This window comes from Ziziphus jujuba, chromosome 1, assembly GCF_031755915.1.
Source record: "Ziziphus jujuba cultivar Dongzao chromosome 1, ASM3175591v1".
Classification (NCBI taxonomy): domain Eukaryota; kingdom Viridiplantae; phylum Streptophyta; class Magnoliopsida; order Rosales; family Rhamnaceae; genus Ziziphus; species Ziziphus jujuba.
In genome coordinates this window covers 15,087,469-15,159,557 of record NC_083379.1, presented here as the reverse complement: position 1 = coordinate 15,159,557, position 72,089 = coordinate 15,087,469, and the positions used below count along the sequence as shown (strand labels likewise).

The window sequence follows — 72,089 nt, the reverse complement described above, 5'->3', positions numbered from 1 at the left end:
GCAATAATTGGGTTCAGCGATTAAATATAATGTGCAACACGATATGACATTTGGCATATTTTCCACGACATTTTTGGTATGACGGTGATTTAGTTGGTATGGAGGAAATTTTCTTACTTATTAATGACCATGTACTTATATTTCTTAAAAAATAATAATAATAGTAATAATAATAACCACGTATATAGATATACCTTATTGCAAAATCCAGCTCAATTTTGACTAAACTCGCAGTCATTTCAATCACTTTCCCCAAAAAAAAAAAAGGAAGAAGCTAGTGAACAAACCTTTGCCTACTACCATTGACAATTTAGTGTGTCCTTTCTTTTTACCTAAATGGATGTGAATTTTTTCTACTAGTACGGAATTTCAAGTTCCTTTTTAGAATGCACCCCTGTAAAAAGAAATGTTCGTTTTTAGATACTATGTGAATTATCAATGGAATATATGTAAGGTTGGTCCACACACACACACACACACACACACACACACACACACATATATATATATATATATATTTTAAGCCAAAAAAAACACACAAACACATATATATATATATATATATATATATACATATTGGACTTTATAAAATGCGAAAAACGAGGCGTAACTATGTAAGTAGTGATTGCATCTAAGATAACTTGGCTTTGTCAAACGTAATATCAAGCTGATTGATCTGATACGATTTTATTTTTTTCTAATATTAATCATGTCCTTGTGTAAATAATATCCATGTGATTTTGAAGATCCAAAACCTTGATATATGGTACATTTTTTCTATTGTTTTTATAATCATTATTTTTCTTTGGACACTATTGCATCAGTAATTATTAAACTTACTCCATGACCCAAAACCCAAATATGTGTGCTTTCTGAATGGAATACATTTTTTTTTTTTTTTTTTTTGGGTTCTTCTTCCAAGTCTACAAATGTTCTATAAATCATGACTTGTGTCCCTTGAAAATTAAAAATAAAAACTAAAGATATTTTGAATTGTTCTCCACCGGATGATCAACACGTAAACCATGACAGGTTATGAAGATACTGTTCATGGAAAAAATACAAAATAATTATCCACAAATTATGTATGACAGTGACACAGCGAAAGGCTTATCTTCGAATTGTATCACTCAGCTAGCTAAGCTCTAGACACTTTCTTTGGTGTACAATTATAAATGTATGTATTTGATGCCCGAATCTCTTCTACTAAAAGTGGCAACTTCTCATGATCACTTGCTCATTTCCTAATATTAATTATTAAAACACATAATTCAAATAAATTATAAAAAATTACACATATTATGCAATACTCAAAAAGTTTAATTCAACTCTATAGTACTGTTGCCCATGCTTATACAAACATATATATATATATATTGGGTAATACATTTTAATCAGTAGAAAATTTGATACATTGATTAATGTATTAAAAAAAAAAAAGATGTGTTATGTATAATTAATTTAATTATGAACTTGTTGTATATATACGTTAAAGTATATATAATTTTTTTTTAAATTTAGACTTATAAAAGATGAATTTTTATTAATAATTTGATATCCTTATTATATAGGCCTTATTTTGTGGAATGTACTTTTTATATGAAGCATATTTATAATTATGATATTATGTTAAAATCACACTGTGTGTTTTTAAAACTCAAACTTATAAAAAATAGACTTTTATACACTTTAATGATATCATTTTTAAACTTCAATCAATACATGCAATGCAAATGCACTTACTCACGCAAAGATTATGTTTAGGAGGAAATAATCTGTCTAAAAACAATATATTTTAAATTAGTTCATTTATCAGTTGCAGAAAAAATAATAATATATAATATAGTTTTATTTTATGAAGTTGATATTATGTAATGATCATACATAAAGTCTTTGTTTTCAATAGATTAAAAAAAAACAAAAAGTCGTTTTTTTTTTTTTTTTTTTTCCGTGAAAGATTAAAATGTCTTTTGTCTCAGCTGGACTAGATTGATATCCTCAAATATAAATCCTGACAAGCAATCTTCAATATGTGGGTAGTTCATGTGCACATTAATTATCATTTTTTCTCCAAAGGATTGTGCTATAAAATAAAATAGACAGTCCAATAAATTTAAAATTATCACAGTTAGGTGCCCAGTCAAAGAGAAAATTGAAATACTAATTAATTAGGTGGCTGAGACATAATCGCAGCCAAAAATCCTTCCTTATAAAATGTCAAGACAAATGAAAATTAGGTAGCCGAAATTAACACGAGACACATAAAAAGAGTGACAAAAAATCCCTAAACACAACTAACAATTCCCTTTTCTCATTGTTAACAACTATTTTTGTTCAATCTTTGCTTTAAATGTCAAAGATCAGTTTCTTAATTTCCTACCAAATACAAGAAAATTAAAATTAAACATGTCAGTCAAAGTTTGGAAAAAAACAAAAATATATAGCACTAGACTCCCAAAACACATATATATAATTGGCATATAAAAAAGCCAAAAAATTACAAGATGTGGACACAAGATGAAGAAATGGTGCATTGGGCATGTGCATGTTGCAGAGAAGATCAAAATTGTTTATGTCCCACATAATTAAACACAGCCTTTATTTGCCAAAGTACCTCACCCCCTGCCCTTTTTTTATTTTTTTCATTGAATTTTTTGGGATCTGTCAACGTTTTGGACAACTAGATGATTCCAAAAGCGAGGTGCATATATTTTGTCCCCTTGATATTATATGCATTTAGACCTCTGACTTTGTTAAAAAGTTAAATTGAAATGTCATTTTTTTCAGATCCCAGCTAACTCAACTTTTTTCTATTGGTTTTCATTCATTTTTCAAATCCAATTAGAAGTTTAAACAGTAGAGGAATCACCTGATACACATAAGTACATAGATTTATTTTCTCACCAACTGGATGACATAGCAATTGCTAAGTAATATAACAGAATTTTCATTTTTAATTCATTAATTGATGCATTATCCATATGGTTTGCCTTACAGTTTCTATGATAACAAAATGGAAAATAGACTTTAGTAGAGCAATTCTACATTTGTGCCTATATACAGAAATTCTCTTTTTCAGAAAAATAACTTTCATGATTATTTAGAAACACATTCCATCAACATAATATTGGTGTGATGTATTTTTGAACGATTCCAGATAAAAATATCCTGGTATATAATATATAATATATGCTAAATAGCTCCAACCATTAGAACGCTAAAAAATAACGGAAAAAAAATAAAAAATGAAATTGAAGTAGAACGAGAAAATACGAAGCAAATTCAACGTGATGCGTAGGCAATTTGAGAATGGGTTTGAGCTTCTATTAGACTTGGATAGTCCAAGTTTGCAACTATATGATGATGGCCCGGTATACACCCGTAATATCTTGTCTTAAGGCCCAATAAAATTTTCAGGAACTGGGAAGCATGTATTGGACCAAGTACATTGTGGACATTCTTGGTTAAAGCTCTCACTTCGAACCCCTGCGTCCAAACTCCAAATATATATATATATATATAAATTTAATTTTCTTTAATGTTTGGATAGTTTTTAAATCTAAAATAGCTATTCATTCTACAAAAATAGATACACTTCTATGCAATTTTTTTTTTAAATTTCAAAATTTTTATTCCTATATCTAATATGGATCAACTTTAAAATATTATTTTCATATTTTAATAGGTTTAAATTTAGATTGATTATCAAATAGTTAAAATATATAAATAAATATAAAATTTAACTTTTACTTAATTTTTTTTTTCAAATTTGAACATTTTTGGAAAAAAAGAATATTTATAAGTAAACAAAACCTTGATTTTAATTCAAATAGTTTTACCAAACATATAAGTAGGAATTATTATTCTTTTTCCATTATCTATTTCCATGAATAACCATTCCTACTTATTTAGCAATAATAATTTTGTATACTAAAGGTGTCCAAAGTTTTGTCTTAATGAAATTTTAAAACATCAATATGATACAAAATGTATATATATATATATATATATATATATAATATTGTGATCTATAGATTTTATAAAATAAAAAAAAATAAAAAAGGAAAAGTTTGCTTCCTTTATCATGTTTCTATGGATTTTTTTTGGCAATATAATTTCTTAAATTTTTTTTTAAAAAAAATTTAGATGGAAAGGTTTAAACTTTGATCATTGTCCAGTAAAACATTGGCTTTTATTTACTCCTTAAGGTCTAATAATTTAATCGGCTGGTTTATCTCTCAAGCTTAGTGTAAGAGTCACTCACACCTCCGCATTTTGATTGTAATTACCAAGCCAAGATCATGCAAGATCATTAGTCAAGTCCATGATCACTTGCTTGGATTTCTAGTTTCTATTATAAGAAATAGTGTTATTGTGATTCCTCATATATTTTGATATAAATTCCTGTCAGGATAAAAATAGCTAAATAATCTTTTTAAAGGAGATAGCTAGTCGGCGAGTTACTGGACTAGACCACTAGTATAGGCGAGAACTTTTAATAGCGTACTTGTAGACCTCTCTGCTGTTCTCTTCATCGAGACCGAATAAAATGAACGCATTTCCTTCAATTATGTTGTTGCCTTGTTTGCTTATCTCTTTTTCTAACGATTGTTGTTATATGTTTTATTGCTTGCTTTGTGCTTGCATAATACCAACATAATGTGGGTTATTTGCTTGCGATGAATACTAACGGTTGGCTTACTACCCGCGAGGGGGTAGGAAGCATTGCATGGCCCACATTGTACCCTCGAAAGAGTGGGACTATGACAGTTAGTATCACAGCGCGGTTACGAGCTGATTCACAAAGATGTCAAAATTAACGAATGCAATTAGGTTCAATACCATTGACTAGTAGCTCAGGGAGCTCACTGGGGTCGTGGATGCCCATATTAAAGGCCACAATTGGTGCGAGGTCTTTAAAAAGATGGAGGTGATTGATGATATAGCAAGTCGAGTGAGCGCACTCGAAAAAAGGCAGACCCCATGTAGGGGTGTCAGCCTGTCAAGCTCAACTGTGGGTGAGTGAGACGGAGTTGTGGAAGAGGCAATATCTAGCCTAGCAGCTGCTGTGAATGACTTGGCAAATGACTTCCAAGCCACTGTGGAAGCACTAAAAATCGAGATGCGGCAAATAAACACCAAGCTCGCCCTCACCATGCAGGCAGTGGAAAACCAACTGACTGCCCCAGTGGGAATGGAATATGGGCGGATCAAAGTGCCCGAGCCTTGAACCTATGGAAGGGTGCAAGATGTGAAAGAGCTCGAAAACTTTTTATTTGACATAGAACAATATTTTCAAACGGTGAGGCCAACCTCAGACGAAATGAAGGTGACAATGGCCACAATGTACCTAACCAATGATGCAAAACTATGGTGATAGTCCAAATATAACGATATTAAGAACAACAGATGTGTTATTGACACATGGGACCAACTACAGAAAGAACTCAAGAACCAATTCCACCTTGAGAATGTGGATTACATCACCCATCGACACCTAAGAGAGCTAAAACAAACAGGCAATATGAGGGATTATATGAAGGCATTTTCGGTACTCATGCTAGATATCTGCGATATGTCATAAAAGGACAAGCTCTTTTACTTCCTGAAAGGATTGAAAACCTGGGCCAGGATAGAGCTCCAACAACAAAGGGTGCAAGATCTAGCTTCAGGGCTAGGGTCAATAGAGCGCCAAATGGATTATTCAATAGAAATCCCCAGCAACAGAAGACCCTAACCGCTTCCTTCGAATGCCAGCAGTGGTAGGTTCTTTAGGCCTACCAATCTCATAAGACCTGGTGAAGGCGACAACAATAAACCTTCAAGCATAAAAGACCTTCCATCGCGGACTCCTAATGTATTCGAGTTCAAACTCCGACCTATAACATATTTCTTAAGTAATGGTCCCCACAAAGTTGCCAAATGCCCTCAACGTACTACAAGTTTCCATTCGCTCCCAAGAGCATGAGGGAAGGCAAGAAGAGACAATAGAAGAGGGAGAAGACTGTACCCAAGTGGAGGCGCTAAGATTCTTGAATGCCTTCAATAAACAAGTCATTCAGGTTAAGAAGATCGATGAGAAATGTCTTATGTTCATGGATGCGGTGATCAATGGGAAGGCCGCGAAGAGCGTGATGGTTGATACGGGCACCATCTATAAATTTTGCTCAGAGAATGAAGCCAGAAGGTTAGGCCTACACTTGCATGAGGACGCAGGGCAAATGAAGGCTGTAAATTCCAAAGCCTTGCCCACGGTGGGCTTGGCAAAACAAGTACCTTTCAAGTTGGAAACTTGGGAGAACTAGATAGATTTGATCGTGGTACCAATGGATGACTTTGATGTCATCTTGGGAATGGATTTTCTAGTGAAAAAGAAGGAGAGCCCCATTTTCATTGCTAACAGTCTATTAATAATGGGAGAACAAATAGGAGTAGTCCCAGTACAAAGGAAGCAACTAAGCGATTCCAAATTCCTATCGACTCTCCAATATAAGAAAGTGTTGAGACATAAAGAACCCTTTTACATAGCATTGGTGCTGGCAAAGGAGGGTGAAGATGATGAAACAACCCCTCCTATGGTGTTAAATGCCTTGAAATCCTTTGACAACTTGATGCCAAATAACCTACCGAGGAACCTACCTCCTCGACGAGACATTGACCACAAAATCGAACTGATACCTGGAGTAAAACCTCCAGCAAAAGCACATTATCAAATGGCCCCACCCGTGCTGGCAGAACTACCCAAGCAACTGATGGAGCTCTTGGAGGCAGGGTCCATGAAACCCTTGAAGGCACCATATGGTGCTCCAATACTATTCTAGAAGAAGAAAGATAGAAGTTTGCGTATATACGTAGACTACCTAGTACTGAATGAGTCACTGTGTGGAACAAATATCCAATCCCTTTAATAGCTGACCTATTCGACCAGCTAAGTGGAGCCAAATTGTTCACCAAATTGGATTTGAGATTAGGATACTACCAGGTGAGAATTGTCGAAGGCGATGAAGAGAAAACCACATGTGTCACACGATATGATGCCTTCGAATTCTTGGTGATGCCTTTTGTATTGACGAATGCACAGGCAACATTTTGCACTCTCATGAACTAGGTATTTCGAAACTTTCTTGACAAGTTTGTGGTGGTGTACGTGAACGATATTGTAATCTTTAGTCCTACCTTAAAAGTACATGTTAAACACATTCGAATGGTATTCCAAAGGCTCCTAGAAAATCAATTATTTGTGAAGAAGAAAAAATGTGCATTTTCCAATAGACAAATTAAGTTTCTGGGCCATGTCAATGAGGAAGGGAAGATCCATATGGACATGGAGAAAGTAAAAGTCATCCAAGAGTGGAAAACTTCCGCCAATGTGAAAGAACTTAGATCGTTTCTGGGATTGGTAAATTACTATCGTGGCTTCATTAGAGGATACTCGAAGAAAGTAACTCCCTTAACGGAATTGCTAAAGAAGGATGTGCCTTGGGAGTGGATCAAGGAATGTGAGGGTGCATTCGAGAATGTAAAGAAAGCTATGATGAGTGACTCGGTGTCGGCCCTTCCAGACATCACAAAACTCTTCGAAATCTAAATCGATGCATCTGACTTCGCTTTAGACGAAGTCTTACTTTAAGATGGTCATCTTGTTGCCTATGAATGCAGGAAGTTAATAGCGGCAGAAAGGAACTATATGGCTCAACAGAAGGAGATGCTTATCATAATTCATTGTCTAAGAACCTGGAGGCACTACTTATTGGGGTCAAGTTTTGTAGTAAAGATTAATAACTCAGTTGTTAGTCACTTCCTCACACACCAAAACTAACCCTAAAGCAAGCTCGTTGGTATGAATTCATTGCGGAGTTTGATCTTCAATTTGAGCACAAAGCGGGGTCCAAGAACCAGGCTGCGGATGCCTTAAGTCGTAAGACAGAGCTCGCAGCGTTAAAGACACTAGCCGACGTGATTGCGAGCACTATCGCCACTTCAATGCGAGAACTGATAAAACAGCATTAAGGGGGAGGCCAGTGTGCATAGAATATCCTAAAATTGTGCAAGGAGGGAAAAACTCGCCAATTTTGGAAGGAGAATGGCCTGCTGTAGACAAAAAAAATAGGTTGTTTGTCTCAGGGGTCAGAGACTTAAGAAATATGTTAATGCGAGAGTGCCATGACACTTTGTGGGCTGGACATTCGGAATGGCAAAGGACATATGTTTTGATCAAATGGGGATACTATTGGCCACAAATGAGTGACGATATCATGGACTACATCCGAACCTATCTTGTATGCCAACAAGATATAGTGGAGAGGTAGAAACTATCGGGGTTATTGGAACCACTATTCATTTTGGCCCGCTCATGGGAGAGCGTGTTGATTAATTTCATCACCAACCTTATAAAGATCGGGGATCTCTAAAGTATTTTGGTAGTTGTGGATAGATTCTCAAAATATGTAACTTTTAGTGATAGAGATACGAAGTTCACAAGGTCTTTCTAGACATAACTATTCAAACTTCTCGGGTCCCAACTCAACATCTCCTCCAGCTATCACCCATAAACAGATGGATAGACGAAAAGATTCAACAGCATGTTAGAGGAGTATCTACGACACTTTGTTAGTGCCAACCAGAAGAATTGGGCACAACTCCTTGATGTGGCCCAATTATGCTTCAATGCACGAAAGGGATCCCCCACGAGTAAGTGTCCATTCGAAATAGTTAATAGCTAGAAGCTCTTACTTCCACATACAGTCAGCGAGTATCAAGTCAAGAACCCAAGGGCCTTTAACTTCAGTAAAGAGTGGAAGAACAACATGGAGATAGTCAAGGCTTACTTGGAGAAGGTAGCTACTCGAATGAATAAATGGGCAGACAAAGAACGAAGACCCTTGGAGTTCAACGTGGAGGATATGGTAATGGTCAAGCTAACCCAAGAGTAATTTCGCTGGGTACGAGATAAGAATCCCAGATTGATAAAAAAGTATGAGGGACCAAAACTGATCATCGCCAAAGTCGGAAGAGCCTCATATAAGGTTGAAACCTCAGAATGGATAAGAGTGCACCCGGTATTCCACGTCAACAACCTCAAGTCGTACTACCTAGACAAGGAGGATCCAGAGAGAAACAATCCAGCAAAAGCGAAAGTCAACATCAAGTTGCCAAAGACGATGAAGGAAGTGGAGGAGATCCTAGCAGAAAGAATCAGACATGTGCACCAACAGCTAGTACGAGAGTACCTCATCAAGTGGAAAGGGTTAGAAGAAGAGGAAACCAACTGGGAGAAAGAAGTCAACTTGGCACCTTACAATTAGAAGATCGAGGAGTTCAAAGCAATTGAGTCGTCGAGGACATTGACAGAATGAGTGGGGGAGGATGTAAAAGTCATACACACCTCTGCATTTTGACTGTAATTACCAAGCCAAGTTCGAGTCATTAGTCAAACCCATGGTCACTTGCTTGGATTTCTAATATCTATTGTAAGAAATAGTGCCATTATGATTCTTTGCATATTTTGATGTATATTCCTGTCATAATGAAAATGACTAAATAAACTCTTTAGAAGGAGGTGACTAGTCGGTGAGTTATTGAACTAGACCACTAGCATAGGTGAGAATTTTTAATAGCGTGCTTGTAAACTTCTCTGTTGTTCTCTCCATCGAGTTCAAATAAAACGAACACATTTCCTTCAATTGTGTTGTTGTCTTATTTGCTTGTCCTTTTTTCTAACAGTTGTTGTTAAATGTTTTATTACTTGCTTTGTGCTTATATAATACTAATATCGGATGGATTATTTACTTGCGACGAACACTAACGGTTGGCTTACTACCCATAAAGGGCTAGTAAGCACCACACGACCCACGTTGTACCCTCGAAAGAGTGGGACCGTGACACCTGGCATATCTATGATACCCTTTGATATTATGATAACAATATTAAAGAGTGAAGTTGAAGAATATGGTGGTGAAATGAAATTGCTTACTTTTGCTTTCAATCTACAATGGAGAGAAGCAGAACTCCAAGCTATCCATTGGGCTTTAGCTTATGCACAAGACAAAGGATGGAATCTCATTGAATGGTCCTTAGATGCTGCATTGGTGGTTAAAAAAATTGTCGACCAATCAACCCCTCCTCTTAGCTGGTTCACCTATTTTGAGATGATAAAGGTGCGAGCGAGGTTCCAAAAATTCATTTGGCCTTTAAAGTGGAGTGCTAGATTTGCCAATGGCTTAGCCGACTTACTAGCAAAAAGAAAGCTTTATGTAGTTCCTCTGTTTTTTATTTGAGTTATAATGGAGATATCTTGCCAATGATATTTTAAATTTGTGTACTCTTGATCATCTGGGCAAGAATGTTAGCTTGTAATCCTCCTTCTTGGGGAAGTCCAAGATGGGGTAATAACTTTGTGATAAAGATTCTTTTGGGTTAATGTAATTCGATTAAGAAACTCCTCATATATATAAATTGGCCACATTTTATTTATCATGGAAATTACTTTTAAGTAACCTTTACACTATATTCAATGTATATTTTTTTATTTTCTTAGCACATCCTACATATTAGTTGAAACATTTCAATCACAATATGCATATCCATGTGATTCATGAACATATGTATATATATGTATATAATTTTTTTTTTGGGAAAAAAAAGAGATTAGTTATTATGAAATTTATAACTTTTCCCGCATCTTTTATAAAAGGGCTAGGTTCGGTCATTTATATAAAATATTTTTGTAAATTATATGTGACTAAGTTCAAGGTGTCCAGCATCGCCTTATCGAAAGGGAATATATATGTAAGCATGCATATGAACAAAAACAAAATGTGATTTATTTTTACGCATGCTAAAAGTCTGGAGGATTGCTTTTTCCTAATATATTCTGTTTGTTTGTGTTGAAAAACAAAAATTAAAAGAAACTTAAAATACATACTATAAGATCATCAATCACCGTCTTGATGATGTATCTAGGCAAGCTGGGAAATTGTGCCTATATATTTTATAGTATCAATCACTGTCATGCTGACCGTGTGCTCAAGGTAATTTTCTTTGGAAAGTTAGTAATAAAGAGTTGGGTCTTTTTTTTTATTTTTTATTTTTTGGGTTCTTCGGAATTGTTGGATTCTAATGGATGAAAAAGCTAAGAGTTCAAATCCCCCTACTTCTAATATTAAAATAAAGAAGAAGAAGAAGAAGAAAGGGTTGGCATACTGCATACGGTTTTATTTGATTTTGTTTTTACTTTTGTTTTTAAACAATAGAAGACACAAACAAAGAAACCATATTTCCTTTTTACAAAGGAGGTTAAAAGGGTCGACATCAACAAAATAAAAATAAATAAAAAATAATAATAGGGACAAAATAGTTATCAATTTTGAACTAGAAAGTAAAATATAGAGGAATTATAAATCTTGCTTGAGAGAAACTCCAACACATACAATGTACACTTTTTCTATTACATGGATATGTGAATTCCATCAGAGAAATGGTGTACACATCTGCTGTGCTAGTGTTTTTTTGGTTTTGCTAACGCCCGAATCTCCATTATAATTCCCCCCCACCTATCTCTTATTCTAACTGATTCAAACACTTTTATAACTAATATTTTCTTATCGTCATAAAAAAAGAGAATTAAAAGACATACCAAAATTTAACTCTTTAATTAGGACATCTTTTCTCATGTGTGAGTTGGATTTCTTGCTTTCTCTTTTTTCCTTACCAAAATAATATTTTCTTTCTGGTTTCCTGAATGTGTTCAATAATGACTTCAATTAAGAAACAAAAATAAACATTAATGGTTGTTAAAATTAGCCTTTGGAATCCTTAATGCTTAGCCCCAGTTACCAAAAACGACATAAACAAACCCAAAAATTAAAAATTTAAAAAAACAATTCAACATAGAATTAATGGTTAATAAGATTCCACGTACCCCACAATAAAACCAAAGGAATGCATATTTAATCCCATCATCATACTTTAACATGTGAACCTACATGTAATGAGCCACATTTTTTTTAATGGTGGGACGGCCATTTTAATCATTAGATTAGTTTATTTCTTATATTAATTGCAGTGACAGGATTATTGGAGACATGATGATCAAGTGTTAAAAGGGATTTAATTAGATATCTTAATTGGCATCCATTAAAAAAAACACCAATTATAATTCATAAATAACTCTACCCCAATTGTTATTATGGAGAAGTAGAAGAACATACAGCTTATTGCAAATAATGAAGCAAATTCCATCCTGTAATAATTTTTATTTTCTTTTTCTCTGAAAACCACAAACTAAATGAAGAAAGAAAATCCTCACAATTTGTTTTCCTTAACACATGGTGTATGTCCCATATATGCCTGACAGAAAACAGAAACAATTAATCTTGGCTGATAAAGAATCATGGTTTATTTTATTTTATTTTATTTTTGGTATATTCTTTTTCATAAGAAACACACAGTTTTGCAATCCACGCTGTCTCTGATCAAATCTTGGGAAAAAAAAAACAGAAAAAAGAAAAATTCTGTGCTCAAGTACTGAAAAGGGGGTTGAAATAAAATGAAAAACAAAAAAGTCAATAAATCATTAAGGAGAATGTTTTGTCCCTTTTCTGGCCATCTCCGCCCATTTTCTTACTCTCTTTTATATGTATATTTTTATCAACTTTTTATTTTTAGATAGATTTTTTCACGAACCAATGGATTATAAATTCTTGTTCCTTCATATACATGTCATAAATTCTCATGGTGAAAAGGAGATGTTTTGACTTTTTTTTTTTTTTTTTCTTTTTTTTTGGCTAAAATAACCATTCTTCATTAGGCACATAAAAAAAATACAACTAAGAAAATCAATTTCCAACTTCATCCTCCCTCACAATATTGAAAGAAGTTTTTATTTTTTCTGTTCCAAAATTAATGATAAATATGTAAGAGTAAATTTAGGGCAGTTCACAGTACCAGGTAGAGCTCCAAGGGGTTATTGGTCATTTCGTCTTTTTCTTCACTGGCACAAACTTTTTACCTAACATATTTATTTATTTATTTTGTTTCTCAAAATAAATTCTTTCAATAAACTTTCTAAATATTAAGACGAAATATATGAATGTATTATATGAATTTATGATTACTCATTGACGAATGGCTGTATGCTCTATATATTTTTAATTTTTACTTTTTTAGATTTAACTATACATATATAATTTGAAAATTAATTAACTAAATTCACCCAAAAAAATTTCAAATTGACCACAAATTGTTTAATATAATAAGAAAAATGAAAATTTTCGTCTACAACTGATGCAATTAGTTGATATTTTTATTTTTCATTTTCTTTAGTTAGTTTGAAATATTAAGAAAGTGAATTTATTTTTTTTCTTTGCAATATTTGGTCTTGCTTTAGTTTTATGTCAACCATGAGTAATATTAATCCCTTAAAAGGTCTACAAGTTGATCTTTTGTCTTCCACGGTTTGTACCAGCAACTAAGAAAGTGTTTGAAGGTTGGAACCCTTTTGATACCTAGTTAATCCCCACAGAAATGTTAATTTCCCAGTTCATTAACAATACTAATATTATAAATAATGTTTAATATTTGAAAAAAAATTAAAAATAATAAAAAAATAGCTGACAATGGAATTGACCTTGAAGAGTAGGCCAAGTCAGCTGAGCCTTTTTTTCTGAGCATAGGAAGGAATGAGAGAGAGAGAGAGAGAAAGAGAGAGAGAGAGAGAAGAACAAACCAACTGCCCAGTTGACTGTTTAATGATATCCAATCGTGAAGACACGCTTTTCTTGCACTGTGTTGTTGTTGGTTGATGTTGTTGCTGTAAAAAGGTCGTTTTCTGAATTAAACTCCCATTTCTCTTCTCTTTTCCATGATCTATCCTTCTTCTTCTTCCTTCTTATTTTTGGCCATCAAAAACCCATTTTAAACTCTTGGTTTTCTCTTTCTTTTTCTTTAACTCCTCATTTTCACAGTCTTTTATTATCCAGGAAATCCCCGCTTCAAAAATTTTGTAGATTTTGATTCTTCAATGCTTATCTGCTAATGGCTATTTCAGATTCTCGCTTTTGAGGAGAAAATTTCACGTGGGTCTTGAAGATTTTTGGGATGTTTGGAAATACTAAAGGTGAGTTTTTGGAGCTGATTCGATTCCATGAATATCTTGTAGTGAGTTTTTGTGAACTCTATTGAGGGGTATAATTTTGAAGTGAGCGACTGAGAGAATTTAAGGAGATGAAGATATTGGAATTTTGTTGGGATTAAGAACTCAGAGTTCCTAGTTGTTTGTTGGGATTTTCTCGAAGTTCACGAGAACTTTAACTACATAATCCTCGGACAACGACATCGTACCTAGGACCTTGTCTGTTTATGGTGGCTCATGCTGCTTCTTTCTTCTTCTTCTTCATGTTTTGCTCGGAGGAACAAAATCTTTGGTTGCGGTTAGTGAGATTTCTGACCGTTACAACCAATCGCTCTTGAATATCTTCGAGGAAAACTTTGTTATGGTGGGAAGGTTGTTGGTTGTTTGGTACGAACCAAGAATTTCGTGCATGTAGACAAAAGGATAACTTTTTCTATATCTTTTTTTTCTCCACTAAATTTTCGGGTGGATTAAGGATTTGGGGTTCTTTGTTTTTTTGTTTTTTTTCATATGAGAGAAAAGGGGCTTTTTTTAGCAAACCAGCGATAATAATCTCTCCCAATTTTCTTTTCTTTTCTTTTCTTTTTTCCTTTTTTTATCTTTTTTATTCATTTTATCTTAATTGGGGTTTGAAAATCTTGGAGAGTCATGAAATTTCTAAGCATTGTTGGGAATTCTTTTGGTTGTTCGGCATCTGGGGAGCGTTTGGTTTCTGCTGCAAGAGATGGAGACCTTCAAGAAGCCAAGGCCTTGTTGGAGTATAATCCTCGGTTGGTCAGGTATTCAACTTTTGGTGTTCGTAATTCTCCTCTCCATTACTCCGCAGCTCAGGGCCACCATGAGGTATTTCTGGGAAAAAAAAAAAAAAAAAAAAAGCCTATTTCTTTTGCACATTTGATGAATTTGTTAATGGTGGTGATTGTATTCTTTTCAATTTTTTTTTAGATAGTCTCCCTCTTGCTTGAGTCTGGTGTTGATATTAATCTGAGGAATTATCGTGGACAGGTAATAATATTTTATCAAAATTCAATTTTTTCCAGTCATTCATATGATTGATTTTTGGCTTATCTAAAAGCTTTACTTTTTATGTATTTTTTTTTTTTTTTTTTGGGGAATATTTGTAAGAATTTGGAAATGTGTTCTGAATTTTTGGTGAATAGACCGCTTTGATGCAAGCTTGTCAACATGGTCACTGGGAGGTTGTTCAGAATCTTGTTCTTTTCGGAGCCAATGTAAGACTCTTGCTAAGTAGCAATTTTCTTCTCTGTATATATGTATATATATATATATATATATATCACTAAAAATATGTCTAGAAAAATAATTATGATGAATTCATGGGGGATGAGGTTTAGATTCACAGAGCTGATTATTTGAATGGGGGAACTGCACTCCACTTGGCTGCTTTGAATGGTCATTCCCGATGTATTCGGCTCCTCCTTGCTGATTACATTCCCAGCTTGCCTGATTTTTGGCAAATTTTGAATACATCAGATAATGATGTGTCAAGTTCCGAGTTTGATCATAGGTAGCTTCAGCTTGAACTCTGCTATTCTTTCTTTTTGTTTTCCTTTTCTTGATCTTTTTGAATATGATGTACTGATTTACTTTATTGTTCTTCTTCGTCTGAGTTAGTGCTTTGCGTCAGGTGATTAATAAGCCAGCTGATGGAGGAATTACTGCTCTGCATATGGCAGCACTGAACGGCCATGTTGAAAGTGTACAACTACTTTTGGATTTAGGGGCTTCTGTTACTGAGGTAACTGTGGAAGATGGAACTACAATTGACCTAATAGGTACTTTTGCTTACCTTCTTTATCGTTTTTTTTTCCTTTTTTTTAATTCCTTAACTGTGTAGAAATTGAACTGCAGGATTACTTGTGTTACGATTTCTCATATGCGAATGGTTATATTAGGATTTCTAGTTTTTAGGGTACTTCCTGCCCACTTACACCGCCTTCCTAGCCCCATAATAATCATTTTCTTTCTTTTTTACCTTCTTCGCAACCCTACTTGCTGTTTTACTCCCTTGAACTTGTATTTATGGCGTTCAATTAGGATCCTATCTTCGAAGACCTTTCTTCTAGTCTCTAGGTGCTTAAGAGTTATCTTTTAGTGCTACTAATATGTGATTCCCACATGATGTGTATTTAGACCTTCTACTCTTATCCTTTCTTGCACAGTATTTTTCTTCTTATCCTGTCTCTCTGATTCTAGAAGTCTATAATTTCTAAAGTTTTTTCTATTTCTTAGATCAAAAGTAACTCGTTTAGCCCTTATAAAAGGGCCAATACATGACACCATTTTATCTAAAAATGCATGGCCTTTTATGATTTCAACCCATGATGAAGTTCAGTTCACACTATACTCGTACATAAAATATTTATACTCCAGAGGTTTCAGCCTCAACCATTTTCGGCTTACACATTCATTTTGTTTACACTTTTGCTTTGAAAGACTTGCTCTCCTCTATAAAGTGGCACAAAAAGTTTCAGTAGTTCTTGGTTTTGTTTTGATGCATTTGAATTGGAATTAGATTCTAATAGAGTAAGATTTAAGGTGCTTCTTCGTTAGAATTTTATTTCATTATTGGTGTTGAACTTTCTTAAGGCTGGTTGATCTTTAGAATTTGTTGGACGTTCAAGGTTGACTTGAAGTCCTTAGATGAATGTTATGATATTCTTTTTCCTTACCCGTCCTTTTCGTTTGTTAAATTTAATTCTAAATCTTTGTTTTGTTCAAAGTCTGTAAAGAACAACTTACTGCTGTGTAATTTGTAAATCTGATGGGCCAAATTCAATATTTAATCTTTTTTCCTTTTTTCTTTCCTTTTATTATTTAAATAACATACTATGTGATGTTTCATATCTTCCATTCACAGTTCCATCTCTAGCATACTCCTACCTACTTAATGTTCAATATGCATTGCATTCTGCAGGTGCTGGAAGCACGGCCCTCCATTATGCTGCTTGTGGTGGCAATGCACAATGTTGTCAAGTATGTTTTTAACTCTAAGAAGAACTCTGCTTTTTATTTGTTACTGGCATTAATGCTGTATTTTTACTATTCTTTGGAATATATCATTGTACAGATATTGATTGCCAAGGGTACCAGTCTAACTGCTGAAAATGCAAATGGGTATGTCTTTCTTGTGTCCCATGTTTTGTCACTTTTGGCATGTGCACTTCTTTTGCAATATCCTCTGGGCCCTGGCTTGTCTGATGAAATTAGGTATCTTTCTTGGTTGTCATATGTGCCAAGTGTTGGATTAATATGTAACCTAATATTTCTGACATTTTTGAAATGTTCAATAGCCAAACCGTTGACCATTTCATGTGTTATTGACATAAAGTCTTCCAAGTGATGTGAGAGATCACTGTTTTACAGCTTCTGGCTGTTAGTTTTATTTGTCATTTTCAGTAGCTCTATGAAGACCAAATGATTTAAGAATACTTTAAATAATTGTTTTTTATTACACTTTGGGTCATTTTAGTTATCTAGAAATATGTGCGGTTGTTAAAGATAGCTTAAGCATTCATAAATTTAGGTAAACTCCTTTGGAGGAGCCAAATCACTTGCTAATTAGCTGATGAACATTATGTGGAGGATGCTTACTTCAATTACAGTAATTACTCGAACTTTTTGGCTAATATAAAAATCAAAAGTTGCTTTGACTTTAAAGGGAGTGAGAACCGTGTTTGGTTACCTAACTGATAATTATGAAAAGGCCTTTGGTTGAAAATAATCAATTGCATGCTTTCTATCAATGTCAAGGTCATAGAAGGACTGTTTTGTATTTATATTTTTAAGGCCGTTGGTAGTGTAAAAGCTCAATATTCACTTTTAGCTCTGTTTCCAGTGGTTTCAAGCTTTGAGGAAATAAGCTAGTATGATATGTTTTGGTTGTCACATGATCTTGTGCTATTAAAGCTACTTGGTCCTCATATGTGGTAATTCATTATGCATATGCATGGCCTACTGGTTCTGTTTCCTGTTGTTGGTAGCTTTACATTCTTCTACTGGTTCTGTTTCCTGTTGTTGGTAGCTTTACATTCTTAAACATGAGGGTGATAAGTAGCATCCAAAAGAATGTTTGACCTTGAAAACCTTATTGGCAGCCCAGATTTGTAGTATATTTTATTATTAATGAAATCCTGAAGACATTTTGTTTGTAAAATATTGACATATTTCTATAATGGAACAAGAATAATATGTGATAGAGATATAGAACAATATAGCTGTAGACGCTATATTGAAATTGCGTTTTTGTAGCTCTCACTCTCTCATTATATTATAATCATAGCATTACTACAATGGGACATAACGACTGGTTTTCCAACTGGCTAATTAATTAGCGTGTGATTTATTTGTATGTACATTGCAATAATCATGGTATAAATTGTAAGCAGCTTAGAAGGTTGCTTTTACAGCCATGGCTCATTGTCGATCCCACTAAAGCACTTTCTTAGGAGGGGACATGAGATGGCTTCTCGTAAGAATTAAACCTCCTCTTAACAGTTTGAAACTTTGCAACTGCAGAAAACTGTGGTCCTCTTGAAATGAACTATAGAAGTTATCCTTCTTGTTATTCAGTGAAGGGGAGTATCTAAAAGGAATCTCTCCTCTTTCCCACTTCCCTTTCTGTAACAAAAACCTATGCCATCAATCTGAAGGATCAATCTTATGATTCAAACACAAGATCATATGGATAATCACTGATAATTGGTTTTAGAAGTGTTAAGAATATATAGGCACTTCATGTGTTTGGACAGCTGTTGGAATTTAGTATTTAAAACATCATCATATGAAATTAGACTGTCTTTCTCTTTCTTTAAAATTTTGATATCTCTTATTGAATGAGTGCATGGCCCTGGTTTAATGCAGCTGTGGATGAATATTTAGCATCCTTGATTTCTGATGGTTTGCCTCATAAAATGCTTCCAAAACATTTCAGGTTACTTAATTGCAGCTCAACTCTTTTGGTGGTTATGAGCACTTTTGTAATGATAGATAAAAATGAATCAGAAGGCTAAAATCAAACAGTTAAGCAGATTTTATTGTAAAAGTATAATGGAACTTGAAATGTGGTGAGTCTAGATTGTTTCTGGTTCTGATATGGCCCAATGATATGATGGAAGATTTGATAAAGTGTGATCTAGTTCCCTGATTTTCCTCTAACTTTAAGAATACATGAGCCTTTTGCTCTAGTGTGTTCTATTATTTGTTTATTTTATTTGAAATCTGCAATTAATCCATTCTAGAAGTAGTTAGATCTATAATCCATACATGCTTATTGTTAGCTCTATTTGAGTAACCTGAGCTTTCACTTTCTGGCTTACCCTTGTTTTTCTCTTATGTTTACAAAGATGGAATGCCTTGATGGTTGCTCGTTCATGGCATAGAACTTGGCTTGAGGAAATTCTGACCACGCAGGCAGAAGGCCAGTCTCAAAGTCTTCCTTCACCCTACCTTTCTCTTCCCCTTATGAGCATTATCAAAATTGCTAGGTGAGTATTATATTGGATAGGTATTACTGATATCAGTATTGTAATAAGGTTTTGGCTCTATCAAGATGACATATAAGAGCTCATCAAGCAATATGAGAAGGGGGATAAAATCGTATAAAATATAGCATATACATATGGCATTGATAATATCTTATAGAAAGTCCAACTTAGAATTATTGAATCATGCTAGTAAAATGTAGCAGTCACAACAATAAACGAACATAACTTTTCTCTGAACACTGGAAGAGTAAACAATTTCTGTCTCCCAAAATAAAGCTCTTAAATTTAAGTTATTTCGTGTGGATTGTGAACATTCATTTTAAAACAACTTTTTGTACAATATGTGAATAATATTTCTATTTGGTCAAATGATTCTGAACAAAATGGTTCACATTTCTTTTATTCATGGAGTTTCTTAATGGAGGCTTATTTACATTCTTTCAAGATCTTTCATTTTTCCACTATTCGTTTACCATGACAGAATGGTATATTTGACATAAGGACTTTTGCAATTTCCTGTAGTTATTTGTTGCATCAATGACATTAACTAATATTTATATCGTATTTCAATCTCATGGCAAATACTTCTGGCTCCAAGTTGGTTTTAATGTGAAGAGGATTGCGTACGTTTCAAATGAGTTGAACTTTGTTCTTTCTCTTTGCATGTAATTTGCAGAGAATGTGGATGGCGAAATGATTCTTTATCCTCAAGCCAAGATCCTTGTGTTGTTTGTTTGGAAAGACAGTGCACGGTTGCTGCAGAAGGTAAAATATTTTCCACGCTATCATGTACACAATGGTTAATTTATGTCTCAGTTATACATGACGGATCCAATTGATTTAGATTTGTAAGCTAGTAGGAAATAAGTTTTATTTTATTAATGTTTGGATCATGGAAGTTAACAATGCAATTGGAGATTAACTTTCATGACCCAATGGTCCAATATCAAGCTATAAGTTCAATGTATGCATAAGTCAGTCAGTCCCCTTGTCATAACTTACACAAGTGAATTTGGGAACTGACACTTGACAGAAAATTATGTATAGAAGACTTTGGTATGTGCTTTTGGAGTCAGAGGAGCATGTGCATCTTTTGGATGCTACAGTTCTTGGGTTGGGCCTACGAGACAGGATAGATGAGTTGGAATTAAAATACAGCTCTAGACAAAGGGAATTTGTTTATGTGTGTCAAATGCGCTGTTATTATATATACTGAGAATAATCTCTAAATCCTAATTGTTAAAAACGTATGTGAATGTTTTAATGAACCATGTCTCTTTTTGTGCCGTTTCATATAACATGTTTATTATATGAATGTTTTAATGAGCCATGTCTCTTTTTTGGCCATTTCATATAACATGTTTATTGTCACAAATTGTTTAAAAAATGATAATCTTAAGCTAATTGTAAACATCAGCAAAGTATTCTCAGTTACTCCACAATGATGTGGCCGTCCTTAGAATTTGTATGTCTTGTGAAAAATTCCTCTAACATGTTTCTTCTTTTCAAATGCTTTTGCACATTATCATGGTATTATTGAACACTTTCAAAACTGCATTATTTGATGCCATAAACAAGCAATGACAATAAACTTTGAAGTTGTGGTGCTGTACTCATACAAACCGCTAGGATTATGCATGCTTCGCTACGTAATTATTGGATGCATGAATGTGATGTCTGATGCTGCAGGTTGTGACCATGAGTTCTGCACACGCTGTGCCTTGTACCTTTGTTCTACAAACTGCACTTCCACCGTGGCTCATGGTCCCCCAGGTTCAATTGCATGTCCTCTTTGTCGGAATGGCATAGTTTCATTTGCAATGCTTCCAGGAACAAAACCAGCAATCAAGGAGATTGCAAGAACAAGTTTGTCCCTGTCATTTTGTTCATGTTCCGGTGAGGGACCAGAGCCCACACCACTAACTCCATTTTGCAAGCCTGAGTTACGTTGCTCCAGAATTTCCCCTCTCGGATCTTCTTTCCGGTCCCTGAGCTGCCAACGATTCCCATCAGTGAGAATCAATTCTAGTCTTTGCATGAGAGCTCCGGAAATTAGTCCCTCGTTAATCCCATGCACCGTGGATAGAAACTTGCAGAGACACTTGGCTAGGTGTTCAAGAGCAGGCTTTAGACAGTCAGCGTCACATAGCGAGGGCAGAAGATCATGGTTCTCTGCTCTCAATCAATATGTAACAACTGGTAGTGGATGCTGAATTTAACCTTTTGGACATATTATTCTTTTGTTTTGTTAATTATGTCGCTGTTTATGTGTTTCGCCTTGTATTCATCAGAAATCAAGACTCACCAGTAATCTTAATATAAATGCTCATCATTGAGCGTGTATATATATATATATATATAGAATTTGGGAGTGATTATTGGGTTCGTAAATTCATGATTAAGATAATAATAAAAAAAAAGGGTACTATTATCTATAGAATTTTCGTTGTCATTTGAGCATTAAAAAGTTTGTATAGTCGCAAATTTATTGTCTTACTCTTGTCTCATGAAGTTGATGAGAATGTGACGTTTTCTTCTCTTGGTGAACTTTCAACCTTATATCATTCTGCATGTATCAATAGGTTTAGCTGCTTAATTGTATATTTGATGGTACTGGATTTAATATGAATGTACCAAGTTGATCATCTGAATATAAAACATGGCGGTTGGTGAAGAAAATAGCGGTTGGTCTTTTGCTTTATATTCTATCGGTGACTGTACAAAAACAAAGCTGACTTCATTTTTTTCCCTTTTTTTTTTTTTTTTAAATCTCAAATACAGGAAAATAATATACTCTAGAAATTGTAAAGTTTGGATTTAGAACAAGTCAAAAATTGAACTTATGTCGAGGCAAAAGATTATCAATTTCACACATCTTTTTTCATCTTCATTTACTCAAACATGACACTAAATATGTTTGTGCTTTTTTACCTTAGTTGTTAATAATAAAACAGATTAGCTGTTAATTTCATTGGGAACCCAAAAAAAAAAAAAAACACTCTACGTATACTTTTTTTTTCCTTAATAAACTTATATTTTAAAATATTTGTAATGTATAATTTTATAATAAAAGTCAGTTGCATTTGCTCCACAATCGTATGGTAGTGAAAATGCTTCAAAGATGTTTGTATGTTACCAATATTTCAAGAAATGGCAAACGTGATGTCTGAGCACTGAAACTGAGAGCATTCAGTTTGCGTAATGGATTTTTTTCGAGTACAAACACTGGTACAATATTATTGCAAGCAAGCAAATACATACATAAAAAATAATAAAACAATAACAATAAAATAAAATAAATAAAAAAGGTGCCTATGGATCTTATACGATTAAATCTTCAGCTACAATTATTGAATTTACTTCAGCCAGCTTTAATTGAATTGACATACCATTTCTTGAACTTAAAACTACTAGGCTGATTTTTTAAGCCTTTTGGAAATAATGCTATTAGATCAATCTGACTGTATTTATATAAATCCAATTATAACAGCAATTAATGTTCTCAAGCACTCAACTAATCAATGATCATAATGATTTAAAGCTACACTAACTTATTTCTTTGATGTAGTTATTGTGTTTAACATGTCCGCCACAGCTGATTGTGCATTTAGGACAAAAAATAATAATTAATAAAAAAAATAAAAGAGCATCTCAACCGATTGGTATACATGCATATTAAAAAAACCCTTGTACAGACGGAGCATATTTATTTTGAAGCTAATAATAGAGACCATGTAGTCATTCACGGTTTATAAATATATATTTGGTTTTTTTTTTTTTTTTTGGCTAATAATATATATTTGGTATTTTATGAGACAGTTTACATGATTTTAACTTCTTTTTTTTTTCTCTTTATAAACACATGATTCTAATTAGATTATTGTTTGTATATGTACTTGCATATCTTTTTTATAATCTTGAGTTGGGAGTACAGAGATTTCATGTGCAATGCATTATCAAAAAATTATTTTCTTTCTTTACGGATGGTTTGCTCGTCGCCATCATTAAGATATGTGCAACCCTTATCAGGCGAAAATCACTAACAAAGCATAAAACAAATTGCTCCGAATCCATTAAACTAATAAACAAAAAAAAAAAATACAAATTACATCAGAGAAAGGAAAAAAAAAGGAAAAAAAAAAAGACGAAACTAAAATATAAAATAAATTAAGAAAGCATAAAACAAAAGAACTCCGGACGCGTGAAACTACAATATTTTACAATCCAAAACAAGTATAGAGTTACAATAGAAGATAGATGAACTAGGGCATCATCTCTCTGATTGTAGTTTTGCTGGCCAGAGATGAATATGATCCGAGTACATATAATAATCTAATAATAATAATAATATAAACAAAGGGGGGTTAAAGGAAAGATAAAATTCATTTCAAACTTATTAAAAACACTAAATATATAATTTTAAAGCTCAGGAGGGATGAACGAGGATAAGCAAGATGGGAGAATTGGCTGAAGTGAAAATAAAATTAAAAAATAAAAAGAAAATAGAAAAAAATTATGATAAAATTTCAAAAACTAAAAAGTCTTGCAAGGTCAAGAAAAAAAAAACAGAAAAAAAGAAAGAAAGAAGAAAGAAACAAGCTCAACAAGGATAGCACCATCAAGATCCAAACGTTTGCTTCATTCCACATTCATGGACAAAGCCATCAAATACCGCAGCTGCTGTTCTCTCGAAAACCTTCAGATGGAGGAGGAAAGTGTGGTCATTGGCTCCTCTACTATGTGCTTCACGAGCGCAAGTTGCAGTGGTAGGATACATAAGAAGCATATTCGGAGAAAACAAAAATTAAAGAAAAAAATAGGGCATCCAAAACATTCAAGAGGGGACAACAATAATATTGAAGGTGTGCTGTGAAGTGATGTAAATGGGTTGGTGAGTATGGTGAGTAGAAAGAGAGTGAGACGGAGCTTATATAGTGAAAAAGGAGAGCAAAAATAAATGAGAAACAGAAAGTACTGACATTCCCAAATATGTGTTTAGTTTCCAGCAAAAGACTTAAAAGAAGAGAGAGAGAGAGAGTCAGTTTTTGGAGACCCAATTAAAAAAATTACGAAAATATAACTAGCTATACATCAATGGTGCGAAGAGGCAGCAAAAATCTGTTTCTTATATTTTTGAGTTTTTGTTGTGTATGCATGTTGGGATTATTATAAGCAAGCAAAGCATATGTAGGGTGTGACCGATTTGAGAGAAGGTAGTGAAGGGAAGTACAGAGAGAGAAAGAGAGAGAGAGCAGTGGGAGTAATGTGACATAACCAACTTTCTCTCATCACTCAGCTGTCTCTGACTCTCTCATCTGTCTCACATCTTTTACCTTCTCAGTTACGTAAATCCGAAAGAATAAGAAGCATGGGGACTCGGACAGTTTCCAAGTTTTTTGAGAATTGGAAACTCTCTCTCTTTCTCGCTGATTTGAGAAGATTCATCACATAACATTTTGGAAGTGATGCAATGAATACTTTACTTATACAAGAAAAGAAAAAAAAAAAAAAAAAAAAAAAAACAAAGGGGTAAAAGTACTCTCTCTCTCTCACTCACTCATTAACACACAGCTTTGACCAGTGAAAAAGTAATCCTTACTAGTTTGTCTTTATAATCTCATGCGCTCTTCTGTTCATCTGGCCCTATTTATTATTCTATACATTTACATTCAAAGTGTATATATATATATTTTTTCCTGTCCAATTGAGATAAATGCATATATGAGATACATATAATATTACATAAAATAATCAAAGGGTAAATTCTATTAAATCTCTCAAGCATAAAAATCACATATATAAATAGGAGGGGTTGGGAAAACACAATGTCCAACGTTGGCATTTGCAAGAGAAGAAGATCTTTTTGGTGCATTTTTTTTTTTTTTTAATAAACGAGGGAGTTGATAAAAAACATAAAATAGCTTAATTTGCATATAAAAGCTGAGAAGAACCACAGATTGGAATTTCATTTCCATTGTTCTTTCCCATAACCAATTTGCTTTATTTTTCTTTGTGTTACAGAGAGAGAGAGAGTGATAGAGAGAGATGATGATGTGCATGTGTTGTTGTTTCAGTAGTAGTACTCCCTGGGTAGAAGGTGATGGGGTGAAGAGCAATTATTCCAGTCTGACAGGGCATTACTAATTAAACTTTTACAATTCCGCACACTCTCCAATCAAAAGCAAGTGACTTACACTTACCACAAAAACCTCCATTAACATTTTTGCTTAAAGAGAAAGCTCAATGAAAACAGCGCGTGGCTGTAGTTGAATATGTAAGCATGAATGAGGTATTTTATTAATTAATATTGATAATCATCACAACCTTTGGTGATGGGACAAGACATGGTCAGTAGTCAATCAGTCTTCTTTTTAAAAAAATTATTTTATTTTTCTATTTTTATTTTAAATTAAAAAATGACTATCTTTTCTTGTTTCATGCAGAAGCAGAAACAGCCGCCTACGTAAGACAGGGATAAGAACATGCTACTACTACAACCATTGCTCTGCTTCTGCTTCTGCTTCACTCCCTCTCTCTCTCTCTCTCTCTCTCTCTCTCTCTCTCTCTCTCTCTCGCTCCGTACAGCTTCTCTGATTATACACTGCACAAGTTTGCGGTATTTTCCTTATTCCATCTTACTTATTAATGCCTTCCCAACTCTCTCTCTCTCCATTTTTGTGTTTGTGCCTTTGGTTGAGAGAGGCCTTCTGTCCCAAACTTAAATTTTCACTTCATCACTGAGAAGAGGGGACTGGATTATTAATTGCCAATTTCTCTTTTTCTGATTTTGAGTGTGCCATTTATTTAATGTGCCTTGGTTTCAAATGAGTGTGGAAATGTAAAACTTAAAAACTTGTATCATATTATATATATATATATATATATATATAAATATAGAGTGAAATGCACGGTCTGTCTATATACAAATCTGGATCATTGATGGTTTATTCGCATACGGATTCATAAAATTTACAACGGTTTCGAGAAAAATTTTAATTTTTGTATAACAGTATTAATGATAATTTTTTTTAAAATTAAAAATCATTGTCAATGCGAGTCTCCATGTAAACGAAAACTAATCTTATATAAATATAATTAAATTTTTAATATCAAAATTAATGTTATAATTTTTTTAAATATTTATAAATATTTATATTCTAGTAAATATTTAAAAATTTAAAATTATATTTTTTAATTATAAAATTTTAAAAAAGTTTATTTATGAATTTTAATAGATTTTGGTAGACATTATAAGTTATTAAGTTTTATAAATTTTCATGAACTTTTATGAAACCTACCCAACTACAAAAGATTTTATAAACTTTATATTTATAAATTTTACTAAACCTTTATAGAGTTAAGAAAGACTGTTATTGATATAAGCCAAAAAAAAAAAAGAAAGAAAGAAAGAAAGAAAGACTTCTATCCACTTTCATTTTTAAATGATTTGATAGAATTTTTTTATCAATAATTATTTTTTTACAATAAATAAATAAATTACATTAAAAAGGAAAATTTATGTACAAAAACCAGCATAAATTTATAACGATTGTAAAAGGTATTATGAGTGACATCATGACATAACAACACTAAATCAAGACCCAAATATATATATATATATATGGAAAAATTTTCCACTGTAATTTTCATTCATGTGGGATAGACAAGACCCCAAAAAAAAAAAAAAAAAAAAAAAAGATGAATGTGATCATCAAAGATAGGGAGAGGGATAGATTGAAAAATATTATGTAATTAATTTTAATAGATGTTATTTTAAAAAGTCTTCAAAAGTTTGCAAAAATTTTAAAGATGAAGGGTGAAGAAATTTTAAATAAAATATATTCTTTTTAATTTAAAAATTTATAAAAGTTTATGAATTAAAAAAGTCTATAAAAATATTTGTATATATTTAACTTTTATAGACTTTAAAAGTCTTTAATTGAATATTTTATGATTCTTAATGAATTTTTAAAAGTTTTTTAACATATACATAGAATATCTCAATACATTTAAACTTTTCAAATAATAAAAATTTTGTAAAATTTTGTAAAATCATAAATACACCTTCTATAGAATTTTAGTATGCCTTTAATCTCATAACAGGTGATTTTAAATCTAACCATCTTAAAATGATTGAAAAACTAATAAATGAATATATGATGTTAAAATCATCGAGCCATCCTACTATAATCCTCACTATATATATATATATATATATATATATATATATATATATATATATATATATATAATTATGATCTAATTAGGATATTTTAATTTTGTAAATATATGATACAGTTCAAATCAATAAGGATAAATAGGTCATTTTTACTTTAGCGTGAATTTTTTACACTGTAGCTAGATTTTATAAAATCAGAATATCCTAATTGGATAACTATTCTATATATATATATATATATATATATTTGTTCTGTAATACAATAAATACCAAAATATTTACCAAATAACATGTGTTAAGATATTATTAATTAACGTATTTATATAATCTCAATATGAATAAGTGAACCATTAAATGGAAAGATAAATTAAAAAAAAAATAGTCACTTAAATATTATCACATAATTTACCATGTTATTCAATCAACAAATTTTATGAATATTTTGATAAATTTAGTATTATTAATATTTATTTTCACAATACAGATAAAAGTTTTCAATATCAAAAGCGTTAATTTTAACTTTGTCATTAAGTAATTGAGGATTGGATGGTATTTGTTTTTAAAAGGAAGATTTTGTCATCAAGGAATCCTGTGAGAATTTCAAAATTATCATCAATCATTAATGTTATTTTGACTATTTTAAAAGATAGGATATTTATCTTTAAATATATATATATATATATATATATATATGTATAGACTTAGTCTTTTATTATTTCAGTTTAATAATATTATGAATAAAAATACCTAAAGATCAATAAATTAAGTCCAATTAAACAAATTCAACACTTTTTTTTTCTTTTTTATATTAACAAATTCAACAGTTATAGTCAGATACCCTACAAAAATATTATGATATTGTCTTCATATGGAAATTTATTGTGTATATGTATAATCAATGAAGATTTTATTTTGAATTTATTATGTTTTCAAGTGAAAGTTAATATGATTAATTAGTAATATTGAATGTTCTCAGATTTCATTTTATCAACGGAGGGAGTGGTTATTACCAAAAATAAAAACAAACACAAAAAAAAAAAAGGGGTGGGGAGTGGTGACAACATATAATATATCTACATATTATTCATACCATGAGTCCATGACCATCTTATGGTACCTAACAATTATAATATGAGAGACCATTTTTGTACCAAAAAACCCTTATAGTACAAGTTTGATCGGATTTGGTCAAGTGAATCATATATGGATTTCAGATCAACTTTTTTTATGATCAAGATCTTGTTTTGATTGATGTACCATTGTGCAGAACTTGTTAATATGAATTTATAAATTGATAGCATATCAACTTCTGAGTTATGGTTAAAAAATTATGATTCTGAAAAATTTTAAACATCAATATTATATCAGCGTCCAAACCAGTTTTAAATTTTCATTTGATAGTGATCAAAGGCCCTATATAAATATTGAAGAGAGTGTCCAACAGTAAACAAAATCCAAAATATCCATTTTATCCCCAAAACACCTAAAACCATCATAGACCCGAGAGAATCCAACCGGGTTAGTCGGTTTTGACCTTTTTAACCACCGTAAATCTACATGTGCCATACAAGGAGGAAGCCTACTCGACAATTGTTGCAGTCATAGAATTTCACGACAATCTTCCATCAGACACATTATGATTTGCAGTTCAAAACCAGTGGCAACATCGATCCATTTTCCAGTGGGTTGGTCGGATTTCAAGATGAACCATACACCTACCCCTTGAATCCATTTTGAGCTTCCATTTGCTAAGATTCCTTATCGTTTGAGAGATCCATTAACAAAAAATTTAGTTGAAACTTTTGAAAAGTTTTCTACCATTGGTGAAGATAAGCATACCAACATATTTTTCATCTTTTGAACTTTTTCATTGATATAAATTTTATGAATTTTGGACATTATTTGACAATATTGTTTTTCGGATTAATTAGTTAAATATTAGATAAATTTGGACTGTGTTTAGACAAAATTAAAATTAGATTAGTATAATTAGATATTAATAGGATAAATTGGAATATTCAATTTTGCAAAATTGGGTTTCATGTGAGAAACTCCAATTTTGGATACTAGATCCTAAAGATTCAGGACATAATTGGACCATCGATGTCAAATTTATGTGATTTTATAATTGTATAAATTATTTTAAGACATTAGTATACATCAATGTCTTTTGTTTAATTGTTGAAACCTAATAAATATTTATTATAATATAGGTCTCGTACTGGGCCTAGAAGCAACTCTATAAAGGAGTAGGGGTAGGCATTAGTAGTATATGTGAATGGTTATATTTTTAAATAGTTTTAGGCATGCGAATATAATATATATGTAGTTTGGATATCATATATATATATATATATGATTTGATCTAAATGTTTATTTTATGCATATAAGTAGACCTGGCAATTTGGATCATGACACGGCGACACGACTCGAAAACGACACGGAATAAATGAGTTTGGGTTTATTATAAATGGGTTCGGGTCATAATCGGGTCAACCCGTTTAACACGATTATTAATCGTGTCATTTTCGGGTTAACCTGTTTAACTCGAAATTGACCCGTTACGACCCATTTATTAATCGTGTCATTTTCGGGTTGACCTGTTTAACACGATTATATACCTATTACAACCCATTTAAATTTAATTTTAAATTAATATTTTATCACTAATATAATATTTAATAACTAAAAAATATTATAAATTAAAAATTTTATAAAAATAATTTTCTATTACTAATTTTTTAAAAACAAAAAATACATCTTTAATAAAACAAAAACATAAAAATAAAAAAAATTTCGGGTTAATAGGTTAATTTTCGGGTTAACGGGTTAATAGTTTAGTTTTCGGGTTAATAGGTCAATTTCAGGTTAACGGGTTAATAGGTCAACACGACCCGTTAAAATAATCGTGTTAAACGGGTCGTGTCGTGTTGACCTGTTTATAAACAGGTCGGGTTAGTGTTTTAGGTACCTGACACGATTAATAAATGGGTCGTGTTCGGGTTAGGCATTTTTGACCCGATTATTAAACGGGTTGACACGAACACGACCCACCAACCCGAATTGCCAGGTATACATATAAGCATATTGCTTTTCACGTAAATATGTTATCATTTTTTATAAATTTTGATAAAATTTTGAATGGTTTCAAATCCTAATAAATTCATAATGAACTTATGAATATTGATATTAAAATATTTTGGTAATTAAATTGATATTTTACTCTTTTTGAAGATAATTGATTTAAGAAAGTAGATTGAAAATTATATATATTTTAAGCATGTTTAAGTATTTTATATTTTTAAGTACTTAAAATAGTTTATAGTAATATCTATTTCATTGTTGCTATTATATTTTAGCATAAAATAGTGATTAGAAAATTTTGAAATACTTAAATAAACGGTTGAATTTAAATATTAAATTATGTTTTATGGTACAATATTATTTGGAAAAGTAGGAAAATATGATATTGAAAAAATCAGTTTATGAATATTGTACTGTTATTTTTATTTGGTATACCATATAATATTAGTTTCCCTATTTAGTATTATATTATAGTAAGCATATTTGTCATGATACCTATAATACGCTAAGGGTTGTCGAATAGTTTCATCCGGCAAGTTAATTATTGTCAGAATATTTTTTTATACATTAAGGATTTTGAGGTGAGTGTATCCTACAAGTTTGCATTGCCATGATACCTTTAGAACGCTAAGGATTGTGACGTGGGTTTATCCCATATATTCCTTATTCTCTTATTGTCCAGTAGTATTCCAAAATATCGTGCATCAGTTAACAATAATAGATATATTGTATGGTACATTATTTATATTACTGAGTATATCATCGGTTTTTTAATATTTATAATTTTATTGTACTTTTCATAATTATTTTATGAAATTATGTTTATATTATTTTATATTCGAAATTTATGTCATGATTGATCCATTTTATCATATTTTTAATGGATATTAATTTTTATTATTTAAGTATCGATTTTATGATATTAATTTGAGGTACAAATTGAGTTTTGCAAAATATATTTTAAACGGGAAACCTTTCTAAAAAGTAAACGAGATGTCTTGAGAAAAATATTTATATAAATAAAATATTATTTTTCTATTATGTTATATCATTTACTGAGATATATTTTTCTTACATTTTTTTTTTGTTTTTAAATTCCTTCTCTTAGGTCTAGACAATTAGCAGATAATCTAACTTGCACATAATTTGTCATTTCATTTTTTTCTATAGTCGCAACAATATTTATCATTCCTTGTTTATATTTATCTTTCTATATTTATTTCACATCAATTGTATTATTTAATTTTTCAAATAATTTTAAAATGTTCTGAACTAATTATTGGATACTGGAGTGTGATCGACACACATATGTGCATTAATGACTTGTAGTATAACAGGTTGTAGATGTTGACTATAATCATGAAATTACATGATGTTGTAGTTCTATTTTTATACGTTGGAGTATTATTAGATATTTGCATGTATTGTTTGTTGATGATTAGATAATGTTTCGTGATATTCTTTAAAAATTGTCCAATAAAACTTTACAAAAACACTCAAGTCCTAGGAGGATTTTTAAGGCTGGTTGTATTAATTTTTAATTATTTTATAATTTTAACGTTTGTTCTCCTTCTTTGTTAAAATCATAGGCTACAAATATATTTTTATGAATGAAAAGTGAAAATTAATAAACTATCACATTAAACAAGATGGTACCAGTCATGTAGAGCGTATAATACATGGTAGTTTCTAAAAGAGTAGTCATATGATTCTCAAAATGAAAACAAATTGGGAAATACTGCTTCCTGCATATGCAAATATCTATATATACATATATATCAAATCATGTACGTGAATATGTGCCTTTCATTTCCATGGCATTTTACGTTGAGATGATTTATAACAGGATTCTCTTTGGCTTTCATTTCAGGAATTTTCTGTAGACTCTATTATACGTTAATGAATTTCAAAAAAAAGAAAAAAAATAATAAAATAAGGCAACGCATCCCATACTGACATTATTGAGTGTACAGCATTTTGTGGATTAGACAAACAAAGTTGATAAATGATGTGACCACCCAAGACATTATATGCTAATAAGGTCAAGTTCTTAGCTTTTGGATGGCTACCAGACCAAGTTTTGGATGGCTAGGCCCCTTCTTTTTTTTTTTTTTTTTTTTTTTTTTTTTTTTTTGGCTAAATGGCTAGGCCCCTTCTTTAATTTGTACATATATATATATATATATATATATATATATGTGTGTTTTTTTTTTTTGGTTCTTTTTCACATGGGGATGGACAAATTCGAATTCGAAATATTTATATCCTATAATTATTTTGCCAACTATCGCTGCAAAAAGCTATGCATACCTAACCTTATTATATATGCCTAGCTATCTATCGTGGCTTTTTTTTTTTTTTTGGCTGTAATATAGCTATCGTGGCTAGCCATATTACAACTGCACCGAAGCCGCAATCAATTTAAAACCTATTATGGCCCCCTTTCAAATTTCGATTGAAATGTTGGACCGGAAAAAATCTGCATTTGAAGAAATTATTGACTATAGGTTAGGCTGCAGCCTTTTGGTATTAGGTCTTGTTCATAATGTGTTTCTTATAAGTGCACATTATGAATATGTATTTACATTTTGGCAATTAAGAGGTTCACTTCTTTTTTTTTTAAGCTAAAAAATAATGAATGGGGATATCACAAATAAACTTGGAAAAATACTATATAATACGAATTCGTATAATAATTTATAAATTTAGATTTACGATATTGAATTAGATTCATACTAATATTATCTTATAAGATCAATTAAAAAAATAAATAATAATAAATAAAATTCGTTGAAATTGTTAGATTCATTAGATCTGTTAATATGAGATATTTTTGTAATTTTATATGATATAATAATTTTATCTTAAAATTAATTTTATATGAGAATTTAAATAATAATGTGTTGTTCTAGATTTATTATTTTTTAATAGTTATATTGGACTTTAAATGTTGGTTTGGTTTTTAATTTTTGAATATTTAAATTGTTAATGCCTGTTTCTTATATACTACGGATGTTTCATGTGGATTTATTTTGTACTATTTTATATTGATAATTATTAATGCATGTGAAAATTTAGTATATGGATTTTATTTATTTATTTATTTTTTTGAGATGTTTAGATTATCAATAAACATGTCCATTTAAAAAAAAATGTTTCTTTATATCATTATGGTATATAATCAAAATTTAAAATATATGCTTAATAAGTTAAGGATTGTGTGATGGATTATATGAAAATTTAATAAATATATTCGGATTTATATATTTTAATATGAAACCTAATGGATCATGTTGGAATTAAAAAATTTGACATAATCAGGACATCACATGATATGTTGCCAAGCCTAATGAAAAGTCCTATTTGCTTTTTTTTGAGTGCTTATTTATATTTGATTTTAATCATAGTTATTCTTTTTTCTAATTTATTGCATGGTCAAGATTAAGCTACATTATTAAATATCACACAAATGACTAACAAAAATTTTGTATCAAAACCTTCACTCAAATTTTCCAATTTTTTCCACCGCACTGCTACCCTTTATCTTAAATCATTTTTTTTTCTTTTCACACAATAATTGCCAAATAGAAGAACTTGGACATATATATGGATGGAGTCTACGATGGATGAGTGCATATATATCAAACAGGTTCACCAGTCATGCATGGTCTTCTCTTTCTCAGATATTTTATTTTATTAATTATTGACAATTATATGTATACAGACAAACAAAAGAATGAGAGAAAAATCTGAAGAAGGAGATGATGGAAATGTCATAGCTTGTCTTTGAGCCATATATATGCAATATAATAAGAGTGGAAAGAGGACTACTACTAACCTACCAAATTGTTGAGAACTTGAGGAGGTCCAAGTTTGGTGAGAAATCAGGAATGGAAACTGGTCCTGCCGGCAAGGATTTTTTGAAAAAAAAGAAAAAAAATGGAGAATTTGATGGAGAAGAAATAAGAGTAGCAGTTTGATGAAGAGAACTGAATAGTTTGTGTGTAAATTTTGATGTGGGTTTTCATCAAATTCAATTCTATTGCACATGAATAGAGTCATGAATTTTGATGATGTAGCTTTACACTTAACCATTAGATTGAATGAATTAAAATATAAATAACTAGATTAAACCAAACATAAACAAACATCTAAAAAAGCGAGCAAAAGGATCCTTTCCTCATTAGCATGCCAAAGACTGCTTTCTTTACCCCCTATTTTCAAAATTTATTCAAATCCGCCAAACTTTCTATCACAAATCCAAGAGTCAAAACCAACTCCGCCTATTATTTTTTAATTATGCTTTTCCAAGCAAAATCTACAACATCCCATTATAATATCTATGGAGAAAATGCCTATTTTTATTCACCAACCCAAAAAAAAAAAAAAAAAAAAATGCCTATTTTGCAATTTGACCATCTTATTTGCTAATTATAGCTCTTTGGAAAATGACAAAAGATGGTCTACCAGTTTTTGATGAAGTTGAAAGATTCATGGAGATTAGAAGCACCATTTATCCTTTTCGGCAAGACTTGTGATAAAGACCTGACACGTTTATTTTTTAAATGTAATTTTGCCAAGGCTATATGGTTTGATCCTCCTGGGAGTTAGTGGGATGAAATTAATGGAGACTCCATACTGTATTTTCCTTGAGCTTATTTTCTATCCTCATAGACTATTTGCTATTGTCATAACTTTATTCTGTTTGCTTCAAAAACTACAACGGGAAAATTTTGTATTTTGCTTCAAAAACTACACAGTATGACTTCCCTTATGAAGCAGAACTTCAAGCTCTGTATTGGGCTTCTGGTTATGCAGATGACAAAGGATGGAACCTCATTGAATGGTCCTCTGATGCAGCCATGGTGGTAAAAGAAATAGCCGACCAATCAGCCCCTCCTCTCAGCTGGTTTACCTATTCTGAGATGTTAGAGATACGTGCGAGATTCCAAAATTTTAAGTGGTCTATAAAATGGAATGCTAGATCTGCCAACGGTGTTGCTGACTCATTAGCAAAGAAAGCCTTATATGGTTCTTCTGTTTTTTATTTTAGTTGTAATGTAGATGTCTTGCCCAGAGATATTTTAAGCTTGTGTGCTCTTGAATGTCTGAGCAAGAATGGCAGTTTGTAATCCCCTTTCCTGGGGCTCTTTTGTGCTTTATGCAAGGTTCTATTTCACCAAAAAAAAATTATTCTGTTTGCTGTTTTGACCATGGATCCGATTTGAGACAGTGTAGAAATTCATATTCTTTTGATAAAGATTTAATGGCAATGCCATTGGGCGTTTAGCATCGGGATGCTCTTAAAAGAGATTTTTTGGAATCCAAAGTAGATATGATGTAAGTTAGATAGTCTACTCAAGTCAAGAAAACTCATGACCCTATGATTAGGGCCCCCTCGTCCTTAGGGTTTGGTTAAAATCAATGGAAATGCTGCATTATTCACCGAAAGGAAAAGTTAATGCCGCTGAATATTCTTCTCTGAGAGTGGTGGCTTGCAATAGTAATGGAACAATTATTGACCTTTGGAATTGCAACAAGTTTGTTACTGATATTGAGGTTGCCAAAGTTATGGCAATTCAACTTGCTCTTCATATTTATTATCACAAAAAAAAAAAAAAAAAAATCACCCAAAAAAAAAAAAATTGCTCTTCATCATGCAAAAAAAGAAGATGCTTGGATTCTTATCATCTATAAAAGCGATGCTCAATTGGTGATAAACTATATATATATATATATATATGTGGAGAAATTGCCATCTTCGTTGGGAAAGCCTAAGTTTTATTAAAAGCATAAATGAACTAGACTTGCTCTTATTCTTGTTGTTTTAGTTGGGCGCCTAAATCTACAAACACTGTCCATGAACTAGGCTCAGTACGGATTGGAATTCGAAAACTAATGGTAGAGTTGATTTTGAGTCTACTACTAGGGCTCAGTAAAGATTGGATTCTAAAACTAATGGTAGAGTTGATTTTGAGTCTATGACTAGCAAAATTTATCTCTTGTATTCTTCAGGATCTTCATTATAACATTTGATTTTTTTTTTCTTTTTATTTTATCCCAGCCATTCTTTTTAAGCCTGTCCTTCCTTTGGTTTTAATGAAATCAATTTTTTTAATTCCAAAAATTAAATAGCATTCTACAATGATCTACATCATTTAAGGGGTTGGAATATGATTAAGCTTAGTTTGATAATGCTTAAATTCTAAAAGAATAAGCTGTAATTGTACTAAAAAAAAGAATCATTTTCTACCATGCTGAAAAAAAAGATCAATAAAATATTTGGTAATTTATATTAATAAAAGTGTTGTAAGTGGTAAGAGTTACAAATAAATGTTTAGTAATTTATTAAATTAAATTGTTGTAAATTTTATAATTGCTAAAATGGATATTATGTATATAATATTTTTTTAAAAAAAATAATTTATATGTAGTTTTTAATTTTATGATACTTTTTATATTAAAATTAAATAATATATAATAAATTGGAAAAAGCGTTAGCTTAAAATTATGATTTTTGATTTTTTTTTTTGGGTCCAAATCTCAATTTTAGAATAAAATATCTATCAGCCAAAAAATTATTATTGAAAGATTATTTGTTCATATATATATATATATATATATATGTATATTATTTATTATATATTAGAAGAGTTAATTCAAATTAGATTTGGTTTTGATTTGAGTATGATTGTTTGATAGGATGAAAATAAATATAATGTGGCATTATATTAATTAATTAATGACATTTTAGAGATTTAAATTTACATGCCCTTAAGATTTGATTCTTTTAGAATTAGATTTTTCAAATCATCTTCAGACATAATTCTAGAAGCTGTTATGTAACATTTCTTAAATAAGTAGTCCTCCTGTACTTTATCAAACGTCTAAATAGCCAAAAATTATTTCATAATTGATTCTAGTGCTATCAAAATCAATACTAAATGAAGCTTAAGACCTCATTCTAGAAGCTACTATACAACACTTCTCAATATAATCAATCTTACTGTACTTTTATCAAATATCTAAGTTGTCTAAAATTCTTTCATAATTGATTTTAAAACTACCAGAATCAATACAAAATAAAGCCTAAAATCTCATTCTAGAAGCTGTTATGTAATACTTGTTAAATAATTAATCCTATTATACTTTTTACCGAACACCTAAGCTATTAAAGATTTTTCATAATTGATTCCAAAACTACATGAATCAATATCAAACAAAGCCTTAATACCCTCTAGTTGAGAAAGTCGTTCTTTTGGGGCTTGTTTGGCACATGGGTCCGGGATTGAGATTGGGTTCAGCATTGCTAACTCATGTTTTGGGTTTATCTATTCAACTATTGTAACCCGCTTTTGACATGGATTATTTAGTCTTGTTTACAAGTTTGCAAATAAATAAATAAATAAAAGTCAAATCCTTATTTTTTTTTTAATTTCATTTTTTATTTGTTGTTTTTCTTTTCTTTTACTATATTTCTTTCCTTTTATATTATTTTTTTATCTTAATTATTTTTTTGGTACAGTTTTTAGTTTTAGTTTTAGATTTTTTTTCCCCTTCTTTCTTTCATTTTTTTTTTCATTTCTTTTTTCTTATCTTTGTTTTTTTCCTCTAAATTATTCTTTTTCTTTTTTTCGCTTTATATTTATTTTTTCTCCTCTTTCAATTTATTTTTTTGTTTATATTTGCTTCTTCATCATCCTTGTATAAATGTTTGCATTGTTGTTTTTTCGCAATATAACAATTATATATGGATTTTTTTTTTCTGTGTAGTATATACAATTTTGATAATTAATGTTAATAGTATAATAATTTAATAAGATAAAGTTTTTAAAAATTATTAAATAAAAGACATATAATTTAAATAGTTTTACACAATTAATAAAACAAATATATTATATGAAAATTATATTTATTTTATTAATTATATATATACATATAAGTTCAGATTGATATCAAATTCAAGATTGAATTAATTCTAATTATATCTTATTATAGCCTAATCTTAATCTAAAATATAGTTCAATCTTGTTCTATATAGCAACTAAACTTTCCATCCTACAGGCAATTTAGGTAGTTTCAATTATTGTGTTTTGGTCTGATTAAAATTTCTGGTTTTTGTTGGCTAGCAGCATCAATATTAAAATACAATTTGTTGTTTTAAAATCTAATGTCAACAATTTGTATTTTAATAACAAAAAAAACAATTGAATTAGAATGCAACAACTTTAAATTAATTGAAAAATTAAATTGCAATATTTAAAATTTGAAAGGCACAAATACAACCTTTCCAAATTGGAAGGCTCTAAATTTCAAATAACCCAAGATTCTTTTTTTGAATAAGAAATTATATTAATAGGAAAGCACATATGCATCTTACTTTAGGCAAGTAATGAGACATACAGATTTAACCATGTTAAAAAACCATTCACCATGCTAAGAGACCCTCCACTTCCCTTATTATTATTATTTTTATTGTTTACAATAATTTCTTGTAATTTTTTTTTTTTTGATTTGATGTTTCAAAGCTAAAAACTTTGAAAGATTTATTCGATGCCTTTTTTTTTTCCTTTTTACTATGTTGTAGAAGTATATAAATTTTGAATATGACGGTGGGAATGGTTTTTAATTGAAAAGGCAGAAACCAATAATTATATAGTTGCTTTCTATTTTTATTTTTTTTTGTGTGAATTGTTTCTTTAAAAAAAAAAAAAAAAAAAAAACTCTGGCATGTTATGGTTGTAATAGTTCCATACAATTCCCTTTGAATTTCGATCTTACAACTTAATAAGTAGAGATATAAAAAACTTACCTTTTAAATGCTGCTTTTATCTGTATTTTGTTTGGGAAAAATATCAATTTTGAATATAACGAAATGAAAAATAAAAAATAAAAAAAAATACCCTGACCAAGTTACAGTTATAACAATTCTCTAAAATTCTCCTTGTATTTCGATCTCACAATCCAATAAGTATAAATGTGAAAGGTTTACTTTCTAGATGCTGCTTTATCTGTATTTTGTTTTGAAAATATATAAATTTTGAATATGGAGGTGAGATGGTTTTATTTTATTTTATTTTACTTTTTTTACACCATGAAATGGTTTTTAATTGAAAAGGAAGAAACGAATAAATATATGGTTTGCTTTTTACTTCTTTTTCTGTTTCTTTCTTTTTTTTGGACAATATTTCTATTTCTTATTAAAATAGTTGGTATGTTGAAGAAATTTGGTCAAAGGTAAATTTAAATTTTTATAAAAAAAAAGGTGAATTTTAATTTGTATTATATATAAAATGCTTAAGTTAAAAAAATAAAAAATATATTCGGGAGTGGAAATCATAGATTCTTTCTATTAAAAAAAAAAAAGAAAAAGAAAAAAAGAAAAATTCTCTTTGCTGGAGCCTGAAAAAATAAAAAAATAAAAAGCGACAAAAAAAAAGAGAACAGTATTGCATATAACGGATATGTAAGCAAAGCTGAGGTAGTGAACGTGGAGATAAATTGCATTGCAGCCAATTAAAATTTAAAAAAAAAAAAGAAAAAAAAAAGGGAAAAATGGCGTTGGTGTCTTCTCCTCCTTGTTCGCCTCGTCCTCCCCCAAATCGCAGCTTCTACAGCACCGCCATGGCCACCCAATCCTCTTCCTTCGCCGGCTCTCTCCGGCGACCCATTCGCCATTGCCGGCTTCCAATCACCGCCTCCCACCTCTGCACTCATAGCCACACATTCCCTTCCACATTCGACCGGTCTTTGGTTACCATCGACGAGGCTTTCTCCGACGACCAGCTTTGGGCCGCCGCTTGTCTCCGCGTCCGCTCATTCTATCACTTCCAGCCCAACTCGTTTGGTGTCCAAGTTAGTCTTTTGGTTTTAACTTTCATGTTTGTTTCTCATTCGATATTCACTTTTCCTTTTGTTGTTTGGCTTTCGAGAAAAAAATTACTAACGAGGGATTATATGGATAAATGTGCGGAGATATCAATAATAACTCCTTGAATTGATTTCTGGGTTTTGTCGATTTGTGCTTTTACAAGTATAAAACTCAGAAAAGTTGGAGAAATTTGGTGGAAAGAATCCAGATTACTTGGAAAACGAGTCATTTTTATCAGTAATACCCTGATTGTATATATGTTAATTTTAGAGGTTATGGCTGGTTGGATAATTACAATTCAGGTTATATCCAAGTTCTTCTGAATTTTGGGCATGTTAAAACATTTTCTTCTTCCTAATGCATTTTCATATATGTAAAATATGTGTTTGCATTCTAGTTGAATTTTTTGAATTCTTTAATTTTCGTAGAAGAAAAACTTATATTATACTGATGATTATTTTTCCTCATCAAGTTTTATTAGGATCACAAAAGATACTTGGCTGAGCGTGAGTTTGAAGCATTAAAAGAACGTGTTGCAGGTAAAAGGACGGGCTTTAGAAGAGTTTCTTGCATAAATGCCACTGTTCCACTGTCACATACATCAAAGCTTTCGGATGAATTATCTGCTGAATGTAAGGTTTGTTAGCTTTCTTTGTTTGTTATGATAAAATATAAAATAAAAAAAAATAAAAAAAATTCGACTTTTAGTATTTTCTTTGGCTTATTGGTGGGTGGACCTTTAATGTTCAAGCCGGTCTTTAATACTTGAATGTGCTATTTTGCCTTCTTGTCACTTAAGCCGTATATTGAGGATACCGAGTCACAGTTCAACCTGAAATGGATTGAAGCTTGGTTGATTTGGCTTTAGTTGAGTGATAGTGAGTTCAGTTTTTGTGATTTCGCTTAGCAACGCAACAAGCTTCTGAGTTCAGTGTTCTTGCCCAAAAAAAAAAAAAAAAAAAAAAACAATGCTTTGATACTTAATGGCAATAGGGAAAAGAAAACTTCATGCCTTCGCTTTCATTCCATTTGCATTGTTTTAATAATTTTTACCTAGTTATCATGAAAAGGTAGAAAAATTTCTAAAAGGGAGTGCCATAGTAATACCCTTTGTCTACGAATTTCACAAAGATCCATAGGCACCATCTTCCATGAAAAGGGATACTATTAGACAGCTAAGCTCTTATGCTTGGGTTTGTTTTCTTTATCATGGCTTTTTCAGTTTTCTTAGACTCTTAGTTATCATCTATGTTCTCATAAGATAATTTCACTTCTTGTTCTGCTTGTAGATTTATCCAACTTCTTCATTTATTCTTCTGTAGTTTTTAAGCAATGGAGAGGATCGAGTAGTAGTTGGGACCCTTGACCTTAACCAATGTTTGAGACTTCCAGACGAGATAACAGGAAGGAAACCTGAGGTATCAGTCTCAGATTGTATGATAATATAGATTGTTTGAATCTCGTTGATGCCTATATGGTTCTTCTCTAAAGGTCACATTTTTATGTTTTGCTATATTTCATTTGAAGGAAATAACAAATCAGAAACATTTGCTCAAAAAAAAAAAAAGTAAAAAAAGAAAAATCAGAATCTGAACTTAGAAACTTAGGCTGTATTTATAGATTGTTTTAACATTTTCATACTATGATTAGGCCTTTTTTTTCATTATTTATTTTCAACATTGAAACTTAAGCTTTGAGGGCTAGTTGTCCAGTATCATGTATGTATTATTCTGGCAATTGAGATTGAATGGCCTGGCTAAATATGCCTGCATGGTTCTAGATTAATGGACATGATACTTTACATGATGAATTCTGTTTGAAAATTATAGTTATTTTTCCTTATTACAAATTAATTGGGAAAGTAAAGAACAAAAACATGGAAAGAGAGAAATTTAAGGTTGTTGCTAATCATGAATTGATGATATTGATCATAGTCTGTCATGGAGAATGCAGGTGTGTGCTTTAGTTATTGTGAATATTGAAAAAGATTCGATTTTTTTTTTTTTTTTTTGTATTCTTTTCTTTCTGATTATTTATTAAACAATTATATATATCAATACCTACACCTTATCTCCCTACCCACTTTTTTGTGAATGTAAACCAATTTGAATATCTGTTGCATTGGTTGTTAAAATTTTCTTTTTCAGGACAAGTTTTGTAGTTAAGTTTCTTTGTTTTGCTTTTATACATACTCATTTATCTACAACTATTATATATATCTATTCTTCCCGTTACTATATCCAGTGGGGCAATTGGCACATACTGTAGTAAGCTGAAATTGCAAGGTTCTTAATGAGATGCTAGTCAGTTATCATGGAACTTTTGGGAACAAAATGGTTTATGCTTATAAATGGAGTGTAACAGTTGGATAATTTGAGGGGTGAAGCAGGTTTTGCTCTAGCAAATAGCTGTACAAGTCTTACATATCTTATGTTTTGTTCCAGTTGGTTTTTCATTAGTATATAGCCCAGTATACTTGGTATGTACTTGGACAGTTAGTTTCCCATTGAGTGTGTTTAATGTCATTGCCCAGAGGGTGGCAGGAGTGATTTTTCAAGTCAAGCCTAATTCCCACCCTTCTGTATGCCCTATGTTGTTGGTCGAAATTTTTACACATGATAAGTGATACGAAGGAGCTTTCCAGACTAATCTCAATTATATTTAGATGGATTAGTTTTCGTTTAAGGTATGGCTAGCCTATTGGTAAAGGACAAACCAAACTCATAAACCCATACCCTTAAAAACAAATTTATAGTTAAAATGTGGCTGGGAACCACCAGCAAGAGTATTTTACATTCTTTCCTCATTAATTTGAGGTCTTGACTTTTCAACTGGAGAATGTTTCAAATGAAAAACATTAGAATGTGGATATGCAACGAACTTTCTACCAAGTTATGACAGAACTGAAGGAATAATTTCTTCAAGCTGCTGGTTGGTGTACACTACTGGCTGTGGCTATTTTCAATTTATTTAATGGTTATCAGATCTGAAAACTTCCTAAAAAGGATGACGGCTGAATATGGACTTTTCATTTGTAAATTTCATTGTTTTCCCCCATAAACTACATTTATAATATCCTTTTTAGTTCTCTGGTATACAGTATATGCTGCTGTTTTCTTTTTAGATGATGGATCATGGATATATTATATCTGGCGTGCCAAATTACTCTAAGATCGATAAAATACGATTCTCTCTTAATCTCACTGGAGAAATCAAATTTAATTGTGAGATACACTGCAGTGGAACTTCAATGCATGAATTTCTTTATGAACATGAAACATCAATTTCTGCTTCAGTTATCCATCTAAATAATAAACTCTAATATGTATTGGTATAAGGTAAAAGGTGCAGGTGCAGGTGCTGGTTCTGTATGCTTTATAATCACTCTTCTTGTCTACCTTTAAACATAATTTTACTTGGCAGTTGTACCTTTACATTTGTGTAGTTGAGTCATCTTTGGAGTTTATTTCAACAGGGAATTGGAGCTGATTTTGCTCGGGCATACCTGAGCAATGTATGTGTTGCTGCAGAACTACAAAGAAATGGGTTGGGTTATGCACTTATTGCAAAGTCAAAGTCAGTTGCTCAAGAATGGGGTAAGAAATTCATCTCTGCTACATTTGTAAGTTATCATTTATTATGTGTTTTTTTCCCCTTTCTGTCTCTTTTCTTTCTTTCTTTCTAGTAAATAAAACACCCGGAAAACAAAGTAGTAACGAAAAGGGAACAATAAAGAAGGTGGAAGAAAGTATGAAAATTAAAAATAATTGGTTTAATGTTAGTAATTGCTATGAAAAGGAGAGACGTGGCTTTGTTGAAAAATAATTGCTTAACGTGGCCATAAAGTTTCAAGGACTGTTGAGGAAATCTCCAATCTATTTTCATGAAAACAGAAAAACTGGTTGTTCTATGTTGTCTGATAACATTCAATATTATTTTATCTTTTGATATGGAGATGTGAAAATGGGGTCTGATTATTGCTTTGACAATTACTGTCTCATTCTATCATTCTCATATGCTAATATGTATCCTACAATAATAGAAACACATGTGACCAATTTGTTTCTTGGGGAGATGTAAAATTTAAATCAGAATTTGTAAGATCTATTGCTTGGAATTGACCAATCTGACAAAGGCTTAGTGAATTCCTTCTCCAGAGGAAGGTGCACTATCTGGATACCTTTCTTTATCTTTCTTTATCTTGGGCTTTGACAGCGAGTCAGCGGCTATGCTGCCTAATTTTCTTTTCTTGGAAGAGGACTGTTACAATGCTCTCTCTCTCTCTCTCTCTCTCTCTCTCTCTCTCTCTCTCTCTCACACACACACACACACGCACGCTCACATGCGCACACACATGCCTGAACTTGAAATCTAAAGTTGTCTCATAAGTTTTCTTGTGTTTCCTTCGTTTCTCACATTAAAATCTCAATTTTGTTTTTGCCTCCCATTGGTTGCATGGCTTTCAACTTCAATTATTGAAATAGGATCAGCTTTTTGATCCTTGAACTGGGTTTTGTGGAATATTTTCAGGTATAAGTGATCTATATGTGCATGTAGCTATTGACAATGAGCCAGCAAAGAATTTGTACATGAAGAGTGGTTTCATTTATGAAAACGATGAACCTGCATGGCAAGCCAGGTTTCTGGATCGACCAAGGAGGATTCTTCTATGGACCGGTCTACCTGGTGTGCAACTATAGCCTTTATGTTTCATTATGAAGTTATTTTTACCATGTGGCATAATTCAATCCAATTTATTGTTCTCCTTGAAACGCTCTAGCGTCAGTTAGATGCATAGCATACAATATACATGTTCATAGTATGTCAAACAGATGCTTTTTATGTTTATTAAAAAATGATGAGACAAAATGTCTGCATATTTGGTCAGAAGATAGCATTGGAATGTAAACTTCAGAATTTCATTGTAATTATTTGATTGGATAATGGACAACAATGCACATTTCTTCCTGACACATTCTTATTCCCCAGTTCCATTCCATTTCTTGGCAGCTGTTTTTGTGTCTGACTGTCTTTTTTTTTTTTTTTTTTGGTGGAAGAACAAGAGTTAGTATTTAAACAATCTTCCCTTTTTCTGATTTTGATTTTCGGATTTACTGGATGAATAACAATAAATTATTAACATTTTTACTTTTTGTGTTTTTCTTCTTTCCCAATATTGGAGGTATAAGGATTCAAATTTGAAGTCATTGTTCGAGCAAATAGTGGATTTAGCAATGGGCTATTCTTGAGTCCTATGCTTTCTTACAATCATTGCCAAATAGCAAGTTTATTGAAGTGTCAACACCATAAAGAAAAGCAAGTTTGATACATTTCTTTTTTTTCCAACCAAAGTGAGATAGATAAGAATATGGAATGGGTTCGGTTGCTGGTAACAGAAAAATACTTGTACAAACAAACATGTTTTTGAGGAATATGATGAATCATGAAAACGTAAGCTTAATGTCACGGCTTAACTCTCTTAATCTTCCCATATGGCATTTAGCACCTTTTTCATTAAGTCAGCCTTGCTTACAAACTTTGCACAGCCTGACATTAAGCTTAGAATTTAAATCTTTACCCAATCAAATCAAATTGCCTATATTTACCCCAAAAAAAAAAAAAAAATCAAATTGCCTATGCTAATTTTTTGTTGGAATTTGGTTATATGATTTATTCTTTTCTATTATAATTTTAGACAGCAAATGTTTTTCTCAACTTAAATCATTTATATTGTGAAATGGATCAAATCCAACATGGCCAGGAGCGATAAAATAATTTAACTGGGTAAAAAAAAAAAAAAAATTATCATGTATTTACTATTTAACTCACCAAAAAAATTTAAAGTTATTACCGAAATAAACAAATAAATAAATAAAGTCTGAGAAGGATCAAAGACCTTTTGCTTTTTGTTTTTTGATATTTAAGTTATAACATGTACTTAAGAGACAATGCAACATACAAAAAAAATAAAAATAATAATAATAAAAAAGGAAAAATAAAATCAAAATATTTTTTTCAAACCTTCCTTTTGTTTTATTTAGATTTTTTTTTCTTTTTTCTGAATTTTGATTGATTCAAATCATTTGACATTTATATAGGAATAGGAAAAATATATATTTCAGAAAATTTATAAGATGAAAACAAAGTGTTGTAATTATTAGACTACATTTCAACTCTACAATAGTATTTTTATTTTTTTCATTTAAAAAACAATTTTACTAATGCGAAAAAGGTAAATAAAAAAAATAAAAAAAAAAAACTATTTTCATGTATGCATTGTGACGGCAAGTCCTTTACCAAGAAAAACAAAAATATGATGGAAAGTTCCGATTAAAAAAAAGAAAAAAAGGTTGGGAGGAATATTTTGTAATTTTCTCGAAGTGTGATTGGACGAGAGGAAAATTGAAAAAATTGAAACCATTTGAAAATGACTCTCGGCGAAAGACATGGAATAGGCATTCGCCAAACTGAGAGCTAGCAGGCACAATGAGGCAGAGACACAGAGCCGAGGTTTCTCCACCATCATCATCATCATCATTGAGCTCAAACCGACCCGACAGGGCTCCTAATTCCGATCCGCAAGTGTCACCAAGAGCCATCTTCGTACTCTGTTTGGCGTTCCGAATCGCAAATGCTCTGGTGGTGCAGACCTATTTCAACCCAGACGAGCACTGGCAAGCCCTCGAAGTCGCTCACCGCATCGTTTTTGGGTACTTTCTAATTTCACTATCTTCGTTTTACTTTTTTTTTTTTTTTTTTTTTTAAAAATTGTATTATTTGTTGTTTTGAATGTTATTGTTGTTGTGGTTTTTTGGTTTATTAGGTATGGTCATTTGACTTGGGAATGGAAAAAAGGGATTCGGAGCTACTTGCATCCATTGCTCTTTGCTTTGCTTTACAAAGTTCTAGCTTTGCTTGGTCTTGATACACCATGGTTCATGGTAATTGCTATTTCTCTCATATAGTTTTGCTAGTGCTGGTTTGATAATGTTTTTACATTTTTGATTTTCTGTTTTTAAGTGTTTTTGTTGAAAGTTTTTAGCTTTAGCCCCAAAGAATAGTATAGGCTAAACTGATAAAAAAAAAATAATAGTAAAAAAGGGGGGGGGGGGGGGGGGGGGGGGAAATGTGGCTACAAGCTTAATAAAAAATAAAATTACACAACCATTTCAAAGTGTTTGTTAAATGAGACTCATTTTGATAAGTGTTTTTATTTTATTTTTATATTTTTGCCACTACAAATGGCTATCATAAATGTCATTTAACAACGTTCAATTTTTATTTTTATTTTTTTTTAATTTTTGGGACAAAACGAAAATATAAATTCTTGTTTAGGTTAAGCTTTGGGTTTCTTGTTATGTATTTTACCTACAATTACTGACTATTTGCATATCATGTTACGCCATGATCAATGCTGTTGCACTGTAGTTATTTATATCGTTATATATATATATATATATAGCATTTGGAAACCATCCATTCAAAGCAACTAAGGAGTTATCATATTGGCCCAAATTATTACTATTATTATTTAAAATTAACTGTGCTGTATTTGTTACATTTGAAATTCTCACCGAGTTTGGTTCTATTGTTCGCATAAATAATATATACATGTGTGTGTGTGTGTGTGTGTGTGTGTGTACATATATATGCTAAATTTTGATTAGATTGATGGCATAAAACCTACTTCATTGAAAAGTTGTTCATTCAGTAAGTTGATAGATTATATAAATGTAAATTTTTAGAAAATAATTTATCGTTCTAGAAAATTTTCCTTCAATTATAATTATTAATAGGCAGAAAGAATGATCTTGGTTTTTTTTTTGTTGGTTCTAATATTCGTAATGACCTTTAATGAATTGTTATCTGGTAAATCTAGAAAAAAAAAAGAAAAAAAAAAAGTGTGATTAAGCATGTTTATGTTATTTTAGGATCTATTGCTGATTTCTCATATTTTTAAGTAAAATTATTTCCTCCATCTCTGGTATTGTAGATAAAGGCCCCACGGCTGTTGCAGTCCATATTTTCTGCAGTTGGCGACTTGTATTTGTACAAACTATCTGATCTCCTTTTTGACAATTATGTTGCGAAATGGTCTGTATCCTTCTGCATGAGGTGTTCTCTACAACTTTAAAAAATTGTAACTTAGTCCAAATACATGTTCAAATGGTATTCTTGTGTTAAGTTACTCTTACTGAATATTGTTATTGTGGACTACATGACATTTTTGTAGAGAAGAGTACTTAACTGCTTTACAGCTCTTTTCTCAGTTGACAAATTGGTTCATGTTTTTCTGTTTCACTCGTACATTTTCAAATACTTTGGAGACTGTTCTTACCCTTGTGAGCCTTTACTACTGGCCCTGCATGAGACCAGCTTCTGGCAAACCTCGCTTCTTGTCAAGGAGGTTGGGTGTGACTATAGCAGCATTTGCTTGTGCTATTCGACCAACAAGTGCCATAGTATGGCTTTACGTTGGCTTTGTTGAGCTCTTTGAGGCGCGTGATAGACTAAGATTCGTTTTTCTTGAGGTTGCCCCTATCGGGTTAGTATTGATCCATCTTCCTAGGATATATTTACTTTCACTTATTGTATCAAATGCTTGAAATTATAAAAAAATTCTCCTATTCGTACATGCTTCTAGGGAATCCCTTTGTTTACTTCTTATAATGGATGTCTTTTATTTCTTTGTGATTAGAATAGAAAATGGCCTAGCATAGTGGTATCTTTGGTTAACATGGCCTAACATATAACTTTTGAATGGTTTTGCCCCAGCATACAGAATTACTAACAAATTAAGTTAATTGTGGTGAAGGGGTAATTTATTGTTTGGAAATAAATTGATGCAAATGAAAAGGTACTTTGTTTTCTAGCTTGTTAGTGCTGAAAGGTAAGGTGATACTAATTGAGTTAATGGTGTGTGGTATGAAAATGATGCAATTCTCCTCCCTAAGTAATATATATATATATATATCAACTATTGCTACAATTGATGAAACTGTTATGTACAGTACAATTTGAAGCCAATATAAGGTGGGATGGTAAAGTATACTTTCTATATGTGTGATAGTGGTTACATTGTACCAAGCCTCCAACTATTAGTTGTCAATTGCATTGGCCTTTAGGATGCTAGTTCTTTTGACTACTTTCAGATTCGCATGATCAAGCATTGAAGAATTTTTTAACAATACAAAATATGTTGGAATCACTATCTCATTGCACATATTTTTATCTTGTTTCAGAGATAATGTGACTTATAATTCTTCCAGTAAATTATATTCAATAGAGAGCATGGTAAATGCATCATCTTCACAATGATATTGCAATTTGTGAATATGTTGTATGTGTGTTAACTGCTAACAGTAATTAATGGATGCAAAATTAAGTACTCATCAGGAAGCAAACTTTTTGGGCTAAACCTACTTGATCTACATTGAGAATACAGGGAAAACCACTTCATGAAAACGCTACAGGCTCTAATAAATTATTTTTGAAGTCACTGAAAATTTTTGTCTCAGTTATTACAGGATATTTAAATTTAGAAGCCTACAATCTGACTTGAAAATCTCAATGTCTATTTTTGTCTTTATGGAGTATTCCATTTACTTATTGGCTTTTTGTGACAGGGTCCTGGTGCTTGGGCTTACTTGTATTTTGGATCGTTTGATGTACGGATCGTGGATCTTAGTACCTCTTAATTTTCTGAAGTTCAATTTTCTTTCCTCTGGTGGAGATTATTATGGAACTCACAAGTGGCACTGGTACTTCACTCAGGCATTTCCAGTCATGCTTCTCACTTTCTTGCCATTTTCCATAGCTGGCATCATGCAGTCCAGACAATGGAAGATTTCGGGTCTTATTGCATGGGTTTTAGGACTTTACAGTGTACTGGGTCACAAAGAATTTAGGTACCTGATATTTTTTTCTTTTATATATTTAAAGTAATTAAAGTGTTTCTTTGACCTTTGGTTTTACTTAATAATATACAGACCTCTAATTTGACTTTGCGTTGCAGGTTTGTTCTTCCTGTGCTTCCAATAACTTTGATGTTCTCTGGATATTCATTAGCTACAATGAGCATGTCTTATTCTCCAAATGGTAGAATGAAAGGGTCTTCAAACATCCATAAGAAGTGCCCGCCAAAAATGCAATTGGCTTTACTTTTCTTGCTAGCTACCAATATCCCAATGGCTATGTATATGAGTTTGGTTCATCAGGTACATCGTTTTGCTCTTTCTATATATTAAGTCCAACTAACTTTTGATTCATTTAAGATGCCAACTTAATGGTATTATGCACTAGAGTGCTGTTTGCTTCTCATTTTCCAGGAGATAGGATTTAGTTTTCTATTATTTTTCTTTAATTTATTTCTGATTTATGTGCGTGTACAGTCAAGTAATTAATCAAATTAATTTGTTCCCAACCCCCCCCCCCCCCCCCCCGGGGGAAAAAAAAAAAGAAAAAAAAAAAGCACTGTTATTATAAGACTTCCTTTTCCCCCATCTGTTTGTTTTTCAGTTGATAATTATGAGCATGCTTGACAGAGAGGAACTGAGGACGTAATGAACCATCTATCCAAAGAAGTGCTCAATGGGAAAGTGAGAAGTATCATTTTCTTAATGCCTTGCCATGCAACACCTTACTATTCCACTCTCCACCGTAACATCCCGATGCATTTTCTAGACTGCACGCCATGGTTTGAAATATGGCTATTTGGATGGACTTAATTTTTATCTGCTACATGCAATTTGTTGTAAATACTTATTTTGGTTCTGCATTTTGTTGACAGCGAGGATAAAGGAATCCCAGATGAGTCGGATCGTTTCATGATGGACCCTGTTGGATTTGTATCTGAATATGCAAAGACCTGGTCTTTACCTAGTCATATTGTATTATTCGAGTCTGAAGAGAAACTGTTAAGGGATTTTTTAATATCACATTCTTTTAGAGAGGTACATGCTAATATGTGCTTTATTAAAAAGCTTTCAATGTTCTTCTGTAAAATATCTATGCACGTTGCTTTTTAGTGGAGCCAATTTTATTTATTTATCTGAGTTTATATGACAGGTCAAAAGATTTTTCCATGCTCACTTTAAGGTGGACCACGGTCTTCAAGCATCAGTTGTCGTATACGCTTCGACAAGCCAGTGATCATCTTCTGATACAGCTGGGTTTTTGTAATTGTAACCTTTGTACTTTTGAGTTTTCTTTTTACTTTATGAATATGTATTCATTTTTTGTTCAAAAATTAAAATTTTGGTTTTTTATGCGATAAGTTATTTTGAGATATCAACAAATTTTATACCTTGCTATATAACACATAAGAGGAACATTTTTTGAGGCCTATAGTAATTGCACTAAATGATTCTGAGATGATTATTTTATTTTATTTTATTTTATTGGTAGTATTAATTTTCCTTTGATTATAATGTGTGTAAACTTGTGAGCTTGGCTATTAATGTCAATGCATGAAAACTCACCCCTTATTTTTATTTGGTAATGTCTGCTCTTCTGCTTGGGCGGTCTGGTTCTTTTGTTATTAGTATCATGGGCACAATAAACTATAAGTTTGTGGATAACAACGCCTAAACAGTGACCTCTCTTGTCGTATACATACATGAAGAGTATATATAAGCTTTATATGCACTCTTTCTGCAGCAGAAATGCTCTATAAATGACTATACTGAACCCACTTGTATCTTGAATTGCAGTGTTCTGGAAAGATCTTGCTAAGAATCTTGTTTAACAGTGAGTACTCGATGATGAAAAGACCTGTAATAGACTGCTTCTAATTTACTTTCTGCTTTTTGAAATAGGTTTCTTGAGAAGTTCGTTTCACTAGCTTTGGTTTTAAGTTGTCTAAGACTTTTAGAAAAATATCCAAGCACTGTTGAAAGCTACTTTTGAGCCTGAAAAGCTAAAAAAGCACTTTAGAACCCATGCCAAACCAAAAAGCTAGGATTGTTAACTAAGCGGTTTAGTTACTGGGGCTCTATATGTTTAGCTAAAGTGAAAGTTGTTTTATACCTTTTTATTTTATATGACTCTTATATCAGGTTTGGTGGATTGTTGGAAAGGAGAATGATTAGTGCTGGATCTAAAAGAGGTGAAATCTTTAGGTAGTCTTATTCATGAAGGGCTCTTGATTTTGCTGAAAAATAGAACTTGTTTTTCATGCTTTTTATGCTATATTCAAGTATGTATCAATGTGGGCGTGCACAGAAATATTTCATTATGTGATAAGCATGAATTGTCATTAAATAATTATATTACACAACAAAGTAAAATATGGAAGGAAAAAAAAAAAAATTGTACAAAACATGAAAAAGTAAAAAGTGAAAAAAAAATAAAAATTCAAATCAGTTTTTACAAAAGTGGAGTTGATATTTAGTAATAGAAGAAGAGAGCATAAGCAAGTGATTAATAGTTGTAGCCCATGCTTTGTAACGCTGATAATCATCACCCATGTCTAGCTTGAATATCCCTCTACTTGTCGTTAACACTATCATATAACATGTTTCACTGTCCTCCTCATCACCTTCTGAATCCTTGTACAGCTCTGCATGCAGCTCCAATATCACACCTAATACCCAAATACCAAATATATATTAGCTTTTTAATCCTTAATTATTTTCCTTCCCGACAAACACTCATTTGACAAATAGTCTATCCTGATTAGCCAAATAGAAAATGACGTACTTTCTTTCTTGGTTTTCAACAGATTGAGCTTCCTTATCTGAAGAAGTGGCTGTAAAGTTGAGATAAGAATTAGAAAGGTCAGCTAGGGTTATTACTAAACTCACCAAAGCATTTTGATAGCTGATGACAAAATAAGTGTGAATTGAAAGGATTAGAGTATATAAATCAGACCTTGGCTTCACTGCTAAGGACTATTGACACCGATCTCACCAGGTAGTCCCCTGTAGTACATTTCAATTTATGTAAATTATAAAGAATAGAAAAAGCTATAGAAAAAGATACGTGCGCGCGCGCGCGCGCACACACGCACACACACACTAGCAGTCCAATCTTTTGAAAGTATGTGGTATCCTTCGACCTGATAAAAAATTAACCGTACATGTGCATATGTATATATAATATGTCAGCATTTTCTGCTTACCATCTGGTGTTTCAATGCCAAGCTCAGCACCTTTGGCAAGTGTTGATCTATACTTCTCCAAGTCCAAGTCCATCTCATAGCTACTGTCTTCAATGGGCAGCACTGGTGCAATCCCCTTTAATCTATTCTTGCCTCCTGTTCTTGCTTTCAGTGTTGCTGCTCCTTTCAATGCTGCAACCATGATATTCCTTTTTAGCTTATGATTATATACATTTACTCCAGCTAATGCACAGGATTTGCGAGAAAATTCTAGCCTATATGATGCTTGAAGTTACAATTTTGGCCTATCCCACTACCAGAAAAGCTGTTCCCATCCTAAGCTGTCAACTTTGACGGTCACATCCTTGCATATGGGGACACGATATGTGTCAAATGACATGCATAAAAACTATCCAGCTCATCGTGATTTTCACAGTTGGGATTGAATAGTAGCAAAGTTCTATATAAACAGACTAGAAGAAAACATGGATTATATATATAGCCAGTTACAGAGAAAAAGGGTAAATATGTTTTACATGTTTTGGCTGCAGCTGTGAGAGTTAGGACATCGCTAGCAGTTGTGCCACTCATGGCCGAACCCATCACGGTGCTGAGCTGCTCCCTTTTAGCCCCCATTGCTTCAGCAACCTTTGCACACTGGGCTGCAACCAGAGCAGCTGCTGAAGCCACTGCAGCACCCTTGGCAGTGCTTGACTCCTCTTTCTTTGCATTGTCAACTGCAATGGCTGCCAGTGCTGCTGCAACACCTGCCACTGAGATTGCTGCGTGAACTTCAGCTCTTTGCAACCTATCTCCCTCTTTTCGCCGCTGCTTTATCTCTTTCAGCCACTTTCTGATCGATATGCTCTTAAACGGCACGAGCTTCCATGACATCTACATGAAAAGCAGTACAAATTTGAGCAAGTTTTCTAATATAATATATAGTATTGAAGTTAAAAAGGTAAATATAAGTAATTGTCTTGGAAAGTGTAATTAATGAATTCACAGAGTGATAGATAACATATAGCAAGAGCATGTTACATGTACATTTTAAACCAGGAAGATATAATTTATTTTGGAAACTACATACCCATTTCTTCCGGAAATAGCCGCTGTAATTCAACTCGGGGTGCATGGCTTGTTGCATCCATATCCATGACTATATATGGTTAAAAGGAAAGATAAATAGTTAAGGTAAGAAATATGGAAGAACATCAAATTGGCTATTGGTTTTTTCTCTGCAAATTTTTACCTTGACATCATTGGATTTCCATTGTGGTAGCTTAACATCTGGATCTTCCACCTTTACGCTCTTATCCAACTTCTGAAATCAAGTTACGCAAAATCATATCAACTCTCTTTGCTTTCTAATAAAATCATAAAAGATATACAAAGAATAAAGTACATATACGTTAGCATTTGATTCGGCTCTTACCAAGTAAGGAGTGGTAGCAATCTTGGTGTTGCTCTCGAAATTGTTAAGCTGATTATCAAGTACGACCATTGATTGGTCTTGAAGCTCTGGTTGAAGAGCTTGCACTGCAAAGTTACACCAAGCACGAGAAAGAAAATCCATTGTTTCAGGATGTGCCTCCGATGGGGCGGTTGGATTGAAACTCGAATCCATGCAACTACACAGCAAGATATAGAGAGCTAAAACTCAAGGACTATTATCAATGGACAAATTCAGAATGGCTAAGTTAGCGAGCTAAGTCAGTGTCAAATATGTGTAACTCTTAGAAGCATGCAATGTATACTTATAGACATGCAGCAAAATCACAAAACACTTCCAAGCATATTTATATGGGCCATGCCCCAAAATTTAAAAAATTAGCTTTATATGGACCTCTTTATGCATGCTTAGATCATCAACATCAAGTTATTTTGGAAGAGGGAAAATGAGTATCCCCTAAATCTCAACCGTTGGATTGAATTCTGTCCATCTGAAAAAGCTCCATCAAGTACATCATCATTCGTGCAAATGGAATCTGGACCCTTAAAAAGGGAGAGTACACACACGCTCACATTTGGTTTTCCTTCTCCATGCATACCCAAATTTATTTATTTATTTTTTTTAACAAATAATTTGGACAGGGAAGATATCACCGTTGGAAAGGGTGTTTTAGATATATTATAAGTCGGAGTTAGCCCAACAATAGGGTCTACTTGATATTAATATTTTCAAGTTTTCAATAGAAAATTAGATTTTGATTGGAGACCTCCATAAAGATCCAATGAGAGAGAACACATGCTAACCACTAAAGAAGCATATAGGATGATGGGGAAAAAAATTCATAAAGAGAAGGAATAGGGCCTTTCCCTTTTGTACCTTTAAATTAAAACCATAAATTCAGCCTAAGCATGGAAAAAACTAAGATAATAAAAAAAAGACTTTTAGATAGGATTTATAATTTGCTCGAGCTGTCTAGGGCCACCATGTTAATATATATACCTCTAACCACAACAGGCTAAAAAAAGGGGTAGAGAGGCATTATAACTAGGCAAGCACTTGGGCCAACATTGACATAAAGGAAAGGAGACATACATGATTGATGTGAAAACATTGATAAAAAAAAGAGAGTAGACATGTATCATTAGAGCTAAGCATTCTTTCATTAGAATAATCCTATTTGCGATTAGCAACTTTCTTTAATATTCTTAGCAAAAGATTAGCTTTTCTCTAAGTTATATTTTATGAAAAGGGTTTCTATGAAAGTTAGCTGCGGAACTTTTGGGGAGTATTCTAGCTTTGTAATGGGATCAAGCTTACTGGGTTTCATGTTGATGCATTCATTAGACTTTTGAAGATTTGGTTAAAGATTTGTGTCCTCATTATGCTCATGTGTCAAGCAAATACTTAATTATATCATATGCTTTGTTGATAATTAATAATAAGTATTGTTAGGGTCGATGTACTATAATTTCCAAGTTGATTTAGATCTTAAATAGAAATTAAATGGAAAGAAAGAAAATTTGTGGTCTTATTTATTAGTACACTAGACATTATTTGATTGGGCATGTGTATACCAAATCAAATTCTGCCTTGATACACAAGGTGTATTGAATAATTTCTATTTAAATATTGAGAGGAATTGAATTTCTTAGGGCAGAAATACACTATCACAACATAAAAAATCCCATCACTTGAACATAAAATTAATAGATGTACTAATCCTTATCGAAGAAAGGGAATGATTAACAGAAAATGTTAAGAAATGAAGAATATTTTTTCACATTACATATCCACATTCCATTCACCGCATTGTAATCTTTGATATTTTTTTGCTTAGCTTCGAATGCAAGTTATAATTAATTCATTAACTAATTAATAGCACTATATAAAATTAATTTTGGGCTATTTAATTGCTTAAAATTAATTGAAGTGGTGGTAGTTCAACTTATAATAGAAAATTAACCAATCATTGTAGGGCTATTTAACAATTAAGACTTCTTTTCATCATGAAACGCTCAATATATATGTATATATATATATATATATATTTTTTTTTTCCTCCTTTACCATCATCAAATATGCAATATAGAGCCATAGTCAATCAATCTTCTCTCTAAGAGTACCTTGATTGCAACCAACTAAAATGAGACCATGACTTGCAAATGCAATCCCTTCTAACTCTATGTATGTGTGTGTGTGTGTGTGTATTTTTTTTTTTTTTTTTGGTCTATATAATTTGTAACTCATAGGAAATTGTTCTAGTTTTAATACCAAATTTTATTGATGCAAAAATAAATATTGTTGAAAAGATATGGCTTTAATAACCAAACATAGAATTCATCAATAATTCTGTCTTCAGTTTGTTTTAGCGACAGCTTAATATTATATTGATCTATAATTGAATCACAAATTTCATATCACACCATATTTTCTTTACTCTGCACAAACATAATGTCCATTGATTCTTTGTGGTATATTCTTCAAAATTTTTCTAGTATAATAATACATTTCTTTTTATGGTAAAAAACAATCCAATGGTCTAAACAACTACAAAACTATATCAAGATTCCCTAACATCCATTCTTTATAAACGAGTCTTTTTTATTTATTTATTTATTTTTGAGATCAAGATTTGAATTTTGATTTTAAAAAATGTATTCTTAATGGTTGTACTCAACCAAACCTGTAAGTACTTAATAAGCAACCTAAACGAAATGTTTTGCGTTATTTCTCAAAAGACTTTTGGAGCCATCAACAAGCCCAAAACAAAAAGTTGATTGATATCTATCTGTTAAACCTGCTAGCAAGTCCATTCTTTGTGACTTTCTAAAATGATGAGAAAACAGTTGGGCCCACCCCTAGGCCTTGACTCCAGTCCTTAGCCCGATTTGTTAATCAGGCCCATATTGCCTAACAGCATAGGATTTTGATTGTGGCTCTCAGATAACCAAATTTACTTACATGGGCCTATTTAACTGTCTTGTCTGTCCCTTAAATTTGTGTGTATATTTGTTCTTTTAGAAAAGGATCGCCCCTACTATATTGGTTCTAAAAATGATACATTTCCTTGCAAATCCGTTTAGGAAAATATTATTTTGTCACAATGTGGAATCTATATGATATATAGCAATATAATTTTTTTTTTTTAACCAAAAACATATAACAATATAATTGGTTATTCAAATGGATTTAATTTTCCATATTAAGCTTTTTAGCATAATCAGTTAAAGTAGGGAATTAATATTTGTTACTCAACTGCAGAAGTGTTAGGTATTAAAATGCAATATTTTATTTACTAAAAAGTCTAATTAGTATTTGTCACCTTAATAATAAATCCCATTAATGCTCATTATCAATGTGACAAATAGTAAACTTCGTTCTTTTACCATCGTGTTACCATCGACCTAATACACATGCAAATACTTCATTCTAGATCATTTTGCTGGTCACTCTTGATTTCTTTTCCACTCTGTGTATATAAAGCAGTTTTTTTTATTAGTCTTATATAATTAATCCCTGAAATTGGCTAAAACTAGATCTATAATCTAGATCGATCCCACCTTGCTAATTTACTTATTCAATACCAACTAAAAAATTCTATTTCATTACCATTAATACGAATTGAGTTTCAAGTTTCAGAAAGGGGATTATAATTAGTACACTATTCACCTCCTAGTGTTTCTTGAGATGTTGGAACCACTCAAAATATATTTTAAGGATGCATTTGGCAAATGATCTCATCTCTTCATCAAACTTTGTGATATCGATGTAATATGGAAGCTTTTAGATTGGCTAGTTAATACATAAATATATGTAATTTAAAAACAAAAAACAAAAAATCCGTTTGTGTACTTGTGGATGAAGTAAATTTATTATGATCTCATCCTTTTTTTTTTTTTTTTAATTTTCTTTTTATTTTTTTGGGAAGAGTATTATGATCTCATCCTTGCCTACATTCCTTTTCAAAGATCATTGGGAATATTTTAAACAAATATTTTGATATGATCAATAGTTTTTAATCTTTTAATTTTTAATTTTGGATGAGGAATGTGATCAATAGTCGTTGTCTATATATCTGCTGATTTGGCTAACAGTCACGCTTTGCCGTGTAGAAAATTTAAAGAAAGATGGAATTATTTGATGCATTTATTCATATGTTCTCTTGTAATATTGTATATGCCATCAACCTTATACTCAATACCATTTGCATTACCTTAAATCGAGAATAAGTCATATATTAACTCATCTTCAAGCTTAACTTCCAAAGAGCTCTATGTTTTAGATGTCTATTACATTAGAAGCATCAATAGTACTAATTACCATGACCTTCAATTTTCAACCGATAATTAGACTTTGATATCATACGCTAAATTATTATTTATTTCAAAATCAGTTAAGTTATTAAAAAATGGATCCAACAATGTATTAAGCTACCATAATAGAAAAGTAACAAAAAGTAGCATAATGTAACTAATAATAATAATAATAATAATAATATATAAATGGATATCTTGCCAATATTTTTCAATTTATATTAGAAAATATAAAATAATATAACATAATAAATGTTAAAGGTTGTTATTTGTCTAAATCAAATCAATATCTTCTAAAATAAGATGTGAATAGTTTTCATGAGATTAGTTTTCTTTTATATGTATATATATATTGCTAAATTATATTTTTATATATATATATATACATTTTTTTTTTTTTGCTGGAATATATATATATATATATATATATATATATTCCTGTCATAATCATGTAGGATATGGGCAGAAGGGTGCGCACGGGTGTGCAGGTTGGGTCTGGCTTTTAATTGTGATCTTGTATGTATGTATGTCAACACCAACTCTCTCTTACACATATGCCCCAATTATACAAAACCCCTTCTCAGTTGTTTAGCCAAAAGAAGCACAAAGATCAATATCACACATTCTATAAGCAATACCCTCTATTGGTATTACATTCAATTGGATTGGAGTTTTCAATTCCTTTTTACCTTTTTGTATTTTACAAGAGGCAACCCCATTGTTTTCAAAATTGTTCAAAAATCAAGCATACCATATTGAAATCAAACTGAAAAAAAAAAAAAAATCAATTTATATGTATACATATATATCCAAATGCAGTGGATTTAAGCAAAAATCAAGCTACTAACCACCATAAGGAATTAGATATATAAATAATAAGAAATAAAAATAAGAGATAAACAAAAGCTTTTATATATTATATTTGATCACTTACTGATATTATTATGTCGTTCATCTGTACATTGCATTTAACTATACCAGCTTCATTTTTCTCTCTTTTTTGTCTTCATATATTCTAGTCTTCCAAAGAGGAATAATTTAAAAACAAAAAAACCAAAATAAATAAATAAATAAATAAAAATACTCGTAACTAAAACCACCATTTGATCTTACTTGCCATTTACGAGACCAGCGGCACAGGTATAAGACAACCGCATTACATCAACCTGAGCTCTCAAAGCTACTAAGTAATCTAGCGTTTCTTCGATCAAAGATACCTCATCCATAATGAATTCGCCTCCAGGTACAAGACTCTTAAGCTTCTTAGTTCTCTTCTCCACCAATCTCTTCGCTATCGAATCCGCCATGACCACTGTCCGAGCTCCATTATTTCTTCTCATCAATGCTCTTCGGACATTACGGCGGCTCCGTTTCACTATCTTCTTGCTCCGAACCAACCAGCTGCAGCTGCTATAACACCTCGTCGCCGCAGCCACCGATTGTTTCCAACTAGTTTTCTGCAACATTTTCTCACGCTCATCAGGACCCAGTATCTGCTCCGCGAGGCTTTTGTTAGTATTATTTGGTTCCGTGGCTTTAGCAATGATGGCTCGGCTCCAACAAGTCTTGCTTTTTCTTGCAGAAGCCATGGCCAGGTCCGCTGAAAATTTTATAGCATCTTTTTTCTCCATTAGATCCATCTTCTTCTTTGATGAGCCGCATATTTGGAGACCCTTTATCCAATTCTTTAGAAATTCTTGCTTGAGTGAGCTAAAACTCTGCATTCTAAAAACAAACTGAAAAAAATAAAAAAAAATATATGAACTTGGGTGAGGAATTAGGGTTTCAATGATTCATATTGAAACACCTATTTTCTTCAAAACATAAAGAATTACTATTTAGGGCTTTTGGATATACATATATATGCACAAAATGAAGTCATACATATTATCTATATATATATATATATATTTATACCTTGTTTCGAATTCTTCTATTGGATAAATAGAGACATAATCATGGGAAAGAGAGACAAGTTTTGCAGAGTGATTCGGTTCCACAGATCCAAGAAATGTGTATGAGAATCCAGAAAAAGAGGGAGAGAGAGAGAGAGAGAGAGAGAGAGAGGAATGAGAAGGAGAAGAATATTTGTGTAGAGAAACTGAATATATGTGCTTAAAGGGAGAGGGAGGGTGGTGGGCCTTTGAAAGAAAGACACAGCACATGCAGGCACATGGTGACCATGGCCCACCACTACTCAAAACCCTAGAGGTTTTAATATATATTAAATTAAATATCGTACATGTATATGTTTTAATTCATATTGTATTGAAAAATTGCAGGTCCCCTTAATGTAATGCAAACCTAACATTTGTAACTAGTTATGAATACAAACAAAAATTCACTAGATGGTTGCTCCATGAATGTGCCTGTGGACCCTCTCTTTGGAAGTAGATGATGATGATGATGAGATGCTAGCATAGAGAAATACAAGATTTTATAGCCAAGAAGTGTCAAACTTAATTAACCAATATTTAACATATTTATAATAATACTCCAATATTCTTTTGTTACCCCAATATAATATACTAAGTGAATTTTTGACGAACTTTATAGAAGTTTCGGATTTAATAATTATGATTAAGAGAAAATTAGAATCTACAAGGCAAAGTTTTTGACCTTGGTTCCTCCCATGTATGAAATGATGATTTATGGCATTAGTGAAATGTTTAAGAACTAGTTTACTTATTTTCCCAAAAAAAGAAAAAAAAAAGAAGAAAAAAAAGGGAACTAGTTTACTTGAAGTGTATGGTACACGCTATACTATTTATTTGCACTGCCAACGAACATGTTAACATTGAAAAAAATAATAAATAAATAAATCTTCAATTAGGTTGTCACATCGAATGTAGAAGACAAGTACTTTTCATGATTTTAACAGGAATTAGAACTTTCAAAAAAAAAAAAGGAAAAAGATTATACGGCAGTTGATTTTTTTTTTGAAAATTTTCCTCAGTTGATTGCGTCACTTCAAAATGTTCAGAAATTATTTGATAAAGGTTGGAATGATAAATTAACTTAAAAAATCTTAAATGAACGAGATATTTTAAATTCTTTTTTGAAAGTAAGACCAAGTGTAAGATATTATGTTTTATAGTTTTAAAATCAAAATGTAGCAAAACCCCATATGGATTTTGTTCAATAATATGGGCTATTGCTACTTCCACAGCTATAGCTCGAGTCCGGATTGAAAAAAGAGTCAAAAAAGCAAAAAAAGAAAAAAATGAAAGCAGAGCGATTAACGCGGCCAAATATAGGCCATTGAGATATAGTACTCATTTCAGTGAAAGAAAGTTTAGGGAATTGGACTAATTGATTTCATAGAGAGAGAGAGAGAGAGAGAGAGATAGAGAGTGTATATGAGAAAGTTTGATTCCGTTTGGCGATAAGAGAGGAAAAGAAGGGAATTGGCAGGATCCGGAAAACATGCTGATGCTGAGAAGGAAAATGGGTCCCATCAGCAGAGAAAATTTAGGGCATGGGTTTTGGCTTTGCCTAAGCAGAGAAAAATATAATTCTCCACATGGGACTCCACATGGAGGTTTTCAAAAAGTATGGCCTTGCGAAATGAAGCCCTTCTCCAACAAGTACAAATCTCCATCAATAATTACCTCCATCTCATGCCTTCATAAACTGAGAGATTCACTAAATAATAGTATATAACATATATAATTTTTTTTTTTTTTTTAAATCAATACTACATTTACTTTTTTTTTTTCTTTTAAATCTTTCTCTATCTATCTAAATTTCAGTTATATTTTATTTAAGAAAGAAAGAAACAAAAAACAAAAAAAAAGAGTTTTTTTTATTTGGAAGTTGAATTGCCACCATAAATGCATTTCATGAAAATGTCTTCCTGACGATTGTTCCAGTAAGAGAGGAAAAAGAAAGAAACATATTATGTAATGATTTATATGATTTCGCGTACATTGATAATTGGAATAATATTTGATTGGACATATTTATCTTTTTCACTTTCGCATAAACCTGATAGGTACATGATATGATGCTATAGAGGATTTTTTTCTCTTTGTTTTTAAAAAATTTTCAGAGTAAGGAATTTAAATTCTAGATCGTTATTCCAAAAACAATAGCTTTACTGTTAAGCTTTACATGAACAAGTTGGCTCAATCATGAAAGATAAGATATGTATATGGTATCATTTAAATTTATATGGTATAAATATATATAGTAAATTTTAAAATTATTTATTAATAATAATACGTATAAAAGTTATATATGGCTATTAATTAATTAAATATTTTAATAGTTTATTTTATTTTATTTTTTGAAAGATTTGATTTTTAAAAAAAATTTATAATTCAGAAAATTTAAAAATATCTGACAATTCTTCAACAAGTAGAAAATTATTTTTATGATGTTTATTTTTTTCTTGCCACATTAGTTAGATATTATGTTTCGACAAATCCAAAAATATTTTTTTTAAATGGTTATTTATTTTTTTAATGTAGCAAAGAGAGTTTTGGAGATGCTATTAGAACTTGAAAACAAATTATACAGGAAAACAATTTTTATATAAATGCTTGGGTATGATAAGAAATTAACAGGATAAGTTAATAAGAAAAGTATTTGGCAGGTTTGATCCTTGTTATTATACTTATTTATCAAGAAACAATTTTCCATGATACATATTCAAAAAATTTGCAAATATATATTAGATAATATATTTCCTGACAATTTTTAAAACTTAAGGATATATATATATATATATATATATAGACCATATAAAAATTATACGAAATAAAATTCCACTCACTCAACACAACATAGTAATACATTAATAATAATACTCATCTAGATTGATATTTTATCATCTATTTGAATTTAATTATAGTTTCAAATAGTTCGTTGTGACATGGATGATTCATATGTATCTGATCACATATCATATTCTTAATTTATCCATATCTCATTTTATTATACTACACTGATATATAATTGATGAGTGATACTGATGGGAGACACAGACAGTCTGCTCATGCGCACTCATGGTATTGTTTTTTTATTTTTGTTGAATATTCGGCAACAGCAATATACAATATAACAACAATAATCTTTGATTTACTTAGTTTGCTCAAAAACATGGGATATCAACTTTTGTTTCTTTATTAAAAAAAATTAATAAAAGAAAAACTTTTTGACTTTTTAAATTTGTTTGTCTCTAATTTATATGTCTTTACTTTTGCAAACAATGTCTCATTTATATTTCCACAAGTTAAAATTTTGTCATGGCATTATATTATTATAATTATTGTTGTTATTTACAACAAATTTTCTCCATTTCTATGTTTTTAATTCACAATCTGTCCCTCACGTATAGATGTGAATGTGAATGTATAACAATGGAGGTAGACTCACTTTACCACTGCATAGTATTATAATTACAGTGATAACATTTGATTGATTCTTTATTCTGGTTAGGATTGCATCGATTATTCTATTTTAAAAGAGAAGAGTATGTGACTTGAATCCTATACTTCAAAGGTGTAGATGTGAGACGAATTAATTTAAATTGTCAATTACAAATAAAAAAATTTTATACACTTTTTTGAGTAATATTAGAAGTAACAAAAATTCTATAAAAATATTTATTAAGTGATAAGTTGTTATTATTTCATTAATTGGTTGAAGAAAATATATTCTATATATGATAAATAAACCTTTGAAGGAAGTATAACAAAAATATAAGTCAGTTCTAGAATAACATAAAAGCAATATCCACATATATATATACATATATATATATATATATATTCAATCAAATAGCGATACATCAACATTTTCTATAGATTTCAATAAATTTGTTGATATCCTAACATTATTCCACTTTATATAAAGGAATCTTCCATATAATTGAAAATAAGGTTACTAGTTTTTTTGTTTGGTAAAAGAAAATTAGGTTAGTAATAGTGACATTTTGTGTTGTCTTGCTAGGATTGATGTTAAAATTCAGGACTAGTGATGTCTAATATTGGGCGGCTAAAACAATTGGTTTATCAAACCTACCCCTTTTATTATTATGAAAGATGATAAAGGCTTTAAATTTTGGCCCTCCAAATCTTTCCATATTGCCAATTCAATACAATCAAAATCTAATTGTCAAAGTGACAACCACGTCATTTGGAAAATGTTTGAGAACCGAAAAGTTTACAATCTTTAGTATTTTCCTCATATCCAAACTATTATTCTTCATATTTATATATTTGTATGGACTTATTTCCAAATTCAAAAATACATGCACATAAAATTTGTCCAGGAATATATGGGTACTTAACGACTTATATATGTTCATTGCTGCCCAAAAAAAAGAAGAAGAAAAAACTACTTATGTTTATTAATATCGAGCATGACCTTAATTTATTTATTACTATTTTTTTTTAAACAAAGACAACTTTCATTGCTGATAGCATTACAAATATCAGCTTAGATAAATTGGAATAGACCATAAATGACTTCCCTCTTCTATCAAGTCTCATGAGAATCCAAACATGCAACATTTAAGCAAGCCTATGAGCCACTCAGATAGCCTCCCTAATAGCATAAGAACAATTCAAAAAAAAAAAAAATATATATATATATATATATATATATATATATAAATATATATACATATCGGGTACTGAAAAATTAAACAGTTCAAAAGGGATTTATATAACAGGGAAACAAAAAGCTTAGGTACGGAAAATAATGTAATTGTTTTTTTTTTTTTTCTTGGTGAATGAAAATAATTTAATTATTGTGATTAAAATATACCAACTACAAGTATAGCTATCAAGGAAAAAATTAAGCTCCATATATAGTACTAGGCATACACGAATTATAAATTTAGGCTCAATTTTAAAAATATCAAAACTTAATGGGAATTCAAAATTGTTTTAAAAAAATTAAAAATTTTTGTAATTTTCATAATCTGAAAATTGCAAGCTCTAGAAGAAACAAAATTTTCACAACCTAAAATAATAAGGTGAAAAATATTTTTTTCTAAAAAAGTGTCATTTTGAGATTATTTGATTTTATTAAAATGATACATACAAACTAATTAATAGTTACTGGCAAGTCATAAATTTTTTATTACTATTCAAACATTAAAAAAATAATCTTCGAAAACTAATTATTGGATAGAGCCTTACAACTTTTGGTTGCAAAAGAAAATTGGATTTTAAATCTATAAATTGGCCATCAATGTGAGAAATTACAACAAGAAAACCAATACAGGATCAATTTCAAGTGCTATAAAATAAATGAAATTAAACTCTGTGAAATATTATCATATGCTATATATATATATATATATATATATACACTAATGAGGATGATAATTTAAAGATATTGTGTGGTTGTATATCATGTAATACATCATATGATAAATTCTACTTAAGCAATATATCATGATATACATTTACACACGATATCTTTAAATTAATATTTTTTATTAGAACCTTTATATATATAAAATTTTTATTTATTTATTTTCTTAGATAATGAAAATGAAAAGATTTTAACGGTGATTTTTTTTAAAAATCATTTATCATTAGATTGTCATTGGAAGAACATGAATCCTCTATTGTTAGCAGTGAAATAAAATTGCATCACAGATTTCAGCAAAGAAATAATAATAATAATAATAAAAATATTTGCCTCGCAAAGAAATTAGCGGTGAATTATTTGAAAAAACAAAAATTGTTAAGGAAATGGTGACGGCATAATTAAACCGAAAGATAAATGACAGAGTGATATTGATGTTACAAGACAGAGAAAGAATGAAAAGGAAACGCGAAAGAGAAAGGGCAAAAAGGTCCAAGAAAGGGTTAGCCCCCGTGATTTACGGTGATCCTTAGAATTGACTGGCTGTGAGGAGATTATAGCTGTGACTGTAGCATTTCTTACATTTATTCCTAAACTGTTCAAATCCAATTGCCCAGGTTCACGTCCTCACACACCAAGCATTTCCTATTTCTTATAGTTTTCAACCGTTAATATCTCATTTTTACTCCCACGCGCCAATTTTTTTAAAAGAAAATAAATAAATTTCTTAATTTCTTTTTTTATATTAAATATAAAAATTCAAATTTGAATTATTATTTAAGAAAACAATAATTTTTACTATAAAATTATCTTAAATGTACCTTAATATATCTAATCTAATTATCTTGATGTATAAATGCAAGCTTTCTTTTATTTCATTTTTTAAAATAAAATACAATTATAATAAAAAATACAAAAAATTATTGATATTTAACAGTGTGTTGATATATATATATATATATTAAAGACCAAAAGGAGTTTTTTATTTATTTATAATAATCTAGTTGAGAATAATTGTTGATGATGATTTTCAGATTTTAAATTGAAAGCTTGGTAAAAAAAATCTTTCTCGTTAATTATTAAAACGAAAAAATCAAGAGCTATATAAATAATATATGATCCAAGGAATTAATTAGAAGAAATATGAAAGATATTCAAATATTATAAACGAGGAAATGTCCAAACAATAAAAGCATTTATGGAATAAATTTCATCTTTAAAAATCAAATTATGTTTGTTAATTTGAAAAATATAAAACAAAGAAAGTATTTCTAATATTGGAGCAAGTTCTTTATTATTGTTGTTGTTATAGCTGTCGCAGTTGTCATATTTGTTAATTATTTCGTCTTCCTATTTTTGTTTTACCTTTTATCATAACACCTTAAATAGTTTTGTATATTATTGAATTATTAAAAATTATTATATGATATATCTATATTTATTTAAGAAAAAAAAGACAAAAAAGAAAAGTGGTTTAATTTTTTTTTTATCCAAATCTATATGGTATTGATTTTGAAAAATATTCATGTGTATATAACATTTTCTTTATTTAATAGATAATATTTTAAATAATTTTTTTTAATGGATTCCATTTAAAATGTTTTAAAATATTAATATATAATTTTTTATTTTAAAATTATACCTAATTAAAAAAATCAAAAACCCAATCTGAATTATTTTTTTAACAAAAATTAATAAAAATAAATAAAATATTAAATTAACCTATTTAATATAACTTTAAAAAATAAACAAAATCTTTTACAACTTTTATTTTTTTTATTACCATATTAAATTAACAAAATTATTCATAGAACCATTAAAAATAATTATTTTTAAAATTTATTTATTTATTTAATATGGTAATTTTTTTTTCGATAAATAGAATCAATATACAGAATTATTAAATACTTTTAGCGTTTAACTTAGCCGCGGACGAATTGAAATGGAGCGTGAAGTGACGCTCCAAGGGGGTTGGGGGCGAGCGAAATGAAGAATTGGTAATAATATAGACGGATGAGAAGGAGTGAGAGAGTGATATGAAGTGGGGGCGAGTCGTGCACGAACGCACACAGGGTAAGAGGTTACAGGGGCATGTGCACACATGGATGGGACCCACATTTGTCCTAACAAAGGTTTACAGCCCTACAAGCTTCAATGATGGGGCGAAACCCAAGCAAACACCACCATCCACTTTTTTTATAGGTCCTAGGTCACCAAATTAAAACACCCCCCCTTAGACCTACTTAGCTATATAGCCCCCCTTTTCAATCCTCAAACAAAGCAAAATATATAATACCAAACATGGTAGTTTACCACCCCCACCCCACTCAAAAACCAAAAAAAAAAAAAAAAAAAAAAAAAAAAAATCGACTTAACCATCACATGAATTTGAAAGTTATAGTTTTGAGTTTTGGTACGTTTTCTTATTGTTTCGACATGTTTTATGCTCTAATCTAAGAAAGGATTATTGGTTTTATACCTTTGATACCACTAGATGACATCTTCTTTAAACCTAAGCAAATATATCCACCATCCCAATTTCTTTTTTCTTTGTTTCATTTTATTTTTCTTTGTTTTTACCAAAAAATAAAAATAAATTTTTCTTTTTCAAAAAGAAATTCATGTTCTTCTGCTTCATGCTCTTGCACTTAATTTAAAGTTGTAGGTATCTCCACGCTGATTCAAATTGTTACATTTTGTTTCCTTGCTGTCCGGGTCAAAAAGATGATAATCCTGTCTAATTAAATCAGTCACTTGAGTCAAGCAACGGTGGTTTACTTTCCCTTATGTTTTCTTTTGTTTTTCATAATTTTCTTCCGTATCCCATGTTCTTTTAATTACGGAATTTTCTACAACACAACCATCTACAAAGAAATAGTAAAAATCCTTTAAAATGGGGTAATACGATTTATAAATTGTATGATATAGCTTATAAAATGGATAACATTATCTATAAAATAGTCATATTTTAATATGATAACATTATTAATAAACTTGGTAACATATTTTATAAATTGGGTAGTGCATGTTCTCTATTAATTGGTATATAAGATTGTTAATAAATTGACTAATATTATTTCATAAATTAAGTAACATTTGCAATACCTTTTCAATTAAAAGAGAAGTACTGCGTATTATTTATTTATGAGTTAACTATATTAAAAAGATATATGTTTGACCCTTTCTTTTTGTACTTTGTTTTTTTGAGCAAGCAGATACATAATTTGAATGGTTTTGAGTGGACTCAAAATGAGAGTAATATATATATATATATATAGTTTTTGATCAGGGATATAATACATTTCAAATTAATTTTAAAGGTAGAGAGACGTGATTAGCATTTGAAACAATTGAAACAAGAAATGGAGTACGAAGATTTTATATGTAAGTAATAACATTTGAGAGGAACTTTCTTTGAATTATGAGTGAGTGAATGTGTAGGGTCGCAACTACTCATTAATGCTTGAAGTAGTTGGATTAAACATGGTTTAAGCAATTAGAATAGGAATGAGGCGTGAAGCCGTGCAAGTGCTGCCCATTTTCATTAAATACGCGAAAATAATTATTAGCCTATATATATGAACCATATAGTCAAAGTGGTAGTTTATATTATTCCACTAACTTTACAGCAAAAAGTCCATTAAGAGGTCGTCTTGATTAGCCATTTCGTGCCCTCCAGATGACATAAATGACGCCCTCAAATCAAGGGCTTGGTCGCTTCTTGTTCAAGCAAAGTGCTTAACTATATTTTGAAAAATATATGTTTCTTAACTACGTATATAATTTCTCTTAGATGATCATGGGTATAATGTAGGAAGGCGTTACTGCAATGGAAGCCACTCCTAATTCCACATGTTCTTTTCATTTTAGTTCTACTCCATTATATATGGGCTAATATATATGTATGTAATTTCTCTCTTCTTCTTCTTCTTCTTCTTTTTTTTTTTTTTTTTTTTTTTTTGTTATGGATATTGCCATAATGAATGTGGGGATTTAAATTTTGAACCTATATGAAAATAAATAGTGACTTTGTTACAGAGTTATTCCGATGAAAACATGTATGTAATTGTTATAGGGTCATTGAATTTTAGAACCTTATGGTTTTTAGGTTTGACTTTATATTAATTTTTTTTTTTCAAAAAAATTAAATTTAGATAGCGTACTTAATAATTAATATGTATAAACCATCTATACCAACTTTGTGTATATGCATGTGTGTTAAAGTGGAGAGTTCACTTTATTTTATTTTATTTTTTGAATTTTTTTTTTTTTTTTTTTTTTTTTTTGGGATTCAAGCCTAATCAAATTCAAAACTTGGCATTTTATACTTGTGACCATATAATCTGACCGTCTATAAGGAGACCCACACTATGGGAAAATATAATTTTAATCACAATGAAAATTGTAACTAAATGTGCAAAACTCTCTTTCTAAAGCTTTTAGCCTCAAGTGTAGACCATTAACAAGCCGTGCCAAAAACTCTAAGGTTGCAAGTTTTAGTCACCAAAAGCAAAATGTTCATGACCAAATTTGCTTTAAACCTAAACAAAGAAATTAATTAAAATAACCTTTGGTCACAAATGTTTCATTCTTGTGGTACGTTATTGACAAGTGGATTTAAAATACATATTTTCATACAGATAAGAAATTTGAAGTATTATTTTATTAAATTTTTATAAAGGTGAGGAAGGTGACTCAAACTTATCACTTCAAAGATGTAAGTGTGAGGTGATATCATTGGGTCAAATTCACATGTCAATTTAAAACAACTTTGGATGTAAGGTTTCATCTACTTTCAATGCATTTGTTAGCCTTGTAAATGTTAATGTTTGAAATCCAGCTTTGAGTTCCTCATTACTCGCATGAGTTACAAAATAGAGTGGTTGAACTTTATCTCTATCAGAGTTGTCCAAGTATGAGTTCGGGCTTATATATTAGGCTATATGCATATATAACCAACAAAATTACAATCAATGTTGTAAATTAGTAATATGCAACAAATCTTGGACATTTTAACACTTTAAAACTAAGAAAAATTCTTAGTTTTGTTTTTGTACTTCTCTTTGAGTTTAACTCCGGCTTGAAGTTCATGGTTAGAAAATAAAACAGAGAATTTAGTGCTAGAA

General features: G+C 31.0%; 5 protein-coding genes across 14 annotated transcripts; 3 read left to right on the top strand and 2 right to left on the bottom strand.

Annotated features, from left to right (window-relative positions):
- Nucleotides 1-13,643: 13,643 nt before the first annotated feature.
- On the top strand, nt 13,644-21,995 carry LOC107421040 (E3 ubiquitin-protein ligase XBAT32). 8 transcript variants are annotated; one of them, XM_048479416.2, is made up of 12 exons: nt 13,644-13,820; nt 14,048-14,116; nt 14,776-14,910; nt 15,081-15,136; nt 15,292-15,363; nt 15,487-15,659; nt 15,767-15,927; nt 17,070-17,128; nt 17,223-17,269; nt 19,498-19,638; nt 20,315-20,403; nt 21,328-21,995. In XM_048479416.2, exons 3-12 carry the CDS (start codon nt 14,856-14,858, stop codon nt 21,849-21,851), a joined length of 1,377 nt encoding a protein of 458 aa, XP_048335373.2. In that variant the 5' UTR covers nt 13,644-13,820; nt 14,048-14,116; nt 14,776-14,855; the 3' UTR covers nt 21,852-21,995. The 8 variants fall into 8 exon arrangements, with proteins under 8 accessions (XP_048335373.2, XP_048335372.2, XP_048335371.2 ...); XM_048479414.2 differs by having other exon boundaries at nt 13,647-13,820; nt 14,776-14,974; nt 15,077-15,136; XM_048479415.2 differs by having other exon boundaries at nt 14,048-14,910.
- Nucleotides 21,996-40,389: 18,394 nt separating this feature from the next.
- On the top strand, nt 40,390-45,740 carry LOC107419078 (GCN5-related N-acetyltransferase 7, chloroplastic). Of its 2 annotated transcripts, XM_016027807.4 has the most exons (5): nt 40,392-40,756; nt 41,254-41,409; nt 42,095-42,190; nt 44,248-44,368; nt 45,303-45,740. In XM_016027807.4, the coding sequence occupies exons 1-5, from the start codon at nt 40,457-40,459 to the stop codon at nt 45,470-45,472; spliced, it is 843 nt and encodes a 280-aa protein (XP_015883293.3). In that variant the 5' UTR covers nt 40,392-40,456; the 3' UTR covers nt 45,473-45,740. The 2 variants fall into 2 exon arrangements, with proteins under 2 accessions (XP_015883297.3, XP_015883293.3); XM_016027811.4 differs by lacking the exon at nt 42,095-42,190 and having other exon boundaries at nt 40,390-40,756.
- A 1,350-nt stretch (nt 45,741-47,090) lies between these two features.
- Nucleotides 47,091-52,145, top strand: LOC107419675 (mannosyltransferase APTG1). The gene is made up of 9 exons (XM_016028452.4): nt 47,091-47,482; nt 47,596-47,713; nt 48,766-48,870; nt 49,031-49,317; nt 50,399-50,680; nt 50,788-50,989; nt 51,317-51,468; nt 51,562-51,724; nt 51,840-52,145. Exons 1-9 carry the CDS (start codon nt 47,259-47,261, stop codon nt 51,921-51,923), a joined length of 1,617 nt encoding a protein of 538 aa, XP_015883938.3. The 5' UTR covers nt 47,091-47,258; the 3' UTR covers nt 51,924-52,145.
- Nucleotides 52,146-52,300: 155 nt separating this feature from the next.
- LOC107420198 (VAN3-binding protein) lies at nt 52,301-55,581 on the bottom strand. The gene is made up of 8 exons (XM_060813407.1): nt 55,307-55,581; nt 55,124-55,195; nt 54,962-55,030; nt 54,408-54,765; nt 53,893-54,063; nt 53,643-53,692; nt 53,472-53,520; nt 52,301-53,355 (listed from the first exon to the last, which is right to left on the bottom strand). Exons 1-8 carry the CDS (start codon nt 55,496-55,498, stop codon nt 53,132-53,134), a joined length of 1,185 nt encoding a protein of 394 aa, XP_060669390.1. The 5' UTR covers nt 55,499-55,581; the 3' UTR covers nt 52,301-53,131.
- A 4,952-nt stretch (nt 55,582-60,533) lies between these two features.
- LOC107419951 (transcription factor IBH1-like 1) lies at nt 60,534-61,718 on the bottom strand. 2 transcript variants are annotated; one of them, XM_016028804.4, is made up of 2 exons: nt 61,555-61,718; nt 60,534-61,362 (listed from the first exon to the last, which is right to left on the bottom strand). In XM_016028804.4, exon 2 carries the CDS (start codon nt 61,359-61,361, stop codon nt 60,747-60,749), a length of 615 nt encoding a protein of 204 aa, XP_015884290.1. In that variant the 5' UTR covers nt 61,362; nt 61,555-61,718; the 3' UTR covers nt 60,534-60,746. The 2 variants fall into 2 exon arrangements, with proteins under 2 accessions (XP_015884290.1, XP_015884284.1); XM_016028798.4 differs by having other exon boundaries at nt 60,534-61,373; nt 61,555-61,717.
- Between the last annotated feature and the right edge of the window lie 10,371 nt (nt 61,719-72,089).

Excerpts from the sequence above, each read along its gene's own strand:
- LOC107421040 (XM_048479414.2), top strand. The coding sequence starts at position 14,780 with ATGAAATTTCTAAGCATTGTTGGGAATTCTTTTGGTTGTTCGGCATCT. Across the intron at positions 15,928-17,069 it reads AACTACAATTGACCTAATAG|GTGCTGGAAGCACGGCCCTC; the intron begins GTACTTTTGCTT and ends TGCATTCTGCAG. Across the intron at positions 17,129-17,222 it reads GCAATGCACAATGTTGTCAA|ATATTGATTGCCAAGGGTAC; the intron begins GTATGTTTTTAA and ends ATCATTGTACAG.
- LOC107419078 (XM_016027807.4), top strand. The coding sequence starts at position 40,457 with ATGGCGTTGGTGTCTTCTCCTCCTTGTTCGCCTCGTCCTCCCCCAAAT. Across the intron at positions 40,757-41,253 it reads CCAACTCGTTTGGTGTCCAA|GATCACAAAAGATACTTGGC; the intron begins GTTAGTCTTTTG and ends AAGTTTTATTAG. Across the intron at positions 44,369-45,302 it reads GTCAGTTGCTCAAGAATGGG|GTATAAGTGATCTATATGTG; the intron begins GTAAGAAATTCA and ends GAATATTTTCAG.
- LOC107419675 (XM_016028452.4), top strand. The coding sequence starts at position 47,259 with ATGAGGCAGAGACACAGAGCCGAGGTTTCTCCACCATCATCATCATCA. Across the intron at positions 48,871-49,030 it reads ATTATGTTGCGAAATGGTCT|CTCTTTTCTCAGTTGACAAA; the intron begins GTATCCTTCTGC and ends ACTGCTTTACAG. Across the intron at positions 51,725-51,839 it reads TATCACATTCTTTTAGAGAG|GTCAAAAGATTTTTCCATGC; the intron begins GTACATGCTAAT and ends TTTATATGACAG.
- LOC107420198 (XM_060813407.1), bottom strand. The coding sequence starts at position 55,498 with ATGGATTCGAGTTTCAATCCAACCGCCCCATCGGAGGCACATCCTGAA. Across the intron at positions 55,031-55,123 it reads GGAAATCCAATGATGTCAAG|TCATGGATATGGATGCAACA; the intron begins GTAAAAATTTGC and ends AACCATATATAG. Across the intron at positions 54,766-54,961 it reads GCTATTTCCGGAAGAAATGG|ATGTCATGGAAGCTCGTGCC; the intron begins GTATGTAGTTTC and ends CTTTTCATGTAG.
- LOC107419951 (XM_016028804.4), bottom strand. The coding sequence starts at position 61,361 with ATGCAGAGTTTTAGCTCACTCAAGCAAGAATTTCTAAAGAATTGGATA.